The sequence below is a fragment of the Cnephaeus nilssonii genome, assembly GCF_951640355.1.
Source record: "Cnephaeus nilssonii genome assembly, chromosome: 1".
NCBI classification, from domain to species: Eukaryota; Metazoa; Chordata; class Mammalia; order Chiroptera; family Vespertilionidae; genus Cnephaeus; species Cnephaeus nilssonii.
The window spans coordinates 63,198,824-63,262,969 of NC_137072.1; the positions used below are offsets into that span (position 1 = coordinate 63,198,824).

Here is a 64,146-nt window from a genome sequence, read left to right on the forward strand (position 1 = left end):
TGGTTTGCCCTGAAGGGTGTCCTGGATCAGGGTGGGGTTCCCTTGGGGCGTGGGGCGGCCTGAGCGAGGGGCCTGTGGTGGTTTGCAGGCCGGCCACGCCCCCTGGCAACCCAAGCAGAGGCCCTGGTATCTGGAATTTATTTTCCTTCTACAATTGAAACTTTGTAGCCTGGAGCGGAGCCAAGCCTGCTGTTCCCTCCGGGGCGGCAGCCATCTCTGTGGCAGTTAATTCACCTTCTACAATTGAAACTTTGTAGCCTTAAGCGGGTGAGCCCAGCCAGGGTGTGCGGAAAGCTTTGCTTCCCCTGTTGCCGCCAGCAACCCTGGCCTGCTCTCTCAAGCTCCATTCTGCTGCCATTTGTTTAAATTTGTTTACCTTCTATAACTGAAACTTTGTAGCTTGAGTGGAGGCTTAGGCCTGCAACAGCTATGGAAAGCTTGGCTTGCTCTGTTACCTGGGAAACCTTGCTCTCTGTGGCTGTAGCCATCTTGGATTGGGGTTAATTTGCATACTCGCCCTGATTGGCTGGTGGGCGTGGCTTATGTAGCGGAGTGATGGTTAATTTGCATATTACCATTTTATTAGAGAAGATATTCTATATACTTAGGGGATCCTAAGGAAGCTTTTATTAAGTGTATGCAAAGACCTACAGAATCATTTTCTAATTTCGTGGCTTGCCTCACTCAAGCAGTAAAATGGCAAATACAGCATGTAACAGCAGTTTGCAACCATCTAAAAAATATAAATGCCAAGCAGTTTAGGGCCATCTGGTATATCCTATCTTCCCTAAACCAAGGACACTTAAAAGTAAATAATTTGCATTTTGCCTCCCTAAACAAAGCTTATATCAATATACTCAAAAAGACTGATAGCAGAAATCCAATTAGTTTCATTTACTGTCCACACCCAAGGACAAATGAAGTTAGAAAATAAACCTTATTTCAGACTGATTTAAATTGGCAAGTTGAAATAAGTGAATATTCAGGGGAACTTACTTGTCACATACTAAAAACCAAATTACTACAGTTTTTATATTATACCCCTATTATTATACCAAAAAATACTAGATAGGAACCTATTCCTGGAGCATTAACTGTTTTTACTGGTAGTTCCTCTAATGGTAAAGCTGCTTATATGCAATGAATTCAGACTGAGTCATCCAGACCAGTCACACTTCTGTGCAAAGAATTGAATTAGAAGCTATCAAGGCTGCACTACAGGATTTCAAAGAGCCTCTCAATGTTATTTCTGATTCTGCCTATACTGCTGGACTGGTAAACAGAATTAAGACTGCGCGATTAAAATAGCTCAGTGACCAAAGTCTATTTATACTATTTAAACAGGTACAGCAAATTGTACAGAAAAGATAATATCCCTTTTATATTACTCATATCAGGGCTCATACTACCCTGCCTGGTCCTTTAACAAAAGAAAATGCATACTTTATTACAATAGGCACATTACCGGAATACCATACAATTCCCAAGAACAGGCAATTATAGAATGCCAACATCAGCAGCTAAAATCCCAACTTGGAAAACAAAAAGGGGGGATAGTCATGCTGGAGAAATCTCCTGTAGGTAGACTACACCAAGCCTTAATTATTTTAAATTTTTTCACTTGTAATGCTGATGGCAAGACACCTATGGAATTACACTGGTACAGAATAAACCAAGGAAAATGGTTTGGTTAGATGGAAAGATCCCGAGTCTGGTTTATGGAAGGGTCCTGACCCTTTGTTAACCTTTGGTTGAGAATATGCTTATGTATTTCCAGAAAACTCCTCCAAGCCTATGTGGATTCCTGCAAGGAACATTAAAATTCAACATGGATCCAAGAGAGGCACTAACCAGACTAATGAGGACCTTGCACCTGGAGCCTCACCCTGTACCTGTGGCTGAAGACAATCGACTACTCTAGCCATAGATAGAAGTCGCCCCAAGCAACATGCTGAAGATGAGGAATGGGAGGAGAATGAGACTGATGAGAAACAGTCTGGAGATGACCTGGGGGATGGTGAAGAAGACAGTCCAGAAAGCTGAGCAAGTTTGTGAGGAAACAAGAACCCCAAGAACACCTGAAAATGTTTTCCTTGCCATGTTAGCAGTCATCAGCTGTGTGACAGTGCAGGTTGCCCAGGACAAAGCCAGAGAAGGTAGGACCTGCATTGTCATTGTCCACCGTTTGTCTACCATCCAGAACTTGAATATCATTGCTGTCATGTCATAGGGGACAGTGATTGAGAAGGGGACCCATAAGGAACTGATGGCCCAGAATGGAGCCTACTACAAACTAGTTCCTTAGATGCCTGGCAGCAATTTAAAAAGGACATGAAAGAACTCAGTCCTTTTCATTGGATCTCCCTACATTTGACTCAGCATAACCATATTGTCTGTCTCATGTCTGTCTCATTCTTGTTCTTATATGTCTATTTCTAGTCTGCAGATGCAGAATGAAGAGTCTAAAAGGACTCAAGCTCTACAGATGGCATACACTTTTCAAGATTTATTAAGAAAATAAAAAGGGGGAGATGTGAGCAGCCACCACTTGCCGATACTGTCACGAGAATGCACCAAGGAACGTGGAAGACTGATGGACCTTGGGCGTTAGCAGGGCTGACACTAAACACCTTGTCTGTTGAGATAGTAGTGGCTCAAGGCAATTCCCTAACCTGATGATCCTTTTACTGTTTACCAAACTTTACCATTAATATGCCTGTATGCATTGCTAAAGGTATTCAAGTAAATAAATAGCAGACCAGGCCAGAAGTGGGTGTGTCTCTTCAAGAAAGAGGCTCCCCCTGGCCTCCAAGGCCTTCTAAATTAATATTTCTTGTATAGCATTTTCATTTGTGCATCAGCCCCATCTTCAGGTCCTGAACCCTGCTGCAAAGGTTGTGGCAACAATTCAATGAAGAAAGGACAGCCTTTCCAACAAACAATAATGCAACAATTAAACATCCATAGCCCCCCCCCCAAAAAAAAAACAACCTTAATTTAAATCTTACACCTTATATAAAACTTAACTCAAAATAGATCATAGAGGAGATGGTGGAGTAGTATGGCAAAGCTTTTGGTACTGAGTCTCTGGGCTGACTTTGGTTCCGGTCTAGCAGCAGTAGTGATTGCTGCGCAAAGAGTGCCCAAGGTAGTTGGCCAAGATGCCGAATATCAAAATCTTCAGGAGCAGCTCCCTCCAGGCCTTGTTCCAGAAAATTGCTGACTGCCTGGGCCTGGAGGTAGGCAAGGTGGTGGTTAAGAAATTCAGCAACCAGGAGACCTGTGTTGAAATTAGCAAAAGTGTCCATGGAGAGGATGTCTAGGTTGTTCAGAGTGGCTGCAGTGAATTTAATGACAATCTAATGGAGCTTTGGATCATGATAAATGCCTGTAAGATTGCTTCAGCCAGCTGAGTTATTGCAGTCAAACCATGCTTCCCTTATGCCTGGCAGGATAAGAAGGGTAAGAGCTGGGTTACACTCTCAGCCAAGCTTGTTACAAATATGCCACCCATAGCAGGTTCAGATCATATTATTACCATGGGCCTTCATGCTTCTCAAATCCAGGGCTTTCTGATATTCCTATGGACAATTTGTATACAGAACCAGCTGTCCTGAAGTAGATAAGGGAGAATATATTTGAGTGGAGGAACTGCACTATTGTCTCACCTGATGCTGGGGGAGCTAAGAGAGTTACCTACATTGCAGACCTGTTGAATGTTGACTTTGCCTTGATTCACAAAGAATGGAAGAAGGCCAATGAAGTGGACCACATGGTGCTGGTAGGAGACGTGAAAGATCAGGTGATCCATTCTAGTGATGACAAAGCTGACACTTGTGGGACAATCTGCCACACAGCTGACAAACTTCTTTCAGCTGGAGCCACCAGAGTTTATGCTATCTTGACTCATGGACTGTTTTCTAGCCTGGCCATTTCTCGCATTAACAATGCATCCTTTGAAGCAGTAGTGGTCACCAATACCATACCTCAGGAGAATAAGATGAAGCATTGCTCCAAAATACAGGTGATCAACATCTCTATGACCCTTGAAGAAGCCATCAGGAGAATTCACAATGGGGAATCTGTTTCCTACCTGTTCAGCCATGCCCCTTTATAAGAAAACTAGTAGCCCTGTGCATGAATCCGTGCACGAGTAGCTCGCTGCCGCTTGCCTCAGCTGCCCACCACTGCTGGTAGCTCTCCACTGCTCATAGCTTACTGCCCTGCCCTCCTGTAGCTCTCTGCCCACTGCCCTGCCCTCCTGTAGCTCTCTGCCCACTGCCCCACCCTTCTGTAGCTCTCCACCACTTTTAGATTGGTCATGATGTTATGGCATATCGGATAATTAGCATATTTCTCTCTTATTATATAGGATAACTTCTGAGGCTTTTAAAAAACAAAGTGAAACCCTTCCTTTGTTTAAAAAAAAAATAGATCACACAGCCGGGCTGGTGGTTGAGTGTTGACCCAGGTACCAAGAGATCGTGGTTAGATTCCTGGTCGGGGCACATGCCCAGGATCCCCAGAAAGGGGCATGCAGAAGGCAGCCAATCAGTGATTCTCTCTCATCATTGATGTTTCTATTTCTCTAGCCCTCTCCCTTCCTCTCTCTCTAAAAATCAATTAAAACATTTTTTTAAAAAAAAATAGATCATAGACTTAAATATAAAACCTGAAACTCTAAAACTTTTTGGAGAAAGACATGCACAAGAGAAATTCTTTGGAATCTAGAAGTAGGTGGAGTTCTTAGAATTGGTAGCAAAAGCACAATCCATAAAAAGAAAACTAATAAATTGGACCTCATCAAAATTTAAAATTTTACTCTGTGAAAGTTCACATGGAAAGGATATGCAGATGGCAAATAAGCACATGAAAAGATGTTCAGCATCTTTAGCCATTAGGGAAAAGAAAATTAAAGCTGCAATGTCATTTCACTACACACCTATCAGAATGGCTAAAGTAAAAAGTGACAACACCAAAGGCCGGCAAGGCTATGTTCCGAAACTGAACCACTGGTACGTAGCGGGTAGGATAGTGAAATGATGCAGTCCTTCTGGAAAACAATTTGGCAGTTTCTTATAAAACTAAATACTCACCACAATACAGCCCAACAACTGTGCTCCTGGGCCTTTATCCCAAGGAAGAGAAAATTTATATTCACACAAAGAGCTGTGCCTGGATGTACCTAGGAGATTTATTTATTCAAAATAGCTAAACACTGGCATCAGTCCAGATGTCCTTCAAAGGGTGAATGATTAAACAAATTGTGGTACATCCATCTCATGAGATAATACCAGCAATAAAAAAAAAAATTATTGCATAAGAAAATGCAACAACGTGAATGAATCTCCAGAAAATGATACTGTGTAAAAAAAGCCAATTCAAAAATCCAACTATGATATATATGATCCCAACTACAGAACATTCTGTAATAGGCAGAACTGTGGAGACAGTAAATAAATCAATGGTTATAGGAGTTAGAGGGGAGGAGGGATAAATAGGCAGAATAAGAGGATTGTTAGGATAGTGAAACTATTTTGTGTGGTACTATAATGACAGGTATATGTCATTATACATTTGTCCAAACTTATAGAATATACAACACCAAAAGTGAACTGTATATAAAAATATAAACTATGAACTTATATATAAACTTCAGGTGAAATGCTGTGTCAATGTAGGTTCATCACTTATACTATAATAGAGGCCCGATGCACGAAGATTCGTGCAAGAATGGGCCTTCCTTCCCCTGGCTGCCAGCACCGCCTTCACTCTGGCCCAGAGCTGCCTTTCCGCCTTCCCATGCTCCCCAGAGGCCCAGGGCTGCTGGGGAGGTGCAGAATGCCTGCGTTCTGCCCCACCCCCAGCTGCTCAGCGCCTGTGTATGCAAATTAACCACCATCTTTGTTGGGTTGATTTAAACATTCACTCCTGATTGGCTGGTCGGCATCGTGAAGGTACAGTCAATTTGCATCTTTCTCTTTTATTAGTGTAGATGTGCCACTCTGATGGAGGATGTTGGTAATGGAGAAGGCTATGTGTTGTACAGGGAGTATATGGGAACTCCCTGTACTTTCTGTTCCACTTGCTGTGAACCTAAAACTGCTCTAAAAATAAAGTTTGTGTTTTTAAAAATTTAACTAGTGTATGATTCTATTTATATAACATTATTTAAATGGCAAAATATAGAAATGAGGAACAGATTAGTGATTGTTTAAGGATGATATAGGGGCAGGAGGGAGGTAGGTTGGCTATCAAGTGGCAACATATCGGATCCTTGTGTTGAAACTGTTCAGTACCTTAACTATGGTGGTGGGCACATAAACTTACAAGATGATAAAACTATAGGACTTAATATGTTCAAAACCACATGTACATACAATACATACACGTGCAAGTAAAACTAGGGAATCTGAATAAGATTGTTGAATTGTATCCGTGTCAATCAATAACTTGGTTATTGTACACCATTGGGCAAGGTGTACAAGAGATAACTCTGTACTACTTATTAAAACTGCTTGTGAATTCTCTCAATTTAAAAAATGAACTACCTTAAATTATCCAGCAAGTTGTAATAATGCCATAGAAACTTGCCATAGTCTTCTTAATTTTGCTGCTTGCAGTCGATGTTGACTCTGCAGCTAAGGTCATCAGCAAATGAACATGACATGCTTCTACTGTTTGAGAAGAGAAAGCTATCCTAGCCTTAGAAATGGCCTGCTGTCCCAGCACCGGGGGCTTGTCTCACCTTGCCTGTGAGCTTGTGTAGCTCTACCTTCCGGAGGCCAAAGGAACCAAAGTGAGGCCCTGCCAGCTTTGGATGACTCACAAGCTTTCCTGAGGTCACCGAAACATCTGTGAAAAAGATATTCTAAACTGGGCTGACACAGCAATTTTTGTTCCATTTCATCTGGCTCCTTTTCTTTCTGTGACAAATACCACATAAAAGACCATTAAGTGGCATGAAGGAAAAGATTGTCTGCCATGGAAAACTATATTATAAATATGCAGCCAGCCACCAACAAAAATATTATAGCATAAGGCAGGAGTTAAGGATAATCAGAAAGAGATATAAAGAGAATGTCTTTCTCTTTAGCAACCGAAGGGGTGCATTTCCGGCATTCTCTCTGAAATAACTAGAGCATCAAGCTGAATGCCTGTAAGGTAGTCACTGCTTACATTGAATTTCCAAGTATGGAGCAAGGGGGGAAATAGAATGGGAGACTGACCTACTCTTTGCTTTTAATATTTTTTTGCCTATTTCTCCTCTTCTACTTTTCCTCCCCTCCCTTTATTGATTTTGTTTCTGTTTTGCTTTGTTCTAAGAGTCCTCATTCAATCTGATCTCCCAGCTTTTACCTGAGTGGCTCATTTCTGGCAGACTCGGAGAAATGGGTGGAGGAGAGAAACAAAAAAATCCATTTGCACTCAGGACTGAGAAGCAAGCCCCCTTGGGAATGAATATGCCCAAAGAATATAAATGACTTGGCTCAATAACAAAACCTTAGTCACCAACAAAGAAAAAAAACAAAGTGTTTATAATCAGTCATCTGCCCTGACCCACCGACTCAATCCTAGTTAGGTTAGAATTTACATATATATATTCTTTTCATTAAAACTTCTAAGGCACCTAGACAAAGCAGCACAGGTTTGATATCCACATGACAAAAAAAAACCAAAAACCTAACATGAGAAAGAGACCCCTCCCACCTCTGCAGGGGGAAGTTGAGTGTGGCTGAGGGCCCTACATATCACTGGAGGTCTCACAGAGCACAGGACACCCAAGGGCAGCATTGGCATTTGGGATGATGGTGCTCAGTGGCTGTGTCTCGTAGGAAGCTATGGACACCAGAAGCATCCAGCAGAATGCCTCTACGTCACTAGCAATCGTTAAAAACACCTATGTATGAAATCACAGGAGACACCCCTGAAGATGCTTAGAAATTGTATAGAGGAGATATGAGGAGTGATGGAAATAATGAAATAATAGGTAGTATAAAATCCAGAAAAAAACCATAATTTACTGTAATTAATATAAACACATTTTTACCTTTAAGCTGATGTAGCTCAGGAAAATACAAGTTTCAAGTGCATGCAGTTTACTTTCATTTAACAAAGAAAGTACTGAATTGGACTGAATTGAACTCTGCTCTCCTCCCAAATCTGCCTGAGTAGCCCCTATGAATGTCTTTGTATTCATTATGTAGTTAGTAAACACAGCTTTCTCCACTGACAGGTTTTAATGTCAACATATAAATGTGCTTGTAAATAAAAACTTCAAAATATAATTTCATATGTACAAAAATTGGTTGACTGGCAGCAATGAAGTAAATGCAGCATATCACATACTAGCAACTGTCCAAGAGATGTGATATTTGACCTCTGAGCAAACTGCCTATAAGATATACTCCAAGATAGAAAATAAAAGTTCTCCCAAAGAGAACATCCAGGTCATACTTGCAACACTCACTGTTTTGTTCTATAACTTTACCTAAGTATCTAACAAATTCCTTCTTCCTAAGTGAAAAATTCCAGGGCCACCGATGGCCATTATTTGCCACATCTGAACTGCACTCTTTAATAACAATCTTTAAACCTCAGTCCCTTCTTCGTTCTATTTCAGGCCCTCTTGCTTTTGAACTGTTATATCCTTGAAGAGTTTCCTTACGTAAACCTTTTCTATACTCCAAACTTTATCTGCATTAGTCATGTTCACCTTTCATTTCCTTCTCAAGAATGAGCACCAACACCATTTTTTTTAGTCTCTGCAAGGAGCTATGACCTAAAGATCTTTTCTCCTCAGGGCTGTCTTTATTGATGCTTTGTTACCATTCCTGTCATATGAGGTGAAGGATAATGCACAAAGCTCCAAGTGGGATGGCTTCCCAGACCTTTGAAATGCTTTTATATGCTATGTGCCTGACTTCCATTTGCTTTCCTCATTGTTAAGATGCTACTGCTTTCTATTTGTTTCATCTAGCCTACAAATCTTGTTACTAATATCCCCTTAAGAATTATTTCAATACGTATTTCTTTGCAAGCTTTGGCCCAATTCTTTTCTCCATTTTTCTAAAATTGTTTTTCTATGTGGTTTCTAATGTCATATGACAAATGCAATGACAAACACATTTTCTTAGTATGAAAATCAATAAAGTAATTAGGTTATTCTGATTCAATCAATTTACATGAATGTTTTATCTTTCCAGAATGCCACTTAATGGTCTCTTACACGGTATTTGTCACAGAAAGAGAAGGAGCCAGATGAAATGGAAAGCGTGGAATGGAGCTATCCCTGCTACTGGAAGAGGAACCCAAGAAACTATATTACTGATTGTGGACTAGGAGAGTCAGCGCTATATGAAGAGCATATTGTGCAGATTTTTTGAAAGTATTTACATGACGTGAAAGTGTTCACAAAAATACAAAACTTGCAAGCGAACAATAACCTAAAAACTCAGAACACCTATATTTTATTATCAGCCTTGATTTTTGATACTTTGGTTCTGCTTAATTTTCCAATTTGGAGCATTCGATAGTGGGGGGAAAAAATGCTCAAGCACAAATTGTTCAAAGTCCTATACAATTTGATTATACAACTGGAATGAGAAGTCATGGTGGCCACGTTCACCCTGCAGATAAGCTTTTGCCTTTTTACTTGACAACACTGCAATTTTGCTTTCCCTGTTTCACGCTCCAAGAAAACAGACAATTAGTGAACTCTGTGACATGTCATCTTCTTTTTCCTTCTTCACCAGTTTCCCGAAAACAAACATACTCAAAAGTATACATCATATCTACATCTTAGTTGCAGTGTCCAAAGCAGAGAAGAAAGAAATCCTGGGTACTGTCCCAGAAACACAGAAAGAGGTCACTAGAACAGGTACAATAGGAACAAGTCAGCAAACGGTCAAAACAATTCCTCTTCCAGCTTGCTTGTGTTTATACATATTTACCTTTTTCTCTTACACTTCCCACCCCCAACTGTACAACCGAGAAATACCTCTGTTCAATTAAACCACTTCTGCCATTCTGATAAACTTCCTGCTAGACTCTATAAGTGAGAATTACAGGAGGGCTTGTCTTATTTATATTTTTAACCTCAGCGTGAAGCAAAATACTCGCCACATAACTGATACTCAAAAGTGTTGAATGAATAAAATAGAGCATGCTATAGTCTACTTCTAAATTGTGCTTACATTTGACATTTCACTGCCAAGTTATTGTGAATTATGCCAAATATAGGTAGTGAGATAACTTTATATAATTTCTTATTTCCCTCCTCCAAGTTTATGATCGTGTTCTATCACTAAGACTTTACCACCTATCAGAGACAATAAACTCCCGAGAAACATGAGCTAAATGATGCATAGTATTGTGGTTAAAAGTACTGACTCTGGAGACAGGCTGTCTGGATTCAAATCCCTCCTCCACCACTTACCAGCTGTTGACATTAGGCAACCTAATTAATTATTCCAAGTTTGGTTAATCCATCTGTTATAACACTACCTACTTCATCAAGTTGTATGAGTATTACATGAGCTAATACTTATAAGCCGTCTAAAATGGTATCTGGCACATGGTCAGGATAATATAAATGTTTGTTTTTGAAAAGTTGTCTTTTGAGATACTATCATCAATCAACCGAGATAAATTTACTGAGTATTTGTTATAAAAAAAAAAGTCATGGTAGGCTGCTAACCATCTCTATGAAAATATTTCATTCTAGATGCAATATTTTAATAGGTTCTGCAATATTGGCAGAACCTATCAAGATCTAAGAATAATTGACTGTGTGATGATGGGAATAACTCATAAAACTAAACTCCTCTTTCCCATCCTCCTCCACATGTTCATCTCTCAAAAATTTTAGAGTAATATTTTCCCTTAAAATCTAGACATTTTCTTGAAAGCAGATAGTTTCTCTGTGCCAAATAGAGTAGGCTTTGTCCCCTGGCGATATGGAGAATAGAATATTCTGAAAAACATCCAGAAAAAAACACCAATGGGAGATGATTTCTAATAAAGATTCTTTTAAATGCATATCTAAGAATCCAAGAAATAAAGGAAATCCTCAGATGCCACAAAATGAAGCATTAGGAATGCAGTGTGATAAATTGGTACTCAAATGACTCCCACCTTGAGGGCATGTGCTGACCCCTAGAACCTAGAATGTTATATCTCAAGGCTACATTGGATGGATTAGAAAGAAATCTGCCACAGGATAGTACCAATTATTACAAACTAGAGTAAACATGACTGTTTAGTAATGCTGAGGAGATATATAAATAGACCAAGAGAACAGAAAAGAGTGCCCAGAAATTAACACAAACACATATAGATGTGTGATACATGACAGAGATGTTACTACACATTGAGGGAAAGATTATCACAAATTGAGGGAAATGCGATATATGACAGAAGTGTTATTATAAACTGGGGCGAGGGGAAAGAGGCTTATTACAAATCCTACATAAAAAAGCCTAATATGCTAAGTGTCCAGTCCTCTGGTCAGCCATTCAATCAATCAAAGCGTAATATGCTAATGATATGCTAAGGCGGCTCAACTGCTTGCTATGACATGCACTGAGCACCAGGGGGCAGATACTCCAACTAGTAGGTTAGCTTGCTGCTGGGGTCCAGTGATCAGGACTGAGCAAGACTGGCTGGTCCATGCACCGGAGGGGTCCCTTGGCCTGGCCTGCACCCTCTTGCAATCCAGAACCCCTTGGGGGATGTCGGAGAGCTGGTTTCAGCCAGATCCTGCAGGCCAGGCTGAGGGACTCCACTGGTACACGAATTTGTGCACTGGGCCTCTAGTTATAAATAAATGATCTAGGGCATTAATTTTCAACCTGTGTGCTGCTTTGCCACAAGAATTGTTTTTTGATATATTTTTTTAGTTATTGATTTTTAGAAAGAGAAACACTGATTTGTTGGCATTCATCAGCTGATTTTTGTACGTGCCCTGACTGGGGATCAAACCTGCAACCCTGGCATATCAGGATGACACTCTAGCTAAGCCACTGGGCCTGGGCCCGCAAGAATTTTTATTTTTATTTATTTATTTTTTAATCCTCACCAGTTTCCATTGATTTTTAGAGTGAAAGACAGAAATATCGATGTGTTTCTCTCACATGGATTGGTTGCCCCCTCCACGTGCCCTGACCAGGAGCCTGCAATCAAGGTACGTGACCTGGACCAGAATCGAACCCAAGATCCTTTGGTCCACAGGCCGAGGCTCTATCCATTGAGTCAAACCCACTAGGACTAAGGAACAGGCCCACTAGGGCTGAGAAACAGGGCCACCATCTAGCACGGAGCTGAAGTCGGAACCCCAGGCTGCGGTCCAGAGTGCGTCAGAACCCGAGGCCTGTGCAGTCTGGCCCACCGGAGCCCTCTACCACCACCTCTTCACGCCTGGTCTCCCCTACTTACCCTCAGCCCCCACCCTGCTCCCACGCGGCTGCCTGGAGAGATGAACGGAGGATAAACGGCTCGGGGGCGGCGAGCATGAGCAGGAAGGCACGCTGTCTGCCTTGGGCACCGTTTATCCTCCGTTCATCTCTCCACAGCTTCCTCCCCAGGGGAAGGTCGGGAATGCCAGTCCCTTGGGAGGAAGCTGTGGATCCCAGGTATTTCCACGCAGTGAGTGCGACATGGCCCATTCGCTTCGGCCTCCTTCATGTTCCCAGGGAAGGGTCGGGCCGGCGGCACCACTGTGAAGGCTGCTGCAGGGTCTCCCCGCATGGGGAGCGTGGGGAGCGTGGGGGGCATTCCTGGGCCGCGGCACAGACCTGGGCCCCTCGCCACCCTCCCCACCGACCCGGAGCTGCGCTGCATCCTGGCCCAAGAGTGGGACCCGCCACCGCGGAGTTTCGCTCGGCGGGACCAGCACACGTTGTGGGTTTGCTCCTGGTGTGTGGTCACCGGCAGGAACAGCTGCTTAGAAGGCCCCTGGGAGGAGCCCTCACTGGGTCCTTGGAGGCGTCCGGCCCGGGCCCCACCTGTGCCTCGGCCACGTCTGGAAGGAACGACCAGCTCTGCGCCCAGCTCCGGTGCTTCCACTTCCCCGCCCTCCGCACCGAGGCCTGCGAGGCTGCCATGCAGAGAACGGCTACGAGGAGTCTTCGTTTCTGTGTAAAAGTCAAACGTGTGCTGACAGCAAGGACAACGTGGTGGGTGGAGGGTTTTACTTCACCGCAAAGGAGAGGACCTGTGCCAGCTGCACCTGCCATGAGGGGAGCGGAGATGTGCGTGGCCAGGGCTGCCAGCAGTACCGCAAGGACCCCCGGAGTGCTGCAAGTTCCTGTGCCTGGGCCCAGATGGGAATGGCCTGTTCGACGCCATGGCCAGAGGGATGCGTCTCATTGTTAGCTGCATCTCCTCCTTTCTCATCCTGTCCCTGCTGCTTTTCAGGGTCCACCGGGAGCACATTGAGTCCCTGATTGGAGCAAACCTGCACCACTTTAACCTTGACCAGAGGATCCCCGGCTTTGATTATGGCCCAGACGCAGCCGCTGCACCTTTCTGATGATGGAGAAGGCAGGACTTTCCACTTCCCTAACCCTCCGCCTCCATACATTTCGTAAAGTTCCCAGACATTGACCAGCCTGATGACCCACCGCCACCCTATGAGGCCTCCATCAACCCTGTTAGCGTGTTCTATGACCCTGATTTCAAGGGAGGGAAAGATATTTTAAAATACAAAAATTACTACCCAGAAAGAAAAAAATGATCAATTGAATTACATTGATATTAAAAATTCTTCATCCAAAGGCATCTTAGAAAGAGAAGGAAATGAGCGACAAAGTGGAAAAAGACATCTGCAACAAATATAATTGGCAAAGGACTAGCATAGAGAAGATTTTTTAAAAACTATGACTAATTTATGTGAAAGAAATGAACATCCTAGTAGAAAAAAAGGCCTAAATATAAGAAAAAAAATCTTTAGAAAAGAAGGATCTTAGTGGACACTAAATACATAAAAAGATGATCACCCTCACTAGTAATCAGCTAAATACAAATTAAAACAGATTGAAATACCATTGCACACCTCCCAGATTGCCAAACATAACAGAAGCCAAATAGCAAGTGTAGGTGATAATGCAAAGGAAAGAAAATTTGCATACGGCTACTAATCCTACCTAATAATAGACAAATATGCAAATTGACCTACCTTCGCTATGCCCGCGATTGGCCAGGAGGCGCGGGGGGGCAGGACTCGGGGTGGCCCGGGTGGCCGATTGGGCCGGTGGGATGCTGAGTTCGCCTCGCCAGCGGCGGATCGAGCTCAGCGTCTGTGCCATGGCTGTGCTGCGGCACAAAAGGGGCCTCTGGGGCAGTGAGCTCACGTCCCACCGCGGACCATCAAAAGCAGGGGAGCTGGGTGCCTGTCCGCTCAGGCACCAGGCCTTTCAGAAGCCTCCGGCGGGGCGGAGGCTTCCGAAAGGCCTGGTGCACCAGCGGATAGACACCCAGCTCCCCCGTGATCGAAAGCGAAAGCGTGTAGGGGACCCTACATGTGCATGATTCAATTATGCACTGGGCCTCTAGTGGGAATATAAACTGGTAAAGCCATTTTACAAAAACAGTTTGTCATTAGCTAGAAAAGTGATGATGCACATACTTGGGTTAAGGGGAAAGTTGAATTTTTAAAATTCCATATATTTTTAATGGATGGCAGCGAAAGAGAAAAGGACCATATAAAAAAGCAAATAAAAAAACTATAAAATAAGATGGAGGAATTAAATCCAAATATATCATAAATGACATTAAGCATACAATTCAAATTTAAATGTTAAATTTATCAATAAAGATTGTCATGTTGTATGTACAAGAAGTTTTCAGCTATATGCTCTTCACAAGAAACATCTAAATGATTAACATAAATATATAAAATTTTTAATAACAAAAAAAAATGTTCCAGATAAAAATCTCTCAAAGAAAATCTGGTGTAGCTATATTAATATCAGACAAAAATAGATGTTAAGGCAAAAAGAATGATCAGATTCACTACATAATCATACAATTTTTATTTAAAAGAAGGATCTAACATTTCCAAAGATGTTTCCTCCTGATAACACAGTTCCTGTGGCAGACAAGCCAGCTCTTCACCAGTCATGCGACTGCAGTTGGACTATATTTCCAAGCCTCCCATATTGGGTGAGACCATTAGACTATATTTCACCAAAAGCTCCTGACTGTTTCATTTCCATGCCAAGGGGATAGTCCTACACACATGTAATCATTTATTTAGTAATCCACATTTATTCAATGCTGATTATGATTATTAGAGATACTTAGATATTAAGACAAAGTCCCAACTATCAAAGAGTTTCAGAATTCTGGGGAGACATATATAGAAATAAGCAAATCCAGCACAATAGTAATTGCTCTCAAGTATTGAACATATGTGCAGAGGACTATAGGAACCAAGAGAAAGAAGTGCTAGGTTTACCTGGAGAAGTCAGGCATGGCTTTACATCATAGAGGAACTGACATTTAAGCTACTTAATGAAAACCGATACAATGAAGAGCCGGAGAAGCCAACACAAAGGCATGGGGGTCTATGGCTAGCTAGTTTGGGAAGTACACATAAATCTGTATGCCCAGAGCACTTGACCCATGCAGAGAAATGATTTCTGACCCAGCACAGTGGCAAAGAGTAAGCAGAGGAGAGCCTGTGTTCTAGCAGAATTAAAGAAGCAAACGGAAATGAATGACTTACTGGGAAGTAAGGAAGAAGGCCGCATGCAGGGTTACTCACAGTAGAATGGAGTGGCATTATCTGAAAAGGAGATTAGAAAAGTACATTATGAAGTAATTGTGTCTGAATTTAAGGAGCATGGTTTAACTGAGGGTGATTTGTGCACATTTGGTAGCTGGGGCAGTGGGCTTTCATAAATTTGTCTGGAGAATGTTTAAAATAAAAAATAAAATGCCAACAGTAGGCTAGTTTACCCAAATGTTTAGCCATCTGGTGCTAAGTACCAGGAGAATCTGAGGGTCTAAATCAGAGGGTGGCCAATATTCTAATTATTTATAAAATCCTCCGCAGTAAACTGATGAGCTGACTGGGGAAGTGAAGCTTTTCTAGACCTTTGCTACCAGATTCTTTGGGGGCATGTAAATCTTTTCTCGCAGAATAACAATCTGGGCCAAGGAAAAAGAAACAAGAAAATCCACTTGGTGTGTAATTACTTTTGCTTAAGACCCAGTAGAGCAGAACTGCCTATTGTATGCAGACTATTTGTATGCAGAAACTTCCCAATTGAACCTGGAAGATGTACAGTGCAAGCTCCTCCTGCTCCAGACACACGGTGTTCGTTTCCTTGGTGCAAAAGTGCCAGAACTATTTTACATGGGGGGGGGGGGGGGGAAGAACTAGCCTATCAGGGGCCTCAATTTACAGCTCTGACACCTGAGCAAGCTTGACATATAAATACTTAAATATTTTAAATAAGCCTCATTTTATTTTTGAACAGTTCTGCTGTCAGAAGAGAGAAGCAATGGCCCCCAGGAGCAATGACAACCAGGAGCAGGTACCTGCCAAGTTCCTTGAGCTCGCTGCGTTCTTAACGTCTCCAGGGCTGGTAGGCCTGTCTCTCTTGGAACCTAACTCCGCAGCTTTTGTGTTAGGAGCTGCTTTCCAACTCTGAGCATTTTGTTTTCAGACTGGGCCCGGAAACTGGGCAAGGTCACACTGGGTCCGACTAAAACACCAGCCAGGTCCAGGATCAAAGTGGGTCTTACTTAGAAACCGGACTAAATCCTAGGTCAGACAAGGCTGACTTAAGCAGGATGGGGTCTAGCGTGAGGCCTCAGGTGAATAAAATTTTGTTTGCCAGCTGAGAATAATCAGCCTTACCTTTGGAAAGTTAACCTTACCAAAGATAATCTTGAATTACAGTAACCGCTGTGGAGAATTTTTAACCTCGATAACCTCATCCATTTATGAGGCATCCTAGAGAAAAAGGGGTCTCAGCCATGCACTAACCATCAAGGGCAGAGGGGAAATTATTTTTTCTCCCCTACAGTTTCTGATGGTTAGGATGAGACCCACTCACTCTAGAGCCTGCAGACAGAATCCTGGGAACAATGTGAGGACTCTTACAAAGTTAGCTCTCCCAGGTCTTCATCTGTGGTTGTTGGTAGAGAAAAGTAAAATTTCACGTTGTCCCTTTCTTTCCAAATTCAGAGTGGTAGGCAAAAAAACACTTGTGAACTGGACTCATGAATTTGTGTTTGGATACCTGTTGCTTGTCTATCCTTTCTTTCCCAGGGACAACTACTTCCTTCTTGTTTGTAGCATTTAGTGTCCTGAGAATTTGGCTTGGCAACCGTCAGGTTGGGGACTGCAAAAATATGGCTGGACAGAAATGTGAGTTGCACCCCATTTGCAACTAAGGTCCTACCAACTATTGCCAGCTCTCAGGGGAATTGTGTTTCTTTGGGCTATCGTTGTGAGTGGCTCTGGACCTTGGGAGGGTAGTATCTTTTGCACCCTCTTTGGGACACCTCTTGTGTCCCTAGGATTGTGTAATACTGCCAGAAGTATTTACTGTTTGTCCCAGCTAAAACCTGACACAGTGTTCAAAAGAATTTTTTTAAGTAACTCTATGGTCAGAAGTTGGCCAAATTGGAAGATAATATTCCGAGCCTGATAGGAACTCTTTGTTTTAAGCCTTGGAGTGCCCAGCTCAGGTGAATGGGGAGGTTGTGCCAATGAACCTTATAAGACACCTACCATGTAAGACCACTCTACTAAGCCCAGGAGATGTAGCCATTCTATATAATACAAAATAAAGATAAGGAGGCAGCCACAATGAGGAGGGAAAAAAAATGTGTCCCAAATGAAAGACTAGAACAAAACTCCAGAAAAAATAACTTAACAAAATGGAGATATGAAATTTACTAGATGCAGAGTTCAAAACTGGTTATAAGTATGCTCAATGAACTTAGTGGAATTTAAACAAAGAGATAGGGAACATAAAAATGGAACTAGAAAACACAAAAAAGAAATCAAGCATACACTAATTGAAATCAAGAATACATTACAGAAAATCAACAGTGGAGTAGATGAAGCAGAGAATTAAATCAGAGATTGGGAAGATAACAAAGCAGAAAATATCTAATCAGAATAGCAAAAAGGAAAGAAGAAAAAAAGAACAACAAAGAATAGCAAAAAATAAAAGAATACAAAAAATAAGCATAGTATAGGAGCCTTTGGGATAACTTTAAGTGTATTAATATTTGCATATTGGGGATGCTGGAAAGAGAAGAGAGAGAACAAGAAATTGAAAACCTATTTGAAAAGATAATGACAAAAAACTTCCCTAACTTGGTGAAGGAAACAGACATACAAATCTAGGAAGCACAGAAATCCTCAAACAAGATGAACCCAAACAGGCCCATCCAAGATACACCATAATTAAAATGCCAAAGATTAAAGACAAAGAGAGAATCTTAAAAGCGGTAAGAGAAAAGCAGTTAGTTATCTAGTTATCTATAAGGGAGCTCCCATAGACTATTAGCTGATTTCTCAACAGAAACTTTGCAAGCCAGAGGGATTAGCAAGAAATACTCAAAGTGATGAAAAGCAAGAACCTACAACCAAGATTACTCTACCCAGCAAAACTATCATTTATAATCAAAGGACAGATAAATAGCTTCCCAGACAAAAAAAAAGCTAAGGGAGTCCATCACCATCAAACCAGTATTACAATAAATGTTAAAGGGTCTTCAAAAAGAAGAAGGAAAAAAAATTAAAATATGAATAATAAAATGGTAATAAATACATATCTATCAACAATTACTTTAAATGCAAATGTTTACATGTTCCAATCAATGTGGCACAAGACATGTTTATTGATAGTCACAAATATCTTTAGTTCCTTTGTAATAATAAGCCAAAAGTAGATAAACTTTTGTTTAATAATTAATGTTTCAGTATTTTGTCTTATGTGGAAATGATCTAGATCAAGCATGTCAAACTCAAAGGCTAACATGGGCCAAATAAACAAGATTTAAGTTTATGTGGGCTACAAAAAAACAATAGCTAAATTTTCATAGAAACGTATGTTTATTTTGATAGAGACATACTGAATACAAAGGGCTAAAATAAATGAGAAATCGTTAACATAATAGAACATCTTAATAAAAACTAATAATTTTTCTTGAACATTAACTTACCAGACACTGAATAACTGCACAAACTAATAAGCATAATGCAAATAAACCTATTCTTCTTCTTCTCTAAAAGTGAAATAGTTCCTGTTGTGCACACCAAACAAGTCAGTCCAAGACTAATGACGTGGCAATCAGCTGCTAAAATATTCGCTGCTAATATTAGTGTGCATAAGGCGTGTAAGGGAAATGAATGCAACGTGATTATAGTAATCAGTCATTAGCTAACATTGTAGTTCATTATTAATAATTATGTATAACAGGATATTGTAAAAATTATGTTACGAAATTTTTATTAAAATGTTTCTTACATACTGTTATATTGGCTGGGCCGCAAAAATATTCATTGTGGGCCACATGTGGCCCACAGGCGATGAGTTTGACATGCTTGATCTAGATATTCAATGAATATCCATCATTTTACCTATCTAGGTATAAATTTAAGGTTTCAAGTTACCAAAACGATTTTGGAAACTATTTTTAATTAAACATACCACAAATCACAATTATTGTTGAAAAGTCCATAGATAAACTTTTATCTTACATCTATTTAATTCACTTACTATGAAGAATATACTTCTAGAAATTATTAAATGTATTCATAAATTTGCCAATCCACAGAATGCTAGTTTAACAGTCCACAATTACTTACTTCTTAGTTTTCGCTAGCAATAAAAGATTTTAAAGGTTAAGAATTCTAATCATTATACATAATTATAGCTACTTAGAAATAATAAGAGTCAAGCACACAGTTGTTTTATTCTGAAGCTTTTGCAAAAGAGAGATTCATGAAAAGGACCCTACTGAGTACTGTTGACAACTGAAACCGCTATCAAATTACAAGGTGTCAAAACTTGGGTACATATTTCACAACTAAAGAGGCTCCATCGGACATCTGGTCCTGTGTAAACACTGGAATCTCAAAATCAAAATGTCTAGGAAGAGAAGTAGCCAACCTGAGGAAGACAACTTCTTCCCAAGGCATCAGATCAAGAACATTTCTTTTCACTTCTCTTTCCCTCCCTGACCATTCTTTTCCTAATTCTTACACCATAAAAGTCTTTATGATTCTATTGTTCACCTTTTGTCTTGCTCTAGCTAGAAAGATAATGCCACTGTTCTCATATGTTAGGCTATTGCAAGGGAGGCTAATCCAACTTCCAAATGACTTTGCCATGTTGCTAGTGATCCTGTAGTTCTGCCCATCACAAACTTCTCCCTGATTTCCAATGCCTGTTTCTCTTAAACAAATTCATTCCCCTCTCTATCATGTCATGCTCCCTAACCCTGGGTGTCCATGTCCCTGTCTCTGACTAACAACCCCAAACCAGGAATGTGTCAAGACTCTCTACAGAAGAAAGGACACAAGGCAGGGGAACCAGAATAAAACCACCTGCACAGTCTGCGGACCCTTACATTTTACTGCCTTCCATGGCTGTCACCTTTCCAGTCCCGAGCCACAGACTCAAAAGGGAATTACCAGGAAGCATTCATGATTCAAAATTCACTTCCTTTGGCAGATCCCTACTCCTCTGACTTGGAGTAAGTACAATGAGATCAGGAACCTCGTTTTAACTCTTGAAAATACTGCAGAATCTGTTGCTACAGCAGTCGCTTACCAACAAAACAAAAATCCCTGGACTCTGGCAGAAGTTGTTCTTGCTAATAGGATAACCCTTGATTGTCTTTTAGCTAAGCAAGGAGGTGTCTGTTCTGTGGACAACACCACCTGCTACATTTGGGTTAACACTTCTGGGAAAGATGATCCTCAGCTACATACCAGTTGGCTTAAAAAAGTGACTCCTTCACTGGGGTCTTTCTCTGACATCTTTAATTCTGATTGATTTGGGTCTTGGGGACCAAGGTTCCATAGTGCACTCTAGACATTGGGAATGATCCTGCTTATAATAACCATAGTCGTCTCCCTGGTGCACAGACTATGGTTATTATAATCTCAAAGCCTTCAAATGCGTGTTTGCAGCTGCTAACCACCAAGCAATGATCTCCCTAAATCTAGAATGTCAGAAAAGGATAGAAGAAAATTATCAACTTAAAGAATGGAAAACTAAGGTCATGGCCTGTGACCTCTGTATGGTATATAAAGATTCAGCAAAAATTGCAAGCACTCCAGAGCAGGAGCTGGGAATAGAGCTAATGCCTTACATTTTTATCAAGTCTTTCAGGCTGAGAGTCTGATGAAAAGAATTAAAAAAAAAAAAAAAAAAAAAGACAACAGGCCCAAAATGGAGTTGCTTATGCTAAGCCACACGTCACCAAACTGAGACTTAACTTAATTATAGTTTTAGTTCTCTCAGAAATAGAATCCTAAACCAATCAGTCAAGAATCACCTGATCAGCACTAGTAAGTTATCTGCCTAATAAAACCCTTCATTTTCTAAAGAAAAATAACCTTGCAGTAACCAACCCATGTTTTTACCAGGTTTGACTTCCTTGTTCTGCTCCCTTCTGCCTATAAAGTCTTCCATTCTGTATAGCTCTTCAGAGCTTCTTTCTCTCAGCTAAATGGAATGCTGCTCAATTCGAATGAATTTTTGTTTTTCTTTTAACAACACACACACACACACACACACACACACACACATACCCCTCACCACCAGCAGCCTGGGGCTTCAAAGTTGTTGTGTGTTTTTTCTTCTTGTTTGCTTGTTTGTTTTTGGAGCTTCAAGTGTGTAATGACTGACTGTATTCTTCTTTTTATGTCCACCATTCCCTGTGGGAGGCCCTTACTCCATGGTAAAAGTGGTATCCTGCTGTGGATAGTCCCAGGGTGGTTCCCTACCACTAGTTGATGTTCTCTTCACTTACTCATTGCATATGCCTTCTGTTTCCTAGCTCAATAGGACCTCTATGACAATGTTGCCTAAGAGAAGAAACTGAAACTGAGCTGAGCTAGTTCCCCCATTAAACCCTAATCCCCACCCACAGATTGGCATGGCTTTGTTTCTTGACTAGCCAGTATATAGAAACTTCTGACTCCAAGGGGATGAGACACAGAATAGGAATGTTTTGATGAATGTACAAGTAAAATCACTGTGCTGTGTGCCCACGGTGGTGAGCATGGAGCAGCTGGGGACAGCAGGAAAAGCAGCAGCTGGGATTAGGGACTTTCCAAAAGAGAATGGGGAAAGTAGAAAACCATCCATACAGGATACCAAAGAGAGGAATTAATTAATTAATCCACCACTTTTCAGTTTTCCCTGGGGATAATTCTACTTACCCCTTAATATCCTGTAATTTTTTTAGTTCAATATTCAGTGACTTAAATTAATACAAACTATTGCGCTTTTTTAAAACTATTTTTCTTTAATTTTTTCTGAAACTAAGAACTTAATGCCTGTTTTTTTGTTTTTGTTATATGTATTTCAGAAGTAAAGACCCAAACAAAATTCATATTCTCCCTATTGGGAGTTTCCAAGATTAATATTCCTATATACAAAAATAAACTAGGATACAGGTAGGTATCAGCACATTACATTTCATATCTGGCAACACAGTTTCCTTTCAACTTGCAACTTATGCCATCTAGTGACGTAATCTGGTTTTACAATTTGACAATTCCAACAAGTAGACTGATTTCACCTCTGAAAAAGACAACTTGTAATTATTGGTTTCCTACTTAAATTAATGATTCTAAAAAATTGTATCATATTATGCGATTATGTGTTAAAAGTATTCTAGCCCTGGCTGGTTTGGCTCAGTGGATAGAGCGTCAGCCTGCAGACTGAAGGATCCCAGGTTTGATTCTGCTTGGGGCACGTGCCTGGGTTGTAGGCTCGACCCCCAGTGGGAAGTGTGCGGGAAGCGGCCAATCAATGATACATACAGATAAATGCGTGCAGAAACATGACCAGTGAAACACAGGAATCCCTAAGAGTTTCCCTATAAATCACCCACTTCTTCTTAAGAAGCTCACCGAGCAGTAAAAAGAGAAATCATAACAATAATTTAAAAGATTTATTGCCTTTACTATGTACCATCATTTCCTAGCCCAACCACCTCCATGAGCAACACACTCAAGGGGTGAACTCAACAGGTACCAGAGTCCCACTGAAAGGAGGCCTGCTTCGTGGAGTTGGCCACTGCATAGCAGGTCCCCTGCTATAGTTGCAGCTAGCTCTCATAGCCAATTGGCCTGGGATCAGTCCCTCCCACTGATGTGCCAACAGCAATCAAGGCTTAACTACAGCAGGAGGGTGCACTGCATGCAGCCCACAAGAGGGCTGCACCTGGAGCACCTAACTTGAGTGACCAAAGAGGCTGTGCCACTGGGCGCTACAGGACACCCACTACATAAGACCACTCTACCAAGACTAGATGTAGCAGCTCTATCTAATACATAGAAACAAACACAGGGAGGCTGCCAAAATCTGGAGACAAAGAAATATGCCCCAAAGGAAAGAACAGAACAAAACTCCAGAAAAATAACAAATGAAGGCAAGCAGCCTACCAGATGCAGAGTTCAGAACAGTGGCTGTAAGAATGCTCAAAGAATTTAGGGGAAGAATCAATGACCTTATTGAGAACTTCAACAAAAAGATAGGAAACATAAAAATGGAGATAGAAAACAAAAAAGAACCAGTCAAAAATGAAAAATACAATAACAGTAATGCATTACAAGGAATCAATAGTAGAGTAGATGAAGCAGAGGATCAAATCAGCGATTTGGAAGATAAGAAAGAACAGTGAAGAGAAAAAGAAAAATCGGTCCTAGCCAATTTGGCTCAGTGGATAGAGCGTCGGTCTGTGGACTGAAGGGTACCGGGTTCGATTCCAGCCAAGGGCACATGCCCAGGTTGCAGGTTCTATCCCCATTAGGGAGCATGCACGAGGCAGCTGATCCATGATTCTCTCTCATCATTGATGTTTTTTTTTTCTCTCTCCCTCTCTCCCTTCCTCTCTGAAATCAATAAAAATATATTTAAAAGAAAGAAAGAAGGAAAGAAAGAAAGAAAGGAAGGAAGGAAGGAAGGAAGGAAGGAAGGAAGGAAGGAAGGAAGAAAGAAAGAAAGAAAGAAAGAAAGAAAGAAAGAAAGAAAGAAAGAAAGAAAGAAAGAAAGAAAGAAAGAAAGAAAGAAAAAGAAAAATCCCCCCAAAATGAGGATAGTTTAAGGAGCCTTTAGGACAACTTCTAGCATCCCAACATTCACATCATCAGGAGAGAGAGCAAGGAATTGAAAACCTATTTGAAAAAGTAATGACAGAAAACTTCCCTAACTTAGTGAAGGAAATAGACAAGTCCAAGAAGCACAAAGAATCCCAAACAAAATTCACCCAAACAGGCCCACACCAAGACACACCATAATTGAAATGCCAAAGATTAAAGACAAAAAGAGAATCTTAAAAGCAGTAAGATGAAAGCGGTTAGTCACCTATGAGGGAGATGCCTTTTACTGTCAGTTGATTTCTCAACAGAAACTTTGCAGGTCAGAAGGGATTGGCAAGAAATATTCAAAATGATGAAAAACAAGGACCTACAACCAAGATTACTCTATCCAGCAAAACTCTCATTTAGAATAGACAGACAGATAAAGTGCTTCCCAGAAAATAAAGAGCTAAAAGAGTTCATCACCACCAAACCAGTATTGCAAGAAATGTTAAAAGATCTTCTTTAGCCGAAACCGGTTTGGCTCAGTGGATAGAGCGTCGGCCTGCGGACTCAAGGGTCCCAGGTTCGATTCTGGTCAAGGGCATGTACCTTGGTTGCAGGCACATCCCCGGTGGGGGGGGGGGAGGGTGCAGGAGGCAGCTGATTGATGTTTCTCTCTCATCGATGTTTCTGGCTCTCCATCCCTCTCTCTTCCTCTCTGTAAAAAATCAATAAAATATATTTTTAAAAAAGATCTTCTTTAAAGAAAAATGAAAAGAAATAAAAAATATGAATAATAAAATAAAAATACACACATCAACAATTACTTTAAGTGCAAATAGATTAAATGTTCTAATCAAAAGGCATATAGTGGCTAAATGGAAAACAAAATAAGACCTTATATATGTTGTCTACAAGAGACTCACTTCAGATCAAAAGACACACACAGACTGAAAGTAAAGGGATAGAAAAATATATTTCATGAAAATGGAAATAACAACAACAAAAAAGCTCTGGTAGCAGTACTTATATCAGATGAAATAGACTTTAAAACAAAGGCTATAACAAGGGTCAAGAAGGGCCCAGCACTCTAGCCAGTTTGGCTCAGTTGATAGAGCATCAGCCTGTGGACTGAAGGGTCTAGGGTTCAATTCCGGCCAAGGGCATGCAGGCTCAATGCCCAGTGGGGGGCATGCAGGAGCCAGCCAATCAATGATTCTCTCTCATCATTGATGTTTCTATCTCTTTCTCTGCCTCTCCCTTCCTCTCTGAAATCAATATATTTTTTTTAAAAAGTAGGGCCCAGCAATTCCACCTCTGAGTATTTATTTGAAGAAACCAAAAACACTAAATCAAAAAGACATACGCATTTATATTTTCACTGCAGTATTATTTACAACTAGAGGCCCAATGCAAGAAATTCATGCAAAAGTAGGCCCTTGCAGCCCCGGCTACCTTGTGGCCCTGCAGCCCTCCCCCCCACCCACTGGTTGTTCTGGAAGGTCATCCGGAATTTCTTTCCAGAAGGTCATTCTGCTGTTCATTCTAATTAGCATATTAGCTCTTTATTATATAGGATAGCCAAGATATGATAGCAACCTAACTGCTCATCAATACATGAATGAATAAAGAAGTGGTACATGCAAACAATGGAATATGACTCAGCCATAAAAAAAATAAATAAATAAAATAAAGCCAAAACTGGTTTGGCTCAGTGGATAGAGCGTCGGCCTGCGGACTGAAGGGTCCCAGGTTCGATTCCCGTCAAGGGCACGTACCTTGGTTGCGGGCACATCCCCGGTGGGGGGTGTGCAGGAGGCAGCTGGTTGATGTTTCTCCCTCATTGATGTTTCTACCTCTTTATCCCTCTCCCTTCCTCTCTGTAAAAAAATCAATAAAATATATTTTTTTTAAAAAGAAATCTTGCCATCTGCAACATTAATGGAACTAGAAAATATTGTGCTGAGTGAAATAAGTCAGGGAACGACAAAGGCCATGTGATTTCACTTATATATGGAGTCTAAAAAACAAAATAAATGGACAAGCAGAATAGAAACAGACTCATATACAGAAAACATTTTGACAGTTGTCAGATGGGAGGGAGATTGAGGGCTGGGTGTAAAAGGTGAAAGAAAAAGAAAACTCATTAGATGGTGTGCTCTTAACTAGATATCTTTGTACTAACCAGATTTCTAAAGAGTATGCTGCTTGTGTGCACATTCTGACCACTTCCACTCTCTCTGAAGGTCTGTCATAGAAGAAGCAAACAAAAGGATGCCTCAGCCATTGTAAGAATGAAAATGTTTTGTTTCTACTGCTCTAGGCAACAAGATTGCATTGTATATTCAGCAAACTCTATCTAGAGGCCTTGATTTTCATAATATTTTAAGGTATTGTGGTCTTTTCAAAGGCCATCACTGCATGCTGGAAATATATTTTAAGTCATCAAAAAACTGTTATTATAAACCTAGTCTTTTAAATTAACAATTCTGGGAGAAATAAACATTCTCCAGCCTGATTTTAGTTTCTGAGAAATTAGCTTTAGAAAGTCACCACCTTAATAATTTGTAATATCTATCTCAGTTCTTTCCTGAAGAATCAAGTGAATGAGCAGGAGGCTGGAAGGGGTATGGAAGAAACGGGGGGAAAGGTATTGAGACAAATTTGAAGATGAAAACTTTACACTTGTCTAAATATAATTTAATTTTCTTCATCAAGTATATAGACATACCCAGATCCTCTGTTGCATAGCTCCTATGAAAAAATATGGGTTGGAGGTGTTAGCAACTCTTTATCTGTGCTTTCAGTCTCATGTGTAAGAAGTTTATCTTATATAGAATTAAGTCTGGTCCAATTCTTAAAGTCAAGATCAATTATTAGTGATAGGTTTTTCAGTTAAATAAAAATATCCTCTTTAGATATATACATTTATCTGTTTTCTAAAACCATATGTAAAAAGAGTAAATATCATATAAAGCTTAAAAAATTATAGTAATCTGCAAATAAGCTTAAAAATCTCTAGAGATTATTTACTCCAAATCATGTGATTTCAAGGAGGAAAAAACAGAAGTTCAAAGAGGTTTCGATTTTTTTAGAGCCATAGAGGTGATTATAAGTAGAGCTGGGATTACATCGCAGGCTCTGATTCTTCTTCCAGGACTCTCCGTTCACTGCCTCTTTCATATCACATCTGCATAATCAGGTATTCCCAGGAGTGATGGTTATTACAAATGCCAATATTGATTAACCACATTCTCAGTATTTCCTAAGTGAATATAGATTTCAACACTATGATTACTACAAAGTGATAAAACTAGCTTTCCTTTTTAGCATAGTGATACTTAGACTAAATTGGAAGAAATACTTGTCTGTATTTATAAAAATCTAAGTTATGAATATTTTGCTTAGAACAGTGATGGGCAACCTTTTGAGCTTGGTGTGTCAAACTTCGCCAAAAAACTGAGCATAACTCGGGTAGTGTGTCACTTTGAGGAAAAAACTAACTCCAAGACTCTAGTCGCAAATGTTTCATCCTCAGGAGCAGCAAATGTTTCATCCTCGGCATGCGGCCGCGTGTCATCAGAAATGGCTACGCGTGTCAGTGCTGACACGCGTGTCATAGGTTCGCCATCACTGGCTTAGAACATATTTCATTCCACAGAGTACTTAGGGCTGATTATAGAAGTGCAATTGTTAAATATAAATAAAAATTTATCATCAGAACAACAGAGAAATATAAGTTGGAAGGGGCAGTTACAGACTGTGGTGTCATGAGGGCTGGGTGGTGTGGAAGAATTAGGATATCTATGATGATCAAATTTATGATGGTTGTTCAGTTATCAGATTGAGGCAAAGCTGCCTGAATGCCAAAATGAAAAGAAAGCATGGTCAGTTACACATTGGACATTACCCACTAAAAGAAAATATTCTAGTTTCCCAGGAAAAGTGAACATTTCCTACGTCTCATGCTAAAATGAACTTCTCTGCATGCTCTCTCTCCCCCTTTTTCCCTCAGGTTCATTCTTTGCTCTCTTTCTCCTGAGCTCCAAGGGCCCTTCTTTTGCCTCTGTAACTTGCTTCCTGAGTCTATGCAGCCCATCTGGCTCACTGCTCCTACCTCTGTGACTTTAGAAATTTATTAAGCCAGAAAGATTAATTAATTTAATTAACTTCTCTCAGAGGTCATAGAGCTCATCTATACCAACGAACGGCTAAGGTTGTCTATACATTTGTCATTTTTTAGGTAATTAGTAATAATTAAATTAAATTTGTAATGTTAATAAATGTCAAATATATAAAATCTAAAAACAAGTGCTTCTCATGGAAGAGTGGGGAATTTCGGAGGAAAGGTGAGGGGAGGGGTGTAATCAGCCAAAGACCTTGTATGTATATATGCATAACCCAAGGACACAGACAATAAGGTGGTGAGGCCTGGGGAGAGGGAGAGGGTGGGCTGGACGGGGCAAAAGGTGGGGGAAAGGGACATATGTAATACTTTCAACAAAGATTTTAAAAAATAATAAAAGAAAATAAAGAAAAATAGGTGCTTCTCAAAATATGGGTGAGGTACCAACACTATTAGAACCACTTATTGCTTGTTTAAAATGCAATTACTGAGTATCTCTCTAAATGTAAAGAATCTGAATTTCTCAAAGTGGGGTTAGGAATCTGTATTTGATAAATTCCCCAGGCATTCTAAAATTTGAGAACCACTGACCTAGGCTATCCAGAGTTTTGATGACCATGGGGATCTATGTAGTCTCCCCCGCATGACCCCATGCCTTGTGATCTAATTCTGAGTGCCCCTTTCATGTCACACAAAGTACAAGAATCTGAAATCAACCAATGGTCAGTTTTCCCTTGAGAATGTTACAGAATTTACCAGGCAACCAAAAAAATACACAGGAGTACCGGAGATACAGGAAAAACCCATTTATTTCCAGATGTTTCACATGTACTAGTACAGTGACTCAGGGGGTCAGTTCTCCAAATCCTGAGTAAACCAATATGGAGCAAGCTTTCTCTTTATACCCTTTGGTTTCTTTGTCCCCCATATATGGATCAGACTTCCAGACCTTTCATGGGCTTTGCAAAATGGGCCCGCCAGCACTGATAACCCCCTCCAGGGGTTCTATATTGTTCATGGTTTATGGCCTCTGTAAAATGGGAGTATTTAGGTAAACAAGTCTTACAAGACCAGATAATTAAAGAAGGGGCAGTGACTTGATTATAGACTAACAAGAATGTACATTAGGGATACTGACTAACTAGGTACAGAGTCAAGCTGCTGGTCTACCCCCAAAAAATGTCTTGTTTTCCTCATCAAGAAAACAGCTGATCATCAACATAGTTCAAACAATTCTTCTGTCAACTAAGATTTTGAAAAATGTTGGATGGTAGACTATTGTAGGCTGTAGAACGTAAGTTCATAAAAGCAGCAACTTTGTTTGCTTTACTATTGCATCCTGCATGTCTGGAACAGGGTTGGTCCCATAGAGGAAACTCAGTAAATATTCGTTCATTCATTCTTTGTCAAGGACCAGGAAATAAGTATTCAATGTTGTTGAACATTTATTTTAGCAATCAACTTTCTTTTAAAATTTTTTCACTTTTAGGAAATTATACCACGATTATTTGGAGACAGAATAAAATCCGTTAACCTGCCAATTTCTTTCTATTGAGAACAAGTAGAAAAATGTAGGTTAAAGCTATGATTTAATGAACATTGAACAATGATCAATAATGATTTGTAATTACCATTTAGTCATCAGCGTAACAAGGAGATTTTTCTTATTCTGTTATTAAAGTTCATTCTAAAATAGTGTGTTGCCTTAGGTAAATATCTCATTATGTTCCTGTTTTACTCTAACATTTTACAGCTACCACAAAAGACAAATTACAAGAGATCTTAGGGGTAAATAGTAAAAGAAGTATATTGCATATAAATTATTGAGGGGTTTTTTTCTCATAGTTTCTCTTTTATGTCACAACAAATAATGCTAAATTGGATGCCTACAGTTTGTCACTAAACTCCTTTTACAAAACCAATAATGACTGTTGATACTAATGTTGCTATCATTTAGTTGAAAAACATTTTGTTTTCCTGTGGATATCATATTAAAACCTCTCAGTTAAAGCAATACATAAACCATGATACTATATTACTGGATTATAAAGGTTCAAGCACATTTTAAAAGGTATTGTTACCACGTAATAATGACATCATGTCTTTGGCAGCATTTAAACATCACCACTAAAATATTCTGCAAATTACATAAGACAGCAAAAAAAATTGTTCATATGAGCTATTAAAGTGCTATCAAGTGCAAACCTGGGAAATTACAACCTCTATAAACTGATCACTGACATAATTACACTTTACATCCTAACATGCACTGGCAGTGGCCTAATTTGCAGTAACACAAGCAGTTTCATGAGACTAATAGATTAGTTGTGGCAGTAATCAAGGACAAAGGGCTAAAATCACCAGAAAGAAAACATCAGAAACTCACCAAACCCATGTCATGTGGAAAGCTCCATCATTGTAACTGTTATTGATTATTATTCAGGAAAGATTACAAACCAGAAATTAGACCAGATTATTATGATGATAAACAGCATAATTCTCTAAGAAGTTAGGACTATTTTGAAAATAGCTGGTAGAAGATGTACTGTGCCCTACCCAGTCTGGCTCAGTGGATAGAGAGCCGGCTTGCAGACTGAAGGGTCCCGGGTTCGATTCCAGTCAAGGGCAAGTACCTTGGTTGCAGGCTCCATCCCACCCAGGATGGGTCATGTGCTGGAGGCAACCAATCCATGTGTCTCTCTCACTAAATATCAATGGAAAAATATACTTGAGTGAGGATTAACAACAGCAACAAAAAGATGTACTGCTATAAGAATTGACCAATGAATCTTGACGACACACAAAGAGTTCTGGGATTTAATAAAATAAATACAAAAAGCATTGTTCTAGTTCTACCACACTCTAACAAATGAAAAGAATAATCTTTAAACTAGGTGTGGAATTGAAGATTTATCATCTTTAAGGAAATAGTCAAAGACACTTGCATTTTTCATCCACAGATATTTATCCTAATGAGATTACTGAAATGTGTCAAGGTTTTAAGAATGAAAATAACCTACACTTACCTGATTAAGGATTTTGTAAGGGTTATTATTACTCTTTTATAGAGCTCTTCAAATCACTTTTTGCATACATTATTCAATTTATCCTTCAAAGATCCCCACAGGAGCTAGGTTGGAAGTATGTTATTTCTACTTCTTACAAAAAAGGCTAAAAGGAAGAATTTTGCTAAACCTTTGAATGACTAATTCCAGTTTGCATCAGAATGATAGCTACAAATCAACCTAAAGATCCAAATCTTCTAATTTTCAGGTTTTCTACTCATATGGAAGAAATTTGGAAGATTACTGTAATTTATGAATAATTCAAGCCATAACTAATATTTATAAAACAAACAAACAAAAAGATTCAATTAGAGAGTTCATTCAGTTACAAAAACAATTCCTGGATGATTCCTGTAAATAGCACTAAAGGGAAAGAAAGTACCTAGGTCAACTATGTATCAAGTAAGTTGCCAGGCACTTTTCATGTTTTCCTTAAATTCATTTTCTTATTAGTCCTGAGGGGTGCGTATTATTATACCATTTTATGTAAACTAGCTCAGAAAGCTTCAAAAATTAAGAAGTCCAATGCTTTCTCCATGGGCCTGCTACTTCTCAAACTTATGCCCCACAGTACCCGTGACGGCAGAAGAAGAGGAGGAGCATGGACCCTGAGGTCGAGGGTCTCAACCTACCTTTCCAGTCTTATCCCTTACCGCTTCACCATCACTAGCATCCTTGTCACACCTGCACACAGTCTAGGTTACATTCCACAAGGACACATCAGGTCAACACACCAGACACTCCAGACCACTCTGACACACCATGTTCACACAGATGCTGGCCATTTCACAACTCAGAGTTTCTGACCTCCTTATTCCTTCTGCCCAATGTATTACTAGTAAAGTGTTTAACAGTAGATGTTATATTCCAAACGGCAATGTATATCTTTTACAAAGTTTTAACAAAACATACCAAATAACACTTCTATTGAAAGGAAGAAATAAGTAGGTAGCACTGTCCTCTTGTTACTCAGTCATCTCTGCTAGCCTTAGAGGAATATACATTTTCATGGAAATCACAAACATTTTCAAAAACTACAAAATAATGACAAGATTGAAAGGCTTCTCTTCTCTACTGAAATCAAAAGGCAGTTGTTTTCCTAGACTTCCATGGTTTTGTCTACCAAGATTGTTGCTCCAATAATTTCAACAATAACAACAATATTAATACAAGAGGTGATATCTTTGTGGAGGTTTGTTTCATTATGGGATTCCTCTACCCCCAAAGCAGCAAACAGTCCCCTGAATAACTGTAAAATAATCACAGTATATGAACTAGCCAAGGAGCACCACAGAGGGCTGGAGTAGACTTGGCAGCCTTCGTTTGCTCCTCAGAGCCACTTTTATGACAGTAAATGTCCAATCGGGAAGAAAAGAACAACCACCAAAACCACTAGCTCACAGGAAAAGGTGCAACAACTAGTCAAAGAATACTTACTGATTGCTGAGTGCGTGTGGCTGAACACTGTAGCCACCAACCCTGGCAAAAGGGCTTCTCTGAGGGCAGAGTGAATGGTGAACATTCGGGGCATTAACTAGCAAAATACTAAGGAGGAGAAAAAGAAAAATAGCAGCTCCCTGGGGTTAATTATAGTAGAAATATTCAGTCTCCAGCTTATGAAACTGTTCTTGGGAACCCACCTGCTGATTCCCCTCCTCCTTCTTTCAGAGGATGTAAAAGCAGCCAATCAAAAGCTGCTACAGGTGCCACCCACCTCGCCGCTAATCCATTGGAGGTTGGCAAGAGAAAATGAGATAAATTCTACCCCCTTCTCCCACCTCTGCAGGCAAGGCTAATGCTGATAATTATTTGGTCACTGGTGAGTCTAGCAGTAATTGCTACCTCCTTCTATCCTCTCATATTTGCATTTCAATTGCCTTCATCCTAATACTGAAAAGGCTCAAAGCTTTGTTTGCCTGACCTTGTGTAGATAGCATGCACTTCCTCATAATCAGTCACTACCTACCATCTGTGTCTTCCTTGAAGGATGGCTGGGTAATGTCCTCTTCTCCCAACAGATGCTCTAAAAATAATTAGGCTATTTTTATAAGCATGAGTGTTTATAATATGTACATGTAAAATATATACATATGTGCATAAATATATCTATGAATGCAATCTCATTATATGTGCCTTTTCTGGCAAGCTGTTTGGTTGGTAATAGTTCAGCTTTAAATGTTTTTATAAAACAGCATATTTTCATTTTGACTGAAGATAAGAATTAGAGTTCTATCTCTAAAAGAAGCTCTTAAATTGCAGCATATTTATATGGTAAGGCTGGGATAGCTGGGAAAGTCAAAGTGTGAGCTTCACTACAAATAGGATTTGCCAAGCACTTTCATAATATTTGAAACACTAAATTAGGCTCTTGCTGCAGCCAAGAAAATGGCAGTCTTTTCCCTTATTGGGTTTATATTCTAACAGATATTGCCATCTGCTCTTTATTCTCCTTATTTTGAACAGGATATCACAGAGACGAAACAACTTCAAGTAAATCTTTAAGATTTAAGAGTTAACTTATTCCATCCAGGGAACAAAGGAATTCGTTTTTTATTTTTAATTCACTTTTACTAGGAGATATTCTCTCACTTGCATTGGGAATCAAAAGCACATACTCTGGAAGCAGATTGGGTTTAAGTTTTTACCTAACTCTGCCATTTGATGGTTGTGGAGCATTCTTCTTACCAGGTAGTCCTCAGTTTCCTCTAAAAATAATAGCCAAACTACTTTTCAGAGTTGTGATTAAGGGTTAAATGAGTGAATTTATATAAGGATTCAGGTTCACAACAAATTCTATGTCATCATTAATCATTACCCTTCAGCTGGGAAGCCACCTAAAAGCTATGTCTTGAAATTCCAATGTTCAAGTCTACATATATTTCTATATATTTATATACATTTTCAATTACAATCACAAGCCTAATTTAAATGTGAGTTCAGCAACATTATCTGAATGCCCACTAGGTGTGTCTTTACCTGCTCCAAAACTGTTAGTTGTATCCAATAGCCAATCCCCACTTTTTCCTTACCAACATAATCCTTTCTATTTGGGGAATAGCAATACACATAAGCATTTTCCAGACTCCTATTCAGATGAAGGATTCTTGTGATACAGTCTGGCCAATGAGATATAAATGGAAGTTTTTGATTGAGACTTCTGAGAAATCTCTTTAAAGGGAGACAAATCACTGTCACATAGTTGCTTTTGCTCATCTCCTTTTTTCAAAATATATTTTTATTGATTTCAGAGAGGAAGGGAGAAGGAGAGAGAGAGAAAGAGAGAGAGAGAGAGAGAGAGAGAGAGAGAGAGAGAGAGAGAGAAACATCAATGATGAGAGTCATTGAACAGCTGCCTCCAGCAGGCCTGACACTAGGGATTAAACCCACAACCTAGGCATATGCCCTGACCAGGAATTGAACTGAGACCTTCTGGTTCATAGGTCAATGCTCAACCACTGATCCACTTTGGCCAGGCTGCTTATCTCCTTTTTTTCTGCCTGGGAAGCAGATGCAACAGCTGGAGCTCCAGCAGCCACCAAGAGACCATTCTAAAAGTCACAGTCCAAGGTTGGCTAAAAGAAAGGGTGGAAAGAGTCTGGGTCATGATTGTATAATAGACCTGCCATACAAGTCCAACTGACTTCTTTATATTAAACTAGGGGCCCAGCACGCGAAATCGCAAGAGACCCAGGACCCAGAGTCCGCAGCTTGGCAGGACCCAGAAAGAGTCCCGCGGCCGCCGCCACCACCACCACCGCGGGAGGTGGGACCCAGAAACCCACCCGCACCTCTGGTCAAGTCCTCCAGAGTCAAGTCCCCGCACACCCGCATGTGCCTGGCAGTGCACACAGGCCCGCACACCCCACGCACGCAGCCTCCTGCTGATTGGTCATTACGGCGTGATGGCATGATGACCACAGGCTTTTTATATAATAGATAGTAAGAGATAAACCCTTATCTTATTTGAACTACTCTATTTGAGCACTTGATACATGCAGCAAAATTTATATCCCTGATATATCCATTGATGTAAGTGGGGACGATAGTTCACAGACAAGATTAAGGACCATCTTGTAATGACACAGCTTGGAGATGGTAGAACTGGATTTGGAACCTAGACAGTTTGGGTTTTAATTATACACTGCATGTCTCTTAAAAGAGTACCAATGGATTAGACTTGGAAAACAAAAGTTAACTTTTTCTCCTATCTGTAACACTCTTTTCCTTGATCCACCATTCATTCCTTTGGACAACCAACAACCATCTAATGTGTTAAATGCCAAACAAAATGTGCCAGGCACTGGAGATACCACCCTAAACAAGCAGACAATATCCCTGCCCCCATAGAGCCTACATCTATGAGTGGATATATATGAAAACATAGATAATTGCAATATTGTAAGCACAGGTATGTGGGGGGTACAAGGTACCATATTTTCTCTCCCTCCCCCCAAATATTTAGTTATTAACTGTTCTAACATGCAGAAAAAATTCAGCAATAGTGAACTACTTTACTTGAATTGTTTTTTAGGTGATTTTCTCCCCAAGGGGAGTAGGATAGGCTGGACAACTTTCCATTGCGCCATCTTGATTAAACATGGGATTCCCAAGACTTTTTCCACATTTACTCTGCATTCACCCTTTCTCCTACTTATAACTGTTCTTACCCTTGACATTCAAATGTGAGCAATATCTCCCTATCCTCCTACACATGGTATTAAAAGAGCTGTTACTCTCGTACAGCTTAGTCATGCCGGTGTCTGTCCACAAGCTGCGTTGCTGTCAGGGCTGAGGCCCATTCCTCAGTCTGCTTTGTGTGGAGCTATCACCACTCCGCATGCCTCTGTCCACTCCTATGACTCCTGGATGGGGCGGCAATCGCAATGGGACAATGAGGTCTTTCCTTTTAAATCTTCAGTATTGGATCTGAGAAAAATAATTACTTCCTCTGGGTCAGAAAGCCTGAGCTTAGCAGGTCAATGGCTAAGGGGGCAATGGGAGACATCTTTAATACTTTCAACAACAAAGATAATTTTTTTAAAAAGAAAAGAAAAGAAAGCCTGAGCTTACCTTCAACCTCACCTCCTCTATGATTCACACACCTAATATGTAAAGCCTTCCTTTTTTAATCACCTCTTCAGGAAATTAAGTAAAAAGGACTTGTCTCTTTTGTTCTCACCCTCGATGTCCTTCTCTTTCCATAGAGCAATAAATCTGCTAAGATTCTGAAAAGAAAGGCAGAATGAGTTGTTAAAAATTCTGCTGCAGCCCTAGCTGATTTGGCTTAGTGATTGAAGTGTTTGCCTGCGGACTGAAGGGTCCCAGGTTCGATTCCGGTCAAGGGCACATGCCTGGGTTGTGGGCACGATCCCCAGTAGGAGGTGTGCGGGAGGTAGCTGATCAATGATTCTCTCTCATCGTTGATGTTTCTATCTCCCTCTACCTTCCTCTCTGAAGTCAATAAAAATATATATATTTTTAAAAGTCTGCTGCAACCCTAGCTGGTTTGGCACACTGGATAGCGCGCTGGCCCATGGACCTGATTGGGCAGGTGCAGGAGGCAACCAATAGATGTGTCTTTCTCACATTGATGTTTCTCTCTGTCTCTACCCCTCCCTTCCACTCTCTCCAAAAATTAATGAAAAAAATATATCCTCAGGTGAGGATTAACAAAAACATCTTATTTTACCTGGTTAATTACCCACCCACCATTGGCCGTCTGAATGTGAAACATGGAAACATGACATATCGTGAGAATATCAAATTCTACTTTGGTGGTGTTTACCAGTGATTGGAGCCACAGTGGAGCCACTTGACAAACCTAAAAGTCAGAACAGTATTCAAGTAATAGAGACAGCACAAATAACAGCAGCAATAAAATAAAGAAAATATATAGTTTTATTTTACGAGGGGTACTTGTCCTGAGTAGCTTAAAAGCATGGCACAGACTGCATTTGTTGCATGAATAATGGCCCCTTTTATCTTCCAGCTTTGTGCATCAATGGACTTCTATGCCTGCCCCACTTCTTAGCACATTATCTCTGGTCATTCCATTTGTCACTATAGTTATGTGACTCAAAGGGTAATAATCTGGTGAAACAAGAAATGTTGAGTTCTCATCCTAAGCCAATAACTTCTCTTATAACCTTGTAGAGTTATGCAAGCTCCACATTCTCATTTTTAGAATGGCAGTGACAATAACCTACCTCAGGGGTTTATGGGAAAACAGAAGGTATTTTAAATGATGACAAAACACTTCATAAACAAAAGTCTGTGAAGCGGCATTGTTCTCAGACTTGTGCTGCCTTTCCAATTACAGAAAGAGTCGGTTACTGATTGATCATTGCTGGAGCCGCAGTCCCTTCCCAGGAAGTGCAGCCACAGGGTGGAAGAGTGTCAAGATGAAATATGTATTAAAATACCCCTTTCACAAGTTTGGATATCAAAAGCTGCAATCAGATCCTTTCCTTGTCACAAAAAGGACCTGGGCTCTCTGCATCTAAATTTAACCTGGGGAAGCTTGTTAGAGGGGAATCAAGGATGAGAACATTGATTTTCTTCCTTTATCTTTGCCATGTTGAAGGAGAATCATGAATGAGCATGAAAGGAGCTGCTATCTCCCAGTCTTCGCACGTATGCTCAATGTCTGACAGTAGCAAGGTTTAGCAGGTTGAACAGAAAACACCCGTGTGAATGGCAAAATTGTGCTCATCACAAGACCCTCATTTGCTAACCCTTTTCATTTTTTCCCTTATCCCTGGTTCATTGGTGTGTCTATGGGTAGTTTTTTGCACAGTCTAGTTCTTGTTCTGCTTCAGGATGCTGGGCCTTCTCCCTATTTCCAAAATTTGGGGATAAATTTCCATTTACAAAAGCTTTACATATGGTGAACATTTACAGTTATTAGAGACAAAAGATGGTAGCAGCCATTAAACGTAACCCCCTGGAATACTCTCTGAATTTTTCTATGGTTTCTGCCTCAATGTTTCCCACTTCTCCTGGCCCTGAACTTCCTTTAGCTCCATTCCCTTCTCTCTTGATCTATAATTTCTTCAGATTGTCAAGTGAAAGCTTGGAGTAGGATGAAAAAATTAGGAGCACGGAGAACAATGGCCAACGCCTATATGTTCTTGCTTCCACGCTTGCCTACCTCCCCCTTTCATGCTCTTCTCCACAAAGCCACTAGGGGGAGACCTATTAGAACCTATTCACAGGATTGCTGGGAGGCTTAAATCACATATATAGTATGTAAAGCATTTAGAACAATGCCTGACATTTACTCAGTAAATATTAGCTATTCACAGTAGCTGAAATACTGAAAGTTTCCTATAAATGACAGCCATTGTTATTATTGGAACAATAGCCATCTCTATTCTGTTGGGGGGGGGGGGTTTCTCCATTCTTTTTTTATTAAATTTTTTGAGGTGGCATTGGTGAATAAGATTATATAGGTTTTGACAGTCTTTGTGGAGAGTCACCCTGTTTCCTGCTTCAACAGTGCTTGGATGGAACCCAGTGCTAGATCCATCTCAGCCAGCTGCCCAGTGCCCTCAGACAGTCCCAAGGCCCCTGCCACCACTCCAATGCTGCACAGCTGCCTCTCCTTAGTGGCCCACTGTAACAACGACAGGATCCACCTCGAAGGTGCACCAGAACTACCACCAGGACTCGGAGACCGCCATCAACCGCCAGATCAACCTGGCGCTCTATGCTTCCTATGTCTACCTGTGCATGTCTTACTACCTTACTATTTTGACAGTGATGATGTGGTTTTGAAGAACTTTGCCAAATATTTTCCTCACCAATCTCGTGAAGAGAGAGAGCATGCTGAGAAACTGATGAAGCTTCAGAACCAACGAGGTGATGGAATCTTCCTTCAGGATATCAAGAAACCAGACTGTGATGACTGGGAGAAGGGGATGAATGCAATGGAGAATGCATTATGCTTGGGAAAAAAGGTGTGAACCAGTCACTATTGGACTTGCACAAACTGGCCACTGACAAAAATGATCCTCATTTGTGTGACTTCATTGAGAATCATTACCTGAATGAGCAGGTGAAATCCATTAAAGAACTGGGTGACCACATAACCAACTTGCACAGATTGGAGGCCCTGAAACTGGCATGGCAGAGTATCTCTTTGACAAGCACACCCTGGTAGACAGTGATAAGAGCTAAGCCTTAGGCTGGCTTCCCAGAGCCACGGGGGTGACTTCTTAGTCACCAAAGCAGTAAGTGCATGTTGGAGTTACCTTTTCTATAACTTGTACCAAAACATCCACTTATGTCTTTCATTTGTACTATTCCTTCAAATAAAGTAATGTGGCATCCTCCCAAAAAATTATATAGGTTTCAAGTGTACATTCCTATGATACATGACCTGTATATTGCATTGTGTGACCACCATACAAAATCAAATCATCTTCCATCACCATATATTTGACCCCTTTTACTCTCTATCCCCACCCTCTTCCCTCTGGTAACCACCATACTGTTGTTTGTGACTATGCATTTTTGTATGTTTTTCTTGTTTGTTCATTTGTTGCTCTCAGTTTTATATACCACATATGAATGAAATCATAAGGTTCTTAACTTTTTATGTCTGACTTATTTCACTTAACATGATATTCCCAAGGTCCACCCATGTTGTCACAAATGGCCTCAAAAAATTAAGAATAGAGTTAACATATGATCCAGCAACTTCTCTTCTGGGTATCTACCCAAAAATATTGAAAACATTTATTTGCAAAGATAAATGCACAGCCATGTTCATTACAGCATTATTCACAGTGGCCAAGACATGGAAACAACCGAAGTGTCCTTCGATGAAGAAGGATGAAGATGTGGTACTTGTATACAATGAAATATTACTTAGTCATTTCTATTCTTAAACTTTCTCTATCATAGTGCCCAAGTCTTGCATCATTGATATTTTTTATTACATTTCAAGAAAGCTTCTTCAGAATTGTAAACTATACAACGTGTTTCATTTTAGCTAAATGACCTCACAGAAGTACAAAATACATCTGTACAAATTGTTTTAGAATAAATATATTGCCTCAATATATTTTGCATATCTTTTATTTGAGAAATAGAAATTATAAAAGAGGTGACTGTTTAAGGGAAAAGTTCTCATATCTGAGGTGTATATGTGGGCTAAGGAAGATGGGGAGAATAAGGATCAGAATGTTGCTTGATGTAGGTCTTCTTGAGAAAGTGATGTTTTAGCGAAAACTTAAAGAAACCAGCTGAACATCAGGAAGAAGAGTTGAAAAAAAAAAAAAAAGCCCCTAATATGGAAAGATGCATGGTATGTTGGAAGGATACCAGGAAAGCCTGCATGGCCTTCTCTCATGGATTTCAGCGTGGAGTGGAATTATAAAGCAGTATGAAAAAAGTACAAAATACATCTGTACAAATTGTTTTAGAATAAATATATTGCCTCAATATATTTTGCATATCTTTTATTTGAGAAATAGAAATTATAAAAGAGGTGACTGTTTAAGGGAAAAGTTCTCATATCTGAGGTGTATATGTGGGCTAAGGAAGATGGGGAGAATAAGGATCAGAATGTTGCTTGATGAAGGCCAGAGTGTCTAGGGCCTCAGAAACCATTATATGGACTGTGTATTCTGTATATATTTGAAAGCAGAGCCAAAAGGTTTTTTAATGGATTGCATATGGGCTATTGGAGGCAAAATGAAGTCAAAGATAATTTAAAAAATTTTTACCTAAGCAGCTAAACCTATAGATAGAATTGCCAACAATCAAAATGTGAAAGGACAGGGTAGAGGACAGAGTATTAGTAGTTTAGTCTTTAAACATGCTGATATTTACATATCCAATATATATCCAAGTGGAGATGTCTAGTAGGAAGTTGGATTCATGAATCTAGAATTCAGGAGAAACCATGAGCTTTATACTAGGTGGCAGAATTTACTGAATACAGATAGGAAAAAAAAAAAGTGCTTCACGGAATGAGAAGTCCTCAATCCTAGAGCACTCTAACATGACAAGTTTAGAGAGAAGAAGAGTAGGAGACAGAATGAGTTAACAGTGAGGTCCAAGAAAAACCAAAAGATGGTGATATAATGGAAACAAAGTGAAGAAACTGAATCAAGGAAAATGGTATAATTAACCCTGTCAAATGTGCTGATAGCTAAAACAAGATGAGGACAGGGAGTTGGCCACCAGATTTAGTAATTAGTAATATGGAAATCATTGGTTACCTTGACAAGAGCCAATTCTTTGGAATGCTGGGGGAACCATCCTGATTGGAAGGAGTTGAATAAAAATATGGAGAAGAGAAAATGAAAACAGCCAATGGAGACAACTCTTCTCAGAAGTTTTACAGTAATAGGGATTAAAGAAAAAGGGTTAACTATTGAGAGAATGAGGCCAAGAGAAGATATTATCTTATATCCTATTTGAATGAATGTGCAAAATACTATAGGCCTGAGAGAAAACTGAGATTCCATTCTTTCACACATATTTTAATTTATAATTTTGGATTGCCTTCTATGCTCTACACTTTTCCTTAGACCAATACACTGCTTCATTTAGAAAGGAATGGACAGAGTACACTCACTTTAAAGTGATTGCAAGCCGTCAAAAGGAGGAAAATGTAAACTGCTGAGGATTCAGCTGACTGCTAGTAGCAGAAATGCCAAAAGTTCAAAAGAGCCACAGCACAGATGCACTAATTGTTCTAATTAAGGGGGTCATTGGAAAGAAACGGTAGTAATACTTTGTCAGTTACAAAGTCAGAGCCACCCTGGTTCTGTGAAATCTAACCATCACAGATAATTGATTCTAGGAAACACATTCCGCCCCCCCTCCGATCTCGAAGTATCAGGTTGTACAAATATCCTACTCTCTGTTTACCCAGATATTAAAATGTTAATTTCAAAATGGACTGTTGACTTGTTTTCAATATTTTTTCTAAAGAAAATAAAATTTTAAAATATTCTTTTTTTCTTAGAAACTTTATGTTGTTAACCGATACTGAATGCTCTGACTTTCACTGATTACCTAGACTTTATTAATTTCATGTGGTGACTTTATCTGTTTGGCATTTAATTTATTGGATCTTATATAGCTGCTCTGGCATATTTGGTCATTAATTTATTTAGAATCTTGGTTCTGCTTTCTTTTAATGTGACCAATTGCAGTCCTCGATGCCCAGAATCATCACAAGCTTGAATGAGAACCTGTATTTAGATGCTGCTTCTCACAGCCTCTCATGCTCATTAATATGATTTGATCCAGGACCCCTCGTTCCTAACTGCCCGCCTTCTTGCTCCTTACTGCTTGGCTCGCCACTCCTTAGTGCTGCCCCGGAGGTGGAGGGGCTCTGGCCACTACTGCTGCGCTCCCCAGCCTTGAGCACGGCTTCAGGCTGAGCGGTGCTCCAGCTGTGGGAACGCACTGACCACCAGGGGGCAGCTCCTGCATTGAGCATCTGCCCCCTGGTGGTCAGTGTGCATCATAGTGACTGGTTGTTCTGGTTGTTCCACCGTAATGGTTGTTGGGCTTTTATTATATAGATGTTCTGGGAGATAGGAATGCTCTACTAGAGAGCAAAGAAACTATGTAGAAGATGGAATTGCTAAATAAATGTCTGTATAGCAAGATGAAAAAGGATCAAGTGCAGAAGTGGATAGGCTGACTTAAGCTAGAGCATGGCTAAGCTAATAGACAAGAAGGCAGCTATGGTGGAGGACATTTCATGGAAGTTTTCTATTAATTCCTTCAATTGTCTTGGTGAGGAAGTTGACAGTGACAACAGGAAAGAAGGGGTTATAGGTTTGAGGGTGGAAGAAAAATGTGAAGTAGTTGTGTGGGAGACTGAATGAGCTCTGCAATTGCCTGGCAGTGGTAAGGACCCACTTGAGGTTTACATGCTGAATTGTGAAGCAGTCAGAGTATTGCAAGTTTTTCTCCAGAAATGCTGAGCCGCATGGCTGTAGGCTCAGAGAAAGGACTTGACCCAACTGTAATTTCATGAAGCAGTACAATGAGGGAAGAGATGGGGCAAGGGAGCTGAGAGTAAATGTAAGGGAGTTTATTAGGATTACCCATGAATTAAACTGGGTAAGAAGGGAATGAAGGTGTCCCAGGGAGAGAGAGAGAGATTAATGGTAGTGGATCAATGAACTGTCGTTCCCAGGGGAGGTCAAAGGATGACAGCAGTGAACTGAGAGGAAGTACAGAATAGAGGCTGGAGTATAAGAAATTGAAATTATTAAGAGTTTGCAGTTATTTCTAATCACAAGGTCTAGAATATAACCATGAGAGTGAGAGCCTGCCCTAGGCTGGAGACAACTTGTAAAGCAAGCAATGAGGGATAGATTTGGACATGACAGGCAATAAGTTGATAATTACGATTTTATGCTTTTAACTATGTGTATGTTTTATTTTGACTAAAATTTTCAATTGAATTTTATTTTCTAAAATTCTGTATCTGTACCTTTAAGTTCCTGATTTTCAGGCCTACCTATTGAGTCTTTTCTCTTAGATATCCTTTATGTACCTTAAATTCGTAAATGAGCCATCCTCTTCCACCACTCCCCTGGAGGAATCCTGTTCCTGCTTCTTCTCCTATCATTTGTATCTCACCTGGTAGCTCTAAATCAGAAAGATAGGAGTTAATGTATACACCCCTTACCCAATCAGACACATTGATACACATACTGCCACACACATTCACATTGCCCCACACACAAACACACACATACCTACATCCAGTTTGTCACTAAGTAAAATCATTCAATGTTCTTATCTCTCTAAATTATTCCCTCCTTTGCTTTCCTCTGCCTTACTTTAGGCCCTCATTATCCTGATAGCCTCCTAATGGCCTCTGTCACCACTCCCCAACACACCAATCTACACTTCACACTGCCACCAGGGGTATTTTTCTAAATTCAAATCTTATGCTATCTTTCAACCCTTCGTGGAATTCATCAGCCAATCACCCTTGATTGCTTTCAGAATGAAATCCAAAATCTTAACATAGCAGACAGAGGCCATGATCTGGCTATTTGTCCAGCCTTACTCTCATAAATTATTCCAGATGTATTTGATGCTCCAGTCACACCAAACTCCAGGCATTTCTCCAACAGAAAAAAAAGCTTTTATAATGGGAATCAGAGATAATGCAATCAATTAAGTATGAAACCTACTTTGCATTTTGTAAACTATTATTGATTATAAGTCAATCTCTATGGGGAATTAAAAGCTCAGTAGGGGACTCATGCAAAGCATGGAAACACATGCCTGCTTTGAGTGCATGGCCAGATGCTCAGCCAACCTCTTTCTTTGAACTTCTGTTGTTGGGCTCTTTTTTTTAACCTTTGGCAGTAGTGATAAATGCTCACACATAGTTGTGAAGTCAGGACTCAGCAACAGAAGGAACTCAGGCTGTGTGGACCAAAGAGCAATTGCAAAAATGTTTAGTTTTGATGTTGCCCATTTTAATTTTGATTTTGATTGTTATTTATATTATAAACATACCCTTGTAACAATAGAGATATCATCATTATTAAAAATTTCTGCAGAAGAATAAATACCTTACTATTACAATCTTGAAGATCTCTAGCTATCTTTTTCTACCTATATTCTTTCATTGCAGCAGTTATAATGTGACTTTTAATAATGGGAGGTTTCTTAGGAATACAGCCACATAGACTCTACTTTCTCTAGCTAATTTCTGCTGATCCTCCTTGACTTAACAAAAATATCATCACCTTTGGAAAGCTTTTTCAGATTCTCTCAGGTTAAATCCAGTGTTCTTTATCCCTGCTGCCATGACAATCTAGATACATTTCTCTCATTGAACTTCACACTCCATGTTACAGTTATTTACTTAATGTTTCCTCTCTCTCCGCCTGTCTGAAGTAGGAACTCAAAAGTAGAAGCCCTCCTTCATCCGCATATCACCATAGCCTTAAGTGGTGCTTCATACAGAGTATCACATACATGTTTGTTAAAAGGAACTGATAGATCATTCAATGGCTATTGGTTGATTGTACAATTACTATTCTTGTTTATTTTGCAAATTTTAAATGGTTTGAGAGCCCCTTCCTGAAAATTTTCTCAAGAGCTCCAAATGTCTAAACTACAATAATTTGCTCCCAGCATTTATTACTATAGCTCACATGTAGATTGGGATACCACACCATGGAAAACCAGTCTCGTCACTTCACATTCAGGGAGCTGGACTATGCTTAAACCATTACCCATCCTACCTGACAAAAAGGATTAGCTGCCATTGTCCTCTAAGACCTGATTCTTTTGCCAAACTGGGAAGATATTTAGAAATCATTAACTCATAAAACATGCTAATAGCTTCAAATAAGCTTTTTCAGAATTGTATCATTAGTGAAATTCCCTGAATAGCATGTACTCTATCTACCTCTCCCACTCACATCAAACTAAGTCACTAACTGTGTATATTTATTTGTTCACTAGAGGCCAGGTGCACGAAATTCGTGCACAGAGGGAGGGGATGTGTCCCTCATCCCAGCCTGCACCCTCTCCAATCTGGGACCTCTCGAGAGATATCCGGCAGTCTGACATGCCTCTCACAATCCAAAACTGCTGACTCCCAACTGCTCGCCTGCCTGCCTTCCTGATTGCCCCTAACCACTTCTGCCTGCCAGCCTGATCACCCCCTAACCACTCCCCTGCCAGCCTGATCGATGCCTAACTGCTCCGCTGCCAGCATGATTGCCCCTAACTTCCCTCACCTCCCAGCCTGGTTACCCCTAACTTGGCTTCTTCCATTGCCAGGGAAACCCAAGCCACCTGCTCGCTCTGTATCTGCAGCCATCTTGTTAGGGTTAATTTGCATACTCGATCCTGATTGGCTGATTGGCATGGCTTTGGTCGTAGCAGAGGTACAGTCAATTTGCATGTTTCTCTTTTATTAGTGTAGATTTGTTTACTTAAGATTTATACTCTACATTCCTAAAAATAATTTTATAGGAGTGATTAGCCAGGAATACCATTAATATCTATATTTCAGAACAAACTCTCCAAAACTTCATCTGGAATTTAAAAAGACACCAAATAGCCACAGCAATCCTGAAAAAGAAGAATAAAGTCAGAGGGATCACAATGCCAGATATCAAGCTATATTACAAAGCCACTGTTCTCAAAACTGCCTGGTACTGGCACAAGAACAGACATATAGACCAATGGAACAGAACAGAGAACCCAGAAATCAACCCAAGCCATTATGCTCAATTAATACTTGACAAAGGAGGCAAGAGCATACAATGGAGTCAAGACAGTCTCTTCAATAAATGGTGCTGGGAAAATTGGTCAGATACATGCAAAAAAATGAAACTAGATCACCAACTTATACCATACACAAAAATAAACTCAAAATGGATAAAGGACTTAAAAGTAAGATGGGAAACCATAAGAATCTTAGAAGAAGCCATAGGCAGCAAAATATCAGACATATGTCGTAGCAATATCTTTACCAACACAGCTCCTAGGGCAAGAGAGACTAAGGAGAAAATAAACAAATACATCAAAATAAAAAGCTTCTACCCAGCAAAAGAAACCATCAACAAAACAGCAAGAAAGCCCACTGCATGGGAGAACATATTTGCCAATGCTGTCTCTGATAAGGGTTTAATCTCCAAAATTTACAGGGACCTCATACAACTTAACAAAAGGAAGATGAGCAATCCAATCAAAAAATGGGCAAAGGACCTAAATAGACACTTTTTGAAAGAGGACAAACAGAAGGCCAACCATGCCTTCAAAGTCACTAATCATCTGAGAGATGCAAATCAAATCAACAATGAGGTACCATCTCATACCTGTCAGAATGGCTATCATCAACAAATTAATGAACAAGTGCTGGAGAGGATGCGAAGAAAAAGGAACCCTCCTTCACTGCTGGTGGGAATGCAGACTGGTGCAGCCACTGTGGAAAACAGTATGGAGATTCTTCAAAAAATTAAAAATGGAACTCCCATTCAACCTAGTAATCCCACTTCTGGGAATATATCTCAAAAAACCAGAAACACCAATCAGAAAGGACATATGCACCCCTATGTTCATAGCAGCACAATTTATAGTAGTTGAGATTTGGAAACAGCCTAAGTGCCCATCAGTAGATGAGTGGATTAAAAACCTGTGGTACATCTACAAAATGGAATGCTATGCTGCTATAAAAAAGAAGGAACTTTTACCATTTGCAACATCATGGATGGAACTAGAGAGCATAATGCTAAGCAAAATAAGCCAGTCGGAGAAAGATAAATATCACGTGATCTCACTCATATGTGGGATATAAAGATCAACATAATTTGATGAACAAGAATAGATCCAGAGACAAAGAAACACTGAACAGACCATCCAACCTCAGAGAGAAGGCAGGGTAAGAGATCAACCAAAGGACTTGTTGTATGCATGCATGTTAGCATAACCAATCAACAGAGACACTGGGGCGGTGGGGCCTGTGCTGGGGTAGGGGATGGTGGGACTGGCGGGGGGGCGGGCAATCAGAGAAAAAGGAGACATATATAATACTTAAACAATATATATATACTAGAGGCCTGGTGCATGAAATTCGTGCATGGGGGGGGGGGATGTCCCTCAGCCCAGCCTGCACCCTCTCCAATCTGGGACCCCTCAAGGGATGTCCGACTGCCCTCTCACAATCCAGGACTGTTGGCTCCCAACTGCTCGCCTGCCTGCCTTCCTGATTGCCCCTAACCACTTCTGCCTGCCAGCCTGATCACCCCCTAACCACTCCCCTGCCAGCCTGATTGATGCCTAACTGCTCCCCTGCCAGCCTGTTTGCCCCTAACTTCCCTCCCCTTCAGGCCTGGTCATCCCTAACTGCCCTCCCCTGCAGGCCTGGTCACCCCCAACTTCCCTCCTCTGCCAGCCTGATCACCCCTAACTGCCCTCCCCTGTGGGCTTGATTGCCCCCAACTGCCCTCCCTTGCAGGCCTGGTCCCTCCCAACTGCCTTCCCCTGCTGGCCTGATCACCTCCAACTGCCCTCCCTTGCAGGCCTGGTCCCTCCCAACTGCCCTCCCCTGCTGGCCATCTTGTGGTGGCCATCTTGTGTCCACATGGGGGCAGCCATCTTTGACCACATGGGGGCAGCCATCTTGTGTGTTGGAGTGATGGTCAATCTGCATATTACTCTTTTATTAGATAGGATAGAGGCCTAGTGCACGGGTGGGGGCCAGCTGGTTTGCCCTGAAGGGTGTCCCGGATCAGGGTGGGGGTTCCCTTGGGGCATGGGGCGGCCTGGGCGAAGGGCCTGTGGTGGTTTTCAGGCCGGCCACGCCCCCCCAGCGACCCAAGTGGAGGCCCTGGTATCTGGGATTTATGTATCTTCTACAATTGAAACTTTGTAGCCTGGAGCAGAGCCAAGCCTCTTGCTTGCTCCGTGGCAGCAGCCATTTCTGTTGGGACTTATGTATCTTCTATAATTGAAACTTTGTAGCCTGGAGCGGAGGCCTAGGCCAGCCAGGGCTGCAAAAGCTTGGCTTCCTCCATTGCCAAGGGCAACCCTGGCCTCCTGCTCTTCCAGCTCCATGGCTGCCGCCATTTCTGTTGGAATTTATTTACCTTCTATAATTGAAACTTTGTAGCATTGAGTGGAGGTCTAGGCTGGCAAGGGCAGGCAGAAAGCTTGGCTTCCTCCATTGCCGGGGAAACCCAAGCCTCCCTCCTGCTCTCTGTGGCCGCAGCCATCTTGGTTGGGTTTATTTGCATATTTTGCTCCTGATTGGCTGATGGGCATGGCTTGTGGGTGTAGCGGAGGTACACTCAATTTGCATATTACTCTTTTATTAGATAGGAGATATATATATATAATAAGGAGGGAATATGCTAATTGACCATCACTCCATCACAAAGATGGCTGCACCCACAGCTGAAGCCAAGTTTCCATAAGGAGCCTTAACGAGCAATCAGCAGGGACCTGAGACTATGCTCTCCCCCGCCTCCGTGGGGCTTGACAGGGGACCTCAGGCTGTGCCCCCCACCTTGCAGGGCTTGACGGGGGACCTCAAGGTGCGCTTCCCATCCTGGTGCTGGGCTAGGGGACCTCAGGCTGCTCCCCCTGCCCCAGCGCCAGGCCGGGGGACCTCAGGCCGTGACCCCCCACCCCGGCACCAGGCTGGGGGACCTCAGACCGCACCCCCCACCAGGCGGGGCTTGATAGAGGACCTCAGGGCACGCCCCCTGTCCTGGTGCCAGGCCAGGGGACCTGAGGCTACGCCCCCTGCCCAGCAGGGCTTGACAAGGGTGGGACTGGTGGGTCTGGATCTAGCCCAATGGGGGCGGGGGAGCGGCCGGGTCTGGGTCTCACGTGATTTTGAGGTGCATGTGGGTGGGTGGGGACTTGACTCTGGGTCCCGTGGTGAGCCCCAGACTCTGACAGGAGGAAGGTTTTCATATACACTTTACTAATTTTCTTTCATCTCTGACACTTCTATTATAGAGAAAGGGCAAATAGCAATAGTAAATTATTTCCTCTAATTAATTCCCTTTTAACGTGCACGGATTTCATGCACCGGGCCACTAGTGTGTATATATATATATATATATATATATATATATATATATATATATATATATATCAGTGACCTTATAATTCATGGGTATGTGACAGTAGCTAATAGTCTTGGTTTTAAATCAGTAGCTTGGTTTTATATCTGCTTTCTCTGGCCTTTGTATCAGCAATTTTACAAGAATAGTTTACAAATCAACAATATTGTGGTATCACAGGAGCTTGTGTACAGAACGTGATTCTGTGTGTATCTGTGTGTATGACATTAAAGAGAACTTACTTACTGCTGTCCTGCATAACCAAATGATTGGTAGGTTTTTTTTAATTTGAATAAATACAGCTGATAATTCAAGACCAAAGCATTAGAGAGTAATTTTACTTTTTGAAAATCAATCACTGTAGCAAACTGAACACTTAAAATGGATGCCTTATCTTGTATGTAAATGATGCCTCAGTAATTTGAAATAATCAATATTTATAGTGATAGAAAGTAGATTAGTGGATTCATAAGGCTGATGAGATGGGGATGATATAAAGGGGCATGAAGGAACTTTGGGGGGTTATGGAAATGGTTCTATACCTTGATTGCAGCTGGGGATTATTTGAGTGAATATATTTGTCAAAATCTATCAAACATAATTTACTTTTATGTAAATTATATCTCAATAAAGATGAGCAAAACAAAAATCAATGGCTAAGCAAAGCAAAATTATTGTTTTATTCAATCTCCATTAAGTTGATATTTTAAGGATTTATAATAAACTAATGGTGAGTATTGTATCTTTATGGTGACTTTTCTTTGTCAGATATCTCACAGACAAAAATAATGGATGTAGATCTCATTAAATGACTACCATTATAAAATTTCTTTCTTTATGAAGAGACATTATTAATGTTCCATAATGCAAGGTCACTGAGTTGGTCATGTATATTAAAGTGAGTAGAACATTCCATATACATACCAACTTCCCATCCAATTCTGAGGCCTGTTCTAAAAGAAATGCAAATAGCTGGTAAACTTGTGAATTCACAAATATAGTTCACAATGTGTTATATTTAAACTAGGAGCCCAGCGTGTGAAATCGTGTGGCTCCACCCTGCCTTGACACCCGAATCTCTCCACGCAGAGTTCCAGCGCGCCTGACCCAGCATCCGACCCCTCTGGCCTTCTCTGGCCGCTTCAAGCCCCGCCCTCAGTCCCTTGAGTAGCCTCAGGCTGGTCCCACCTTCTCCAGGCACCTCCCCGCTTCTGCCCCATCTCCGGAGCAACACCACGGCTCCGCCCCATCATGGCACCGGAGGAGAGCATGGGAGCCTCCCGCCTGCTGCACTGTGCTCCTTCCCCTGGCAGGTGGGAGGCGGGGTGCTCTGAGTGCGAGCGGTGGGTGGCAAAGTACTGGTGAGGGGGTGCTACGGGCTCTCACTCCCACCCTCCCTGCTACGGGATGGTCCTGCCTCCTCCAGGTGCCTCCCTGCTTCCACCCCATCACTGGAGCAACTCCCCGCCGTGCACGCACAGGCAGCCTCCTGCAATCAGTTGTGACATTATGGAGTAACAGACAATTTGCATATTCCTCTATTATTATACTAGTGGCCTGGTGCATGAAATTCATGCATGGGGGGGAGGGGGGGTGTCCCTCAGCCCGGCCTGCACCCTCTCCAATCTGGGACCCCTTGAAGGATATCCTACTGCCGGTTTATAGGGATCAGGCCTAAACCGGCAGTCTGACATCCCTCTTGCAATCTGGGACTGCTGGGTCCTAACCGCTCACCTGCCTGCCTGCCTGATTGCCCCTAACCACTCTGCCTGCCGGCGTGCTCACCCCCAACCTGCCCCCCACCGCCGGCCTGCTAGCCCCCAACTGCCATCCCTGCTGGCCTTCTTGCCCCCACCTGCTGGCCTGCTCACCCCAAACTGCCCCCCACTGCTGTCCTGATCACCCCCAACTGACCCCGACTGACAGCCTGATCACCCCCAATGCCCCCCCCACACACACACACACCGGCCTGATCACCCACAACTGCCTTCCCCTTTTGGCCTCTAACTGCCTCTACCTCAGCCCCGCCACCATGGCTTTGTCCAGAAGAATGTCCGGAAGGTCTCCTGGAAGGTCTCCCAGTCTAATTAGCATATTACCCTTTTATTAGTATAGATAGGATTATCATATAGGATGAGAAATTGTCACTTTACAATTGAGGAATTTTACCTAACATGTATCAATTAGATGATATCTGAATAATAGCAAAGTGCTGTAAGTGTACATGGCCTCCCATTATCTTTTGAATGTCCTCTATATTTCATGAGTTTCTCCACTGTGAGTTTTGCCTTCTCATTATAAAATCCTGAACACTCATTTTCCACCACGCTAGGCATCTAGGATCTGCAAGCAAACAACCTTGGTCCCACCAATCAGATGCACCCACGTGAGGTTTCAATTCATCATGTGAGAAAACATGCAACGTGCTAGGCATTTACTTTCCTGGTGCAAGTGTCAGCTGAGTAGCTTGCTGTAGGGGGTAGCAGTAAAAGCTGATTTGAAGTTGAGTACCTGGCATCCAGCAATTTTAGAGAAGCCGGGTTCCTGGCATCTCACGTCTTGCTTGTGGCAGAAATGACGGTGGCAGTTCCCACGGGAGGCAAGTTCCGCGGCCTGCGTCTGGGGCCAGAGGCGGCAGCAATGGCTGGCTTATCCAGCCAGCGTGTGATTGGTTCTGGGCACGGTGCCTGCTAATTTAGCCTGGTGCCTATTTCTTCAGACCTGTCAAGGATTCTCTGAGCTTCTGATTTTCTCCACTAAATTATTTGTTAGCTTACACAGGCTGGATTGAATTATGTTTGCCGCTTTGTATAAATATGCACATCTCATACAGGGTTTTGAGCAGCGGAGTAATCTCAGTGTTAGAAACTTTCTAGGAAGTTAACAACATGGGGATAAAACCCTGTTGTAGTTTATTTCAGAAAAGTCTGTTTCACTGTAGTGGCCACAACATGGAAACCATCTCACTGGCTCTTTGAGGAAGTTACCTGCCCTGCACCTAACAGGGCCGTCTTAGTGTTTACTTAGCTGCTTGGTGTTTTTTTAATTCGTAGTTTACCCAGTACTCTAGGGCACACACTCAACCCAGTGGTATATGTGATGATTATAGATTTTATCCTTCAGGACTTTTCTACTTCTACTGTCTCTTTCTCTCTGAGTGATCCCATCAAGTCCCTAGGTTTTAAATACTATCTATACATTGATGACACTCCAATTTCTATCCAATTTGATCTCTCCTCTGAAATCCAGCCTCTTATGCAACTCCCTACTTGCTACCTTCATTTGGATGCCTAGTAAGTACTTAAAATTTAACCTGGCCATTTCTTAAATATGCCACTAAAAAGCAAAAATGACAAAAGAAAAAAAATAGATAAATTAGAATACATCAAAATTTAAAACTGTGCTGCAAGCAATACTATCATAGAAGTGAACATACCACCCAAAGAACAGGAGAAATTATTTGCAAATTATATATCTGGCAAGGAGTTTGTACCTATAATATATAAAGAAGCCATACAACTCAGCAATACAAAAAAAAGAAAAAAATTTTAAATGGACAAAGGATTTGAATAGACATTTCTCCAAAGAAGATATACAAATGGCCAATAAGCACATGGAAAATGCTTGACATCATTAGTCATTAGGGAAATGCAAATCAAAACCATGAGGTACTGCTTCACACCCTCTAGAATGACTACAATGAAAATACAGACAGTTATAGGTGTTGGCAAGAAAATGTGAAGGAATTAGAACCCTTACCATTACTGGTGGGACTATTAAATGGTGCAGCCACTTTGGAAGGTAGTTTGGCGATTTCTCAAAATGTTAAATATAGAGATACTATTTAATCCCACAATTCCACTTTTGGCTATATACTGGGGGGAAATAAAAACTATGTCCAAAGCAAAAACTTGTACAAGAACATTTATAGCAGCATTATTTATAATAGCTAAAAGTAAAAAATAATACAAATTTCCATAAACTGATGAATGGTTAAACAAAATGTGGTAGATATATATATATATATATATATATATATATATATATATATATATACACACACACACATACATACACACACACATATATATATATATGCTGAAATATTATTCAGCAATAAAAAAAAGGATTGAGGTACTGATTGATACCTGCTACAACACAAATGAACCTTGAAAACATTACATTAAATGAAAGAATTCAGCCAGAAAAGGCCACACTTTATAGCCTTAATATTTAATGCCAAGGTTGGAGAAATGTATAGAGACAGAAAGTAGGTTAGTGGTTGCCCAGAGGCAGGATAATAGGTATAGGTTTCTGTTTGAAGTGATAAAAATGCTCTAACCTTAGATTATGGTGTTGATTGCATGGCTCTGTGAATATGCTAAAAAAAAATCCTTGTACACTCTAAATGTTGTATTAATTTTATGGTATGTGAATTATATATTAATACAGATTTTTTTTAAAAAAAAAAAAAACCTAAACGAGCTAAAACTGAATGCTTAACGTCTTACTTCCTCAAACCCAAATCTTTTTCTCTTACAATTTCCCCCATTGTCCAGGCCAATAGCATAAGAGTCATCCTTAATTTTTCTTTATATATCCCCCACATCTAAGCCATCTATAAATCCAGTTGTTGTTACCTCGAACCATATCCCAATTCTGACAACCTCACTTCTGAGTTCTAGTCCCAAGTCACCATCATCTGTATTCCAGTGTAAATGCATTCTAACTAGTGCTTCTGTATTTATCTTTATGAATCTGTTTCCTCATTTTAGCTAGCTGACTTTTTAAAACTCTAAATGAGATCATATAATCCACTGCTTAAAATTTTCCAATAAATTTCTGTCACATTTAAATAAAATGCAGTCTCTTTTCCATAGCTCACCAGTCCCTACAAAATCTAGTGTCTGCCTTCCTCAACAAATTCACTGTGTGCCCTCTGAATGTTACCTTGCTCATCTTTCCTGAATAGAGCAAATTTGTTTCAACCTCATGACCTTTGCACTCACTACTTCTTTTGACTCTCATGACTGATCCATGTCATCACTTAAGTCTCAGCTCAAAAGTCTTCACACAGGCTTTCTAAAATAACATTGCCTCTCAGTAAGTATCCTGTTATCCTGTTTTATCTTCTTAACAACACCTTTAATTGGCTGAGATTATCTCAATTATTTTTTTTTTACTATGGCAAGAAACACAAAACATAAAATTTTTCACCTTAATCATTTAAAATGCACAGTACAGTTTGTTAACTACATGCACATTGTTGTGCAACAGATCTCTAGAACATTTTGATCTTGCAAAACTGAAATTCTATACTCACTGAATACCAACTTCCTTTTTCCTCTTTTCCCCAGTCCCCGGAAATCACCATTCTACTTCCTGTTTCTGTGAATTTGCCTACTCTAGGATTTCATAAATAAGAAGTCATGCACTATTTCTTTTTTTTTGATGGACTTATTTCACTTAGCATGATGTTCCTTGTACCTTGTTAAGGCTGAATAATATTTCATTGCATGCATGTATCATTTCATTTCTTTGTTGATCTGGTTATTATCTGTTCCCCCACTAGATTGTAAGCATCCTGATAACAGATACAATGAGAGCAGAGATCATGTTCATTGCTCTATCTCCTCCACTTAGAACAGTTAAAGGAAGTTCCACAGAGGTGGCAAGACTGGACTTGAAACTTGGAACATATGATTAATTAGAGGAAGTAGGATTTCCTAGGAACAAAGAGCAGAAATGTTGGCAGAGATGTTGGAATGCATATGGACATAAAGAGATGTGTGTAATTAAATAATAATTAGAGATTAGTGAAAAATCATTTGATAGAGCCAAACTCTGGTGATCTTGAATATCAGTCTGAATTTCCAGACTTTATCCTGGAGGCAACAAGACAGTGAAAAGTTTTGAATAGAAAAACATATTAGTAAAGATTACTTACTAAGCATCTTGTAAATACTACATATTCTTGCATACATTATTTCATTTAAAACTTACAAAAATCCTATTATTACCTTCATTTTCCTGAAAATCTTTTTAATGAACAATTAGTTACTGAAGACATTTCAGACTACAGAACAAGAGTGGAAGTATTTAAATATTTAATTTTAAATTGGAAGTATTTCAAAGGAAAAGTAATAATACAAGGTAACAGATTGTGAACAGAGAAAGAAAAAGAAGGAAAAACTATTCCAAAATTTGTAACCATGGTGTTAGTTGATTGGGAGAGTACAAAGTTTGGTTTGTAGAAGAGGGCAAAGTTTTAGCAAAACACCTAACAGAAAAGTCCTATAGCTTTGCACAAAAAATGTGGCACTGAAGTATTCACAAAAAATCTAAGCTGGAGATTAGCATTTGAATATTTTCCCCCCACAGCATGGTGTGATTTTAAAAGTGAATTAATAGCTTAGCAAAATTTAAATATTGTCTTCTTTTCCTTTGATTTTTATGACAAAAGTAAACTCCAGCATACTCCAAACAATTCTACAAAATTCTACCTACGTGAGGTTTAACTTTAGACTCAGCCTCTAGAGTCCGCTGGCTTGAGACACCCACAGAGAAGGGAATTAACACAGCGTGAGATCATATAAACAAGGAGGAAAGAGTAGAAAAACAAGCAGTAAGGTTTAAAGTTATTGTTCTACATAGCACCAAGATTACTTTTAAATTTTCCAAAACCAAACAAATAAAGCAGATGTGTTCAGGTACCCCACAAGCCACTGTGTGATGGAAACTTTCAATAGAATTTCAAAGACTAGAACCTGAAGTCTAAAACGTGTTATCTTTTTGTTGTTCTGATCATTGTTACGTTTATCTTCTTCATTAAGTCTTTTTCATATCTACTGCCCCTGGGACATTGTTTCATGCTTGTATTCACATTCAGTTAAATGCTAATTATTTTTCAACACCATCTTTTGGATTTTTCTTCCCTAAATTATTATAGTATTGCATTGGGGAACTTGAGATTTCAAGGAAGCTGTCAGAATGCTTAACAGAGGGGATAAAAATAAAGAATAAGCTTTGTTGAATCTGGCTTCCCATTAGGTTTTTCCAAATTAAATTTTGAGTTTTATGTGAATATATTTGAATACATTAAACTTTCTTTTTTACTTATTTATCAGCGCGATGAAAGTTTGAATGCACATGCACACACACACACACACACACACACACACACACAATGCACACTTTCATTTATCCAATATCTCTTGAACCATTCCCTGTTCACTAGGCACTACACTAAATGTTATTTCAAAAACCTTGTTCTTCCTTATATTGCTATCCAATTAATCATTCTTCAATATCCCTTTAAATTTTCTTCCCAAAACTAGTTTTGCTACAAAAATAAGACATTAATTTTGATATAATTAAGTTTTGCTACAAAACTAAGACATTAATTTTGATATAATTCTTAATAATGTTCTATTAAAACTTTGCTGTCTTGCCAGTTGTTTTCACTTCAGTGTTTCGTAAGCACTCACTGTGTGCTAGATACTGCGCCTAATGCAGACTAATTTCAAAGTGTGGGATATTCAACAGCTGAAAGCAGCACTTTTCCTACAAAGCTCACACATGAGCCATATTACACACTGGCTCTAATCTTTTCAGCCACATTTTATTTCTCTACATACTCATGGGATGTCTATTCTAGCCATATAGAATTATTACCCAAGTTGTGTTCATAAAAGACTTTAAGCTTTAGATCTTGTCTCTGTTTCTCATTTAAATGAATGTAATGTTAACATTGAAGAACTATTATATACTCTAGAAAGAGATATAGAGAAATGACAGAATGATGATTTTGTATAGACATTTAAGCAGAAAATTAGAGATTTCTTCATAGTAAGGAAAATAAGAATTTTAATTACTTTTCATAATAGTTTAGCACCCAGAGTACCACACTTACAAAGAGTCCTAATGAATCCTATATAATAAAGAGGTAATATGCAAATTGACCATCACTCCAACACACAAGATGACCACCCCCATGTGGTCAAAGATGGCCACCCCCATGTGGACAAAAGATGGCCATCACAAGATGGCCAGCAGGGGAGGTCAGTTGTGGGTGATCAGGCAAGCAGGGGGAGGGCAGTTGGGAGGGACCAGGCCTGCAAGGGAGGGCAGTTTGGGGCAATCAGGCCTGCAGGGGAGGGCAGTTAGGGGGGACCAACCCTGCAGGGTAGGGCAGTTGGGGGGGACCAACCCTGCAGGGGAGGGCAGTTGGGGGGAACCAACCCTACAGGGGAGGGCAGTTGGGGGGGACCAACCCTGCAGGAGAGAGCAGATAGGGGCAACCAGGCCTGCAGGAGAGGGCAGTTAGGGGCAACCAAGCCTGCAAGGGAGGGCAGTTGGGAGCAACCAGGCCTGCAGAGGAGGACAGTTAGGGGCAACCAGGCCTGCAGGGGAGGGCAGTTGGGGGTGACCAGGCCTGCAGGGGAGGGCAGTTGTGAGCGACCAGGCCTGCAGAGGAGGACAGTTACGAGTGACCAGGCCAGCAGGGGAGGGCAGTTAGGGGCAACCAGACCTTCAGGGGAGAGAAGTTGCGGGGGACCAGGCCTGTAGGGGAGGGCAGTTGGGGCCAACCAGGCCAGCAGGGGAGGGCAGTTGGGGGTGACCAGGCCTGCAGGGGAGGACAGGTAACGGTGACCAGACCGGCAGGGGAGGGCAGTTAGGGGTGACTAGGTCAGCAGAGGAAGGCAGTTAGGGGCAATCGGGCCAGCAGGGGAGCATTTAGGGATCGATCAGGCTGGCAGGGGTGTGGTTAGGGGGCAATCAGGCAGGCAGGCAGCGGAGAGGTTGGGAGCCAGCAGTCCTGGATTGTGAGAGGGCAATTGGACATCCCTCGAGGGGTCCCAGATTGGAGAGGGTGCAGGCTGGGCTAAGGGACACACACACACCCTGTGCACAAATTTCGTGCACCAGGCCTATAGTAGCATATAATTGGAATGCAAATACTTGAGAGGATAATTTGTCCAGCAGAACATTATTTCCATAACAGAATCAAATTTGTTTAAACTAGTATATTGGAAATGATTCAGCAGTTAATTGACAACCTTTCTCAAAGCAAAGCATTAATATGGTTAGTGGGAAATGGTGAATAAAATATTTCTCTTTAAAGAGAAGAGAAAGGGCCAATTCTAAAAAGTGTTCTCATACACACCATAGACATTTTCAGCTACCATTATTTTTCAATATATAGAGCCTAGGCTAGGCAAGCATTGGCTGGTCAGGTTTACATTTCTTTCACAAATACTCTTATGTGCCTTTATAATATAGTCATCACATGTATTACATTATGTTTAAATACCAAGATAAAGCTTAATAAACTTTTCTACCCTATTGCCCATGCCCATGGGCTATGCATATAAGTATATAAGTCCTTCAGTTTATCTGTAATACTATCAACAATAAAAAATATATTTTACAAAAACTTAATAAACTTTTCTTCTTATCACATAACACTTTCTCATAAAGAATATTCCCAAAATCTGATACTCTGATCTGATCATTGATATTTCTGAAGGAAATAACAAGAACCAATGTAATCCTGTTTTGTTCAACAAAAGAATTACAGATATTAAAAATTAATCTCATTGACTAAAATGGGAAGACCAAGCAGGAAGATTTCAGTGAAAATTTTGGAATTCAACAGTTATTAACTTGTCTCTGAAGAGAGCCTGGGTCTTCAGCTTCATCAGTACAATTATATTAAAAGTAACTTTTGGAAGGGAGCTGAAACATGGACAAAAATAATAATTACATATGGGGAAAGAGTTAACATTCTCCATCTCGGAACAGGAATAAACGAGATGTATGTGAAGTTGCTTTATAAAGTTCTAAACAAATAGTTATCCACCTGTCACGTGAGAAGTGCCCTATAAAATAGGACAAAAAGACCTGCCTCCCCAAATAAGAGGGAATTCCTCTGCACTTTGCCTTTGGACTTCATCTGCACTTACAGCTCTCCTGAGTCTCCAGCCTACTGGCCTTTGGACTAGAACTAGGACATCAGCTCTCCTGGGTCTCTGCCTGCTGGCCCACACTGCAGATTTGGACTTGCCAGCCTCCATATAATCATGTAAGCCAATTCCTTACAATAAACCTCTTTCTTTATATGTACACATTCTATTGGTTCTGTTTCTCTAGAAAGCCTTGACTAATATAGTACCATATACAAGCTTGAGGATATTAATAATAAAATAGATTTGATGGCATAAAATAGGTATTATTTTTTAATGTATATTTTCATTGATGTTTAGAGAGAGAGGAGAGGAGAGAGAGAAAGAGAAACATCATTGTGTCGGTGAAATATCGATATGCTGCCTCTTGCACACCTCCCATTGGGGATTGAGACCACAACCATGGCACGTGCCCAGACCAGGAATTGAACCAGCAACCTTTTGGTGCATGGGACGACACCCAACCAATTGAGCCACACCAGCCAGCACTAAAATAGGTATTATTACCACTTAGAATACAAGAACCTTGAAGGCAAGCATGAGCCTTTAAGTATTGACTATGCAACAAATATTAAGTAAGTGCTTAGAGAATAAATTAATCAATCATTATTTTTATCATAGTCATGCAAATATTGTACTATTTTTTAAAAGTGTACATAGACTGATATCATGCATTAGGCATAGCCTTAGGATTATAATATTTAAAAAGGTATAGATGAAGAAGTGCTCAAATCACTAGCTCTGCCACATGGCTGACAGAGCATCTGAGCTGCCCCAAATGTCATCCTAGGAAACAGAATGTCCCAAAGGAAATAGAAACCAAGGGAATGGATGAATCACATCTGTTGTCATGGATACTGTTCATCTTATCTGTGTGAACTTGAAACCTGAAAGCACTATAGAATAGAGTGGCTGGCTATCTAATTGAGGCCTCATCTGTTACTAAAAGACCTGGTTCAGTAGAGGCCTCCTTAATGTCTAATGAGCGCTCATCGGGTAGTTGGCCTTGTGCAGAATGTACAAAATGTACAAAAATGGGTTTTATTCCCCTGTACAATTGTTCTTTACACTGGGTGCTCATTAGACTCATCTGGAAACTTTAAAAAAATATATTTGATGGAATCCCATCCTGACTTGATGCAATGGGGTAAGACCTGAGTGCTAATTTTAAAAGATCCCCAAGCACTGCTAATGTTATGCAGCTAGGGTTAAGAACTGTTACTCTGGGCTCCCACAGTCTAAGTAATGCACAGAAACACATGTAACATACACACTCATTAAACCCTTTCACATATTAACACTCTTCACAATCCTTCTCATATCCAATTCCAGTATTCTGAGAATAGCTATGACAATTTTCTCTCTTCTGACTTGAGATCTACTTTGTACTTATTGCAATGCCTCTCATTTCCCCTTTCCCAGAGTCTATCAAGGTCAGGCTATAGACAAATAGAAGGTAGCTGATCTTATTACTGATGAGAGATTAGATAGGATAGGAGCTTAACGCTAATCATTAAAATCAATATATATGCTAACCTGTGAATCTTAAGACAATCAAAAGAATCAAGAGACTCATAGAAGTCAGAGACAAAATAAAGTGTGTATTTTTTTAAGTGGTCAATGATCTAAAAATAAACTAATTTGTGAATATGTATTTATAATATAAAGCTCTGAAACACCTGCACTTGTAGGAATTCACTAAATTTTCAATTACTTTGAAAATATTGTCTCATTTTAACCACACATGTTGCCTAAGAACGTTAAATTTAATTTATGGAACAAGTGACTATAATATCCACTGACATTATTTGTCAAGTTTTTATTTTCAATTTTTCATTTAGAAATTTTATATTTGTATGTTTAGTTATTTATTTGCTATGTGTCCTGTGATAAAGGGATTGTCTGTTTTTCACAATATAGTATAGTTTGGTAGTATGGTATAGCTTGGTACACTCATAACAAGCAGAAAAGCAAACAATCCCTTAGTTTGATTTCCACTCTTCAGAAAGAAATAGAAGTGAGCAATTCCACTTCTGAGTAACCAAAATAATTGAAAACAGATATTTGTACATTGATATTTATAGCAGCAATTATTCACAATAACCAAAAGGTGGAAGCAACCCAAGAGTTCATCAACCGCTAAATGAATAAACAAAATATGATATATATATACAAAGAAATCTTATTCAGCCATAAAAGTAAAAGGGAAATCCTGATACATGCTACAATATGGATATACTTTGAGGACATTACACTAAGTAAAATAAGCTAGTCACAAAAAGACAAATATTATATTATTCCATAAATATGAGGTACCTAGAGTAGTCAAATTCATAGAAACATAAAGTAGGATGGTGTGACATACAGTAGCCAATAGATATATGGAAAGATGTTCAGCATCACTAATCATCAGAAAAATGCAAATTAAAGCCACAATGAGATATCACCTCACACTTGTCAGAATGGCTAGCATCAATAAATTATCAAACAAGTGCTGGCGAGGATGTAGAAAAGGGAACCCTTGTGCACAGTTGGTGGGAATGCAGACTTGTGCAGCCACTGTGGAAAGCAGTATGGAGTTACCTCAAAAATTAACAATGGAACTGCCTCATGACCCAATGATTCCTCTTCTGGGAATTCATCCAAAGGAACCCAAAACACTAATTCGAAAGAATATATGTACCCCTCAATTCATAGCAATGTTATTTACAATAGCCAAGATTTGGAAGCAGCCCAAGTGCCCATCAGTAGATGAGTGGATAAAAAAGCTGTGACACATTTACACAATGGAATGTTAGTTGGCTGAAAAGAAAAAAACAGGAAAGAGAGAGAGAAAGAGAGAGAGAGAGAGAGAGAGAGAGAGAGAGAGAGAGAGAGAGAGAAAGAAAGAAAGAAAGAAAGAAAGAAAGAAAGAAAGAAAGAAAGAAAGAAAGAAAGAAAGAAAGAAAGAAAGAAAGGAAAGAAAGAAAGAAAGAAAGAAAGAAAGAAAGAAAGAAAGAAAGAAAGAAAGAAAGAAAGAAAGAAAGAAAGGGGAAAGAAAAAGAAATCTTACCTTTTGTGACAGCATGGGTGGGTCTGGAGAGCATTATGCTAAATGAAATAAGGCAGTCAGAGAAAGATAAGTACCATATGATTTCACTCATATGTGGAATCTAATGAAGAAAATGAACTAAGAAGCAAAATAGAGACAGACGCATAGATATAGGGACCAGACTGACAGCTGTCAGAGGGGAAGGGTGGAGGGATTGAGTAAATAAATAAATAAATAAATAAATAAATAAATAAATAAATAGAATGGCAGTTGCCAGGGCTGAGGAGGTCAGGGAAAGTGGGGGCGGGGGGATGGGGAGTCATTGTTTAACATGTATAGAGTTTCAGTTTTGCAATATGAAAAGAGTTCTGGTGATGAATGGTGATGTGAATATATTTAATGACAAAGCTGTACACTTAAAAATGGTTAACATAATTTTATGTGATGTGTATTTTACCATAATTAAAATAATAAAAAATGAAAATACTGACAACAGTCATTTATTTTGCCTGTGAACCTACAGTCTGGGCAGGGCTGGGCAGGGGGGGGCTCTCTCCTGTTCCATGGGGGTCGTTGTGGCATCTCTGCTGCACCCGGAGGACCCACCTCCAGGGGGGCTTACTCAGGGCTGGCCAATGGGAGCTGCTGCTGGCTGGGAGCTCATCCCGGGCTACTTGTCTGGGGCCTTACCTCTCCATGTGGGTCTCTCCTTGAGCCCTCCTGGTGGCATAGCATGTTGCTTATTTCCTAGAGCAAGTATTTGAACAGATGGTAACTGAATATTAACAATCTCTTGAGCTTCCAAAATGGCATAAGTCACTTCCACTCTGTATTTTATTGATCAAGCAGTCAGAAAAAAAAAAAAAAAAAACAGCCAGCAAATGAAAAGGGAGGAGATATAGGCATCACCTTTGGATAAGACAAAATGTCAAAGAATTTGTAGCAATCTTTAATCTAATCTGCTACACCAACTAACCTAGTTTTTCTCTTTCTGTACTCTAGAACTTTTCTTCACCTGACAGCTTCTATTGATAACTTAGATTGTCCTGCCCTTTCCGAGAACTAAATCTAATCCCTCAT

At 40.3% G+C, this 64,146-nt stretch overlaps 2 pseudogenes across 2 annotated transcripts; both read left to right on the forward strand.

Annotated features, from left to right (window-relative positions):
• The first annotated feature begins 3,161 nt into the window (after nucleotides 1-3,161).
• On the forward strand, nucleotides 3,162-4,117 carry LOC307115005 (ribose-phosphate pyrophosphokinase 1-like; annotated as a pseudogene). The gene has a single exon. The product of its transcript is annotated as a ribose-phosphate pyrophosphokinase 1-like (transcript).
• A 12,391-nt stretch (nucleotides 4,118-16,508) lies between these two features.
• LOC307092702 (ferritin heavy chain-like) lies at nucleotides 16,509-39,661 on the forward strand (annotated as a pseudogene). Its single transcript has 2 exons — nucleotides 16,509-16,592; nucleotides 39,092-39,661. The product of its transcript is annotated as a ferritin heavy chain-like (transcript).
• The last annotated feature ends 24,485 nt before the right edge of the window (nucleotides 39,662-64,146 follow it).